Raw genomic sequence first — 72,089 nt, forward strand, 5'->3', positions numbered from 1 at the left:
TGGAGGTGGCAAGCGTAGCTGAAGGTCACATGAAAGGTGGTAAAAACTTGTCTGAGTTCACCAGGAGAAGGGGAGGGAACATGCCTGATGACACAGTGGAAAAAAGAATGACTCGCTCTGCCTAGCTCCAGACATGCAGACATCCTGTAAGAATAAGTATGTAGGCTGGAGAAATGGCGCAGTGGCCAAGAGTACTTGCTACTCTTGTGGAGGACCTGGCTTCATCAACCACCTAGCTTCCCATCACCCTCCTGGAGGCACACAACAACCTATAAATCTAGTTCTAAAGGATACTGCACTCTCTTTTGACATCCATGGGCTTCTGCACACAGGTGGCACACTCACATGGCCACTCAAGCACATATGATACAAGTAAAATAAATTAATTAAATATTAAGTAAATATTTTTAGAAGAATAAATTTGTAAGCAGTAGAAGAATTCAGAGAAATTGGGGATACAAGATGCTTCTGGACCAGTTGACTCTAACATCCATTTAAAGACCCTGTGCATCCAAATGATAAATGGGCCAAGAAAGAAATCAGAGAAGCATCACCCTTCACAATAGCCACAAATAGCATAAAATATCTCAGAGTAAGTCTAGCCAAACAAATGGAAGACTTGTACGATAAAAACTTTAAATGTTTGAAGAAAGAAATTGAAGAAGACACCAGAAAGTGGAAAGATCTCCCATGCTCTTGGATAGGCAGAATTAACATAGTAATAATGGCAGTCTTACCAAAAGCAATCTACAGATTCAATGTAATGCCCATAAAACCCCAGCAAAATTCTTCACAGACCTTAAAAGAACAATACTCGACTTCCTATGGAAAACAAAAAACCCAGGAGAGGCAAAACAATCCTGTACAATAAAAGAACTTTTGGAGGTATCACAATCCCTGACTTCAAACTCTTATCACAGAGCTACAGTACTGAAAACAGCTTGGTAGTGGCATAAAAACAGACAGGAGAACCAATGGAATGGAATTGAAGACCCAGCTATTAATCTACACACCTAAGAACTCCTGATTTTTGACAAAGAAACAAAAAAATATAAAATGGAAAAAAGAAAGCATCTTCAACAAATGGTGCTGGCATAACTGGATATCAACATGTAGAAGAATGAAAATAGATCCATATCTATCACCATGCACAAAACTCAAGTCCAAATGAATCAAAGACCTCAACATAAAGCCAGCCACACTGAACCTCATAGAAGAGAAGGTGGGAAGTACACTTGAACTCATTGGCACAGGAGACTATTTCCTAAATATAACCCCAGTAGGACAAACACTGAGAGAAATAGTTAACAAATGGGACCTCCTGAAACTGAAAAGCTTCTGTAAAGCAAAGGACACGGTCAACAAGACAAAACAGCAGCCTAGAGAATGGGAAAAGATCTTCACTAATCCCACATCAGACAGAGGTCTGATCTCCAAAATATACAAAGAACTCAAAAAATTGGTTATTAAAAGAACAAATAATCCAATAAAAAAGTGGAATACAGACCTAAATAGAAAACTCTCAACAGAAGAATCTAAAATGGCTGAAAGGCACTTAAGGAAATGTTCAACATTCTTAGTCATCAGAGAAATGCAAATCACAACAACTCTGAGATTCCATCTTACACCTATATGAATGGCAAAATCAAAAACACTGATGACAACTTATGCTGGAGAGGATGTGTGATAAAGGGAACACTCCTGCATTGCTGGTGGGAGTGTAAGCTTGTATAGCCCTTTTAGATATCAGCATGGTGATTTCTGCAAAAATTAGGAAACGACCTTCTTCAAGACCCAGAAATACCACTTTTGGATATATATCCAAAGGATGCTCAATCGTGTCACAAGGACATGTGCTCAACTATGTTCATTGCAGCATTGTTTGTCATAGCCAGAACCTGGAAACAGGCTAAATGCCCTTAGACCGAAGAATGGATAAGGAAAATGTAATACATTTACACAATGGAGTACTACACAGCAGAAAAAAATAATGACATCTTGAAATTTGCAGGCAAATAGATGGAACTAGAAAACATCATATTGAGTGAAAGACAATTATCATTTGTACTCACTCATACGTGGTTTTTAATCATAAAGCAAAGAAAACCAGCCTACAATTCACAATCCCAGAGAACCTAGGCAACAGTGAGGACCCTAAGAGAGACATATATGGATCTAATCTACATGGGAAGTAAAAAAAGACAAGATCTCCTGAGTAAATTTGGAGCATGGGGACCATGAGAGGGGGTGGAAGGGGAAGGGAGAGGAAGGCAGAGGAGCAGAGAAAAATGTAGAACTCAATAAAATCAATAAAAATCAATCAATCAATCAATAAAGAGCCTGTGCATCATTAAAGACTGAATCCTAAGGAGCCGGAAAAAGTGGTGATGGGATGCTGGGGAAGGGGCCAGCATCATAAAACTGATCATGGCTGACTTGGTTTTAATGAGATCTGAACGCAAGTAACATTAGTAAGAAAGGAAAGAGGTATTTTCAGCTAAGATGGATTTTATTATTATCCAAGAAAACAGAAACTCAGTGTTTTGTAAGGAAAGGTGTACAAACAGAAGCTGGATGATTGCAGAGTCTGAAAGGAATGTGATGCCGCAGGGCGATTGGTAATGAAAAATGCCCAGACTATCTTAATACAAAATATACAGCTTTAATAAACAGAAATAAGACTTACAACAGCTTACACCAGAATCCAAACGATCCATCCAGGCGCAAGAGCCAGGCAAAAGAGAGCTAGCAGAGCGCGGTTACTAGGTTTATAGGCAAGCTTTAGCCTAAGGGCGGCACGCCCCCAAAACAAAATGTGATTGGCTGAACTCCCCTATCAGGAATGGGATTTGGAAATTGTAACAGAAGCGTCTGCTTGCATTTTTATTATTTATTTTCAAAGTCTGTATATGTGTACTATATTTATAGCACTCCTTCCTTTTAACTTCATATGTGCCCCCCCAGATTCATGGCCTCTTGTTCTTTAAGTGTGTGTGTGTGTGTGTGTGTGTGTGTGTGTGTTCTGTGGGATAATACTTTTGCCCCCTGTATAAATTTGTCACTTGTATAGGTTTAATAAAACACTGATTGTCCAGTAGCCAGACAGAAATTATAGGCAGAGTAACCATACTAGGAGAATTCTGGGAAGAGGAAAGTCTCAGTCTGCCATCACCAGATGTAGAAGAAGAAGAGGAGAATGCTGTACTGATGAAAGGTGCCAAGTCATGCGACTAAACATAGACTAATAGAAATGGGTTAATTTAAGTTATAAGCGGTAGTTAATAATAAGCCTGAGTTAATAGGCCAACCAGTTTATAATTAATATAAACCTTTATGTGTTTTCTTGGGACTGAATGGCTGTGGGACTGGGCAGGACAGAAACTTCCATTTGCATGTGTCTGTCTGTTTGTTTACATATGGGTAAATATGTAAATAGAACCTGCTGGGTTCATTCAGAGTTGCTGCTGTGTACATGTTTTCAGGATTGACCCCTTAGTGGGACCATGGAGCCTAGAAGTGAGGCAGCTGCTGCCATAGCAATATAATCTTTCACTTCCTTCTTAATACTTATCCTAATGCCTATGGGTGTAGTGCTCACCCACCTCAAAGAAACCTCTTCTTCGTAGCAGAAACCACTGCACCATGCCAAGGTCAAAACATAGAGAACTGTCTGACTATGGCGTGCCCAGTCTTAGCTAACACATCTATAGCACACCCTACACCTCAGGCTCAGAGAGCACTGTGAAAGAGAGCACACCAGGGAAGCCCAGAGATGAAATGACAACAGTGTGGTAGCCTAAACAAGACATGAACAATGGCAACCCGCATTGGCATGTCAACATGGAAGGGGGAAAGTGATGGAACCCCACTCTTAGAGGAGGGGCTGTAGGCAATCAAGGGTTGTTGAGAGGGAGAAACAGTATTCTGGGGGTCAGTATGTTTGGATTTTTAAAAAATAATTTTCTATAGTAAGACAATAATCCCAATTTAATTGTAAATGAGAATAAAACCTTCAGCTAGTTTCAAAATACTTCTTAAGAAGTGAGTGAGTTTTTCATGTTCTTCCTCCTTCTGTTCCTCATTTGGACCTCGGGGGGCTCAGTCCGGTGCTCCAATGTGGGTCTCCGACTTTATCCCCGTCCTTCGCCAGATGAAGGATCTATGGTGACAAGCAAAATATACATCAGTATGGTTATGGGCCACGGCCGATTCAGGCACCCTCTCCTCTGTCCAGAGAACAATCTGGGGGATCTCTCCTTGGACCTGGGATCCCATATATAATCAAGTCTCCTGTAAACCCTAAAATGACTCCCTTAGTTGAAATATATTCTTCCCTGATCCCATATTCATCCTCCCTCCCTCCCCCCCCCCCATCCCAGGCCACCGAGCTTTCCCCATTCCTCCCCTACTCCCTTCTCTCTAACCCTCTCCCCTTCCATCAACCCTCCCACCCCCCCATGCACCCGAGGTTACCTGGGACTCTTGACTATTTCCTACCTCCTGGTGGATAGGTAAATAATCTTCATCAGGTTCATCTTCTTATTTAGCTTCTCTAGGATCACGAATAATAGGCTCAAAGACCTTTAATTATGGTTAGAATCCACTAATGAGTGAATACATACCGTGTTCCTCTTTTTGGGTCTGGCTCACCTCACTCAGTAAAGCGTTTTCTATTTCCATCCATTTGCATGCAAAATTCAAGATGTCATTGTTTTTTACCGCTGAGTAAAACTCTAATGAAATCAGTACTGCGAGGGATGCTATCACCCACTGATACAATGGAACGGATCTAATGAGAGTTTACCAAGGCCAGTTGGACTGGGACTGAACGAGGAAGTGATCTTACCAGATTCTCGGAATTTGACCGGATTCTCTGAATGTGGCTGGCCTGAAGTCTTTCTGAAAAGCCATTGACTATGACACTGGGACCTGTTTCCTCTACATATACTGGATTTTGGGGATCAAGTCAGTTTGGACACTCACCTACTGGACCTGGAGGGAGGGGGGAGGAACTTGAACTTCCCACAGGGCAGGAAACCCTGACTGCCCTAAGGGTCGAAGAGGGAGGAGGAGAGGGAGTGGGGGGAGTGGGAGGGGGGTTGGGAAGAGGGGCGGAAATGGAAACTTTTATAATTTAATAAAATTTACTTTAAAAAAAAAAAAAAGAAGTGAGTGAGTTTGCCACCTAGTGACTGTTTCCTGGTTGTCAGAATCAGAGACTCTTAAACGATGGCTTTCCTAAAGTCAGCCTGCACACTGCCCTCGCCTGGACATCGTCCTAAGTTATAGGATCCCAGGACAAGCCAGGAATCGGAAGCTTCATGTGGGAGCACAGAGGGTTTCAAGGTTTGTTTTAATTTTAGTTAGAGAGCTTCAGGTGATTCGCCTGGACCAAGTCAGCCACCAGCATTTGGGGCCTGAGTAAGAGGCAGGGAGCCTCATGATGGTAGATTCCTGCAATACAGATGATCTGCAAGTGATGATGGGCTCACGTATCAATAAGCCTTACAATGTGAGTTAAAAATATCACAATGACATCTTGAATTTTGCATGCAAATGGATGGAAATAGAAAACGCTTTACTGAGTGAGGTAAGCCAGACCCAAAAAGAGGAACACGGTATGTATTCACTCATTAGTGGATTCTAACCATAATTAAAGGTCTTTGAGCCTATTATTCGTGATCCTAGAGAAGCTAAATAAGAAGATGAACCTGATGAAGATTATTTACCTATCCACCAGGAGGTTGGAAATAGACAAGAGTCCCAGGTAACCTCGGGTGCATGGGGGGGTGGGAGGGTTGATGGAAGGGGAGAGGGTTAGAGAGAAGGGAGTAGGGGAGGAATGGGGAAAGCTCGGTGGCCTGGGATGGGGGGGGGGAGGGAGGAAGGATGAATATGGGATCAGGGAAGAATATATTTCAACTAAGGGAGTCATTTTAGGGTTTACAGGAGACTTGATTATATATGGGATCCCAGGTCCAAGGAGAGATCCCCCAGATTGTTCTCTGGACAGAGGAGAGGGTGCCTGAATCGGCCGTGGCCCATAACCATACTGATGTATATTTTGCTTATCACCATAGATCCTTCATCTGACGAAGGACGGCGATAAAGTCGGAGACCCACATTGGAGCACCGGACTGAGCCCCCCGAGGTCCAAATGAGGAGCAGAAGGAGGAAGAACATGAAACAGAAAATCAGGACTGCGAGGGATGCTATCACCCACTGATACAAGGGAACAGATCTAATGAGACTTTAACAAGGCCAGTTGGACTGGGACTGAACGACGACGTGATCTAACCAGATTCTCGGAATTTGGCCGGATTCTCTGAAGGTGGCTGGCCCGAAGTCTTTCTGAAAAGCCATTGACTATGACACTGGGACTTGTTTCCTTTGCATATACTGGATTTTGGGGATCCAGTCTGTTTGGATACTTACCTGCCTGGACCTGGAGGGAGGGGGGAGGAACTTGAACTTCCCACAGGGCAGGAAACCCTGACTGCCCTAAGGGCCAAAGAGGGAGGAGGAGAGGGAGTGGGGGGAGTGGGAGGGTGGTGGGAGGAGGGGCGGAAATGGAAACTTTTATAATTTAATAAAATTACTTTAAAAAAAATATCACAAATCAAAGTATCATAAATGCATTTAAATCACTGAATGTCCATCATAGTTGGGCTTTGATTACATTAGCTATTAGTATAAAATTTATTCTATAACAAAGTATGGACTATCTCATTCAATTAATTATTGAGCCTCTGTATCTGAAAAATACTGACAACACACTGCACTGTAGACTGTCTGTTCTCATTCCCATGGTAGCCCACAAGCCTTCTGCTCCTGCTTGGCATCTCTGAGAGTCTAGGAAAACATGATCAAAATCTGAGTGTTTTTTTTTTATGAAATAAGGTCTGCATTCGTATTGCTGGAGAGTAGTTTAAAAAGTTAGCCAAATCATCATAAATGGGGGATCATCTGTATACACGCAATTGTTTCAAGATCTGGATTTTTGTATGTACAGCATACTGCTACAGCACATATATGGCATCTGGCATATAAGGTATTCTGTCTTCTTTTAGGCTGTAGACTTACAAGGCAAGAATTCTGTTACTGAACCAGGTCTCCATCACTTTGTGCCCGGTATTTAATATTTAATTCCCACCTTGGCAGTGCTGTGACTTTACCTTTCTGTTATACACAAATATACCTAGCCAAGGATACTTACTATAGTACTGGTTTTTTAATGAATGATTAATCAAAAAGTAATTAAACACCTGCCAGCTTGAAAAATGTCATGAAATCCTAAGCATAATGGATAGCCATTATACATAACTTTTGTTCATCTATGGTACTAAAAAATGAACTTATGGAGAGTAAGGGAATGTCAGCAGTGTCAAACTTTAATAATAAAGCAAGAATTCACAAGAGAAAATAATCTGGGAGAAGACTAAGTCCCCTCAACAACACACTGAACAAGTTCTGGTATAGTTATATAATCAAATTAAGTTGATTAAGAAATAGTCACGTGATAAAATGGCAGTGAGATGAGAGGGTGGTAGAAGAACAGAGTCTGGTGCTGTCTTCTTACAATACATAGAAGTGTTAGACAAAGGACTAGAAAAACACGTGATGCTATAATTTTCCCTTGTAGTTTTCTGTTTTTATAATTTTACCATTTATATATTTTTTAAACTTGCTTTACTGTTTGCATATATATTTACCTTTTATTTGATTTTCTTTATTTTACTCCTTTATATATTTACTTTCATAATTTCACTCTTGTTATTTCATAGAACAAATACATGTCAGCAGATCCAAGGACTCTTTTCATAGCAAGAGTAAGTGGAAATAACAAAGTCTCTTCGTTCACTTGTGGCTCTGAGGAAGCCTTGTGCCACACCCAAGAGTTAGAGAGCGTCTCTCTTCCAGAGGGCACGGGACCAGGGGAGCTTTCACACAGGTGAACTCTATCTTCATCCTGACTGTTGTTTTGAAGGCTGGTGGCGATCAGATCCCACACCTGAGAAAAGCTTGTAGCTTCATATAATCTGGACTCATGTGGTCCAGAGAGCTTCAACACTAAACAAGAACCACGGCTGACATGGCGGGGGAGGCCCACACATCTGAGGAACATTACTCAAAAATTCTACAGACTGAAGTTTCTGTTCACAGTAGAGAGACCTTGTCGGCCCTCAGAGCCTTGAGCAAGGCGAAGGAGGAAGTACCACCACCATGTGCACACGTGATTTGCTGTTTTAGTTCCTTCTTGTCTCCTCTTCACACTCGCTTCTGTCTTTTACACAGACACGTGGTGTTGAGCAGTTTGGGATATCCTGTCTGAATGACCGTTCAGTATGGGACCAGCAGCACATCAAATCTCATACCTGCTTTTAGCAGTTTGTGAACTAAGGAAGACATGCATACACTTCCAACTATGTCTGTTCCCCAAGAGCCTGTCTAGGGCCGTCTTGACCTGTATCTGTGATTCTCTTTAATTTGTTGATGTGAGGTATCTATAAAGAAGAGTTCTCTTCATCGGAGATGGAACTATCCCCACACTACCAGGTTAGTAAGTCTGGACTGCCCACGGACCTACAGAGGACCCAGGAAATGATTTGGAAATTGCTGGAAAAGACACTCATGATGGTGATTTCAAATGTGGGTTCGTAGTCATTTGAGCCTGTTACAAATGAAAACAATAGATTTCCTATTCAATGATCTTCTGTTATACATGGTATTCCAAGGTTGGTGCCAGATCCCATCAGAATCGACTGCTAAAATGATTGCTCGGTTTAATAGAACACACCTGCCACAGCTCCAGACTTTCTCTGCCTCATTGTCCTAAACAAAAACAAAAAACAACAAAAACAAAAAAACTTAAAATGATTTAACTTCTGATACTAATCTATTAATGACATAACATAATCTATAAAAATTCAAATATGGCGACAGCTATATTTCTAAGCTTGAGACATGTGTAATAAAGTACCCCATAAACGTCAAAGCACTGTCCACTGAGTGGCAGGCAGGGTTTGATCACAGTTCCTTCTTGGCCTTTCTTATCCACAGTCCATGTGTCTAAGGGAGCCTTCCTTCGTGCTACTCTCCTGAGCCCCATGCTCACCGCCACAGCTTCCTAGTCCTCCGACTGAGGAATATTTATTTATTTGTTTGTTTGTTTATTTATTTATTTTTGGTTTTGGTTTTTCAAGACAGGGTTTCTCTGTAGCTTTTGGAGCCTGTCCTGGAACTAGCTCTTGTAGACCAGGCTGGCCTTGAACTAACAGATATCCACCTGCCCCTGCCTCCCGAGTGCTGGAATTAAAGGAATGCACTACCATCGCCCAGCCTGAGGGATCTTTTCTAAACTTTAAAATACATGTTGTACCACTTAAGGCCATCAACTAACTGCAAAGTTCTTATTTACTTGTAGATATGTAGTCTGTCTAAATGTGTAGATCTTAAAGACCTCTGCCTTATTCTCTGTGTGTACACATGTGTGTTTGTGCATGAGTGCATATCTGTGTGACGAATGTATATGCTCCAGATTGTGGAGTGTATGCATGCATTAGTGAGGGTATGTGTGACTAGGTCAGAGGTTAACTTTGAATGCCTTTCTCCATTGTTCTTCACTTTCTATTTTTGGCACAAGTCTCCTACTGAACCTGGAGTTTATCAATCCATCCAGGCCAGTTGGTGAATGAGTTCCGGGGATTCACTTGACGCCACTCACTTGTTGCTAAGGCTCTAGGTTAGGACCCACCCCCCTCATCCTGCCTTCTTTCTGATCACCTGTCCCTTTCCTTACATTATCCATTCAGTAAAGCTCGGGAGCATCGCCTCCCTTCTGTTCTTCCCAGAATGTTGTAAACTGTTTCAAGCTTAAGAAGCTGGACAGGATTGGGTAGTCTCCCCTGATAGGCTGGAGTATTGGGTGGCAAATGATAGGCAGATATTTATAAACAGAAAAACCAAAGAAAGTGGCTTGCTGGGAGCGCCCTGCAGGAAGGTAAATCAATGACAGACCACACTGCTCCCGTGTCTGGTCATGGACAGTTTTTCATTTTGGGCACAAGGTGGCAGAGTGCCTCTATTTTTCTCGTTCCTCCGAAGGCAGCTAAGAGAGGCTGAAACTGTTGGTTTTGAAGATCTATGTTTATTTATCTTTAAATGAAGATGGAGCATCTGTCTCACTGCAGAGGAACCCGTGAGCTTCAGTGGTTCTGGGTCTGTACCAGTGCCTCCATGTGTATGTTCACCTCAGTGTGATGTCTTGGTCTTTCACTTATAGAGAAGCAGATAGATACACACATAAACACATATACACACATGTACATATATATATGTATGTATGTATGTACGTATGTATGTATCCCTCACCAATGCTCTGAAGGGCTATCCATGAGTGCTCAAACATGGGGAGAGGGAACAACCTAACAAGGGAATTGAGAATTGAGGTGTGCACCTGTCCCCCTAGATAACAGACAAGGTGGTGGCCACACATGAAGACCTAAGATGGCATTTGCTCTCTCCATCTTCTTGTAGTTGTTTTCTCTCACCATTTTAACAGCTCCTATGTGCTCAGACCATTCCTGTGTAAAAGCCATTGGGTTGCTTTCAATTTTTTATTTGCAATTTAAACTCAGTTATAATTTCTCTACTTAATTGCTTTTGGCATGCTTTTTTTTGCTCAAAATTATTATTCTTTTATTAAAAAAAAGGAGTACCAGGAATCAAAATAAGGATTTGTCGTATAACCCACTGGTCAGGTTGTCTGTTGTTTGAGAGTCTCCAAGGGACAGGAGGAATAAGGCCCACATTTTCTTCTGAAGCTTACAGTCCTCCTTTCCTTCCCTGGAGGCTCATCATTATGGAAAAGGAGAAGAATATTAGTAATGAATTCAGAGCAGGAGTCGGTAACAACAATATACTGACGCCTAACATAAGGAGAGCTAGTTTTCTGGCAGATGAGGATGTTTGACATGGGGCTGACTCTGTGGCCTTTCTATGCTTGCTCTGCCTTCCCCTCGTGGCCACACACTGGCTCCTGAGCATCTCAACACCATGCTCAAGCTAAACCAAGAAGGACTGAGAAGAGAGAAATGGGGTCTCTCTTGCCATGGGACAAACGCTTCCATCAACAGGAGACATAGGTCCCCTCCCAGGCCTGCACTACAAGACCGTCTTAGCCAGAAAACCATCTATGCTCAAGAGAGGGAGAAGACATAGAGCTGGAATACTTTGAGAGTGGTCAGTGCTCTCGTTTCTGTTGCTCGTTCCCCATCTCCCATGGCACTTCATCCATCCTCTGCTTCTCTGTAGATGGAGTCAGAACCAGCAAAAGTGATCACCATGAGATTTTCCTCAGAGATAAAACTTGCTGCACAGGACACTAAATGCACAGCAGAGGGAAGAGCATAGCCAGCCAGAGTGTGATGGGGAAGTGTCTCCTTCTTGTCCGGGGGATTCTCATACACCTTCCCTCTCTCCTGGAGGCAGATTAAGATTGTTATCTCTTAATTCTGCCACTAGTGCCAACAGTCTACTAGTGATCATTTAACTACAGATGATCATAGAAAAAGCACATTTATTTTCATTCTGTAGAGCAAACAATACACATCAAGGCACGCATGGCACTCACAGGCTATTTTAAGGTGTCACCTACCCAAATATTACCTACTAGATAAATTCTTAATGGAAATTTTTATTTAAAAAGGGCATTAGAACTTTGAGTAGAAATTCTTAGAGCTATTATAACAGCTCAATGTCCTGGAGGTTTGTTAGCTTGCTCGGTTTCTGCTGTATCCGCTCTTCCTCCAGGACAGGAGGAGAAGATTGGTCCAGATTCCTGGGGGCTAGTCACCCTCGCTCTCACTGGAGCTACCGCTGGACGAAGACTCGCTGCTGTCTCTTCTGTGGGTGCTGAAGCGCCGCTGGGCGTGGGGCCTCCGCGAAGGCCAGACCTCCCTCCATTGAGACATCCCTTTATTCCGTGTAGAGCTGTTCTGCCCGTGGAGTACATAATGGTTCTTTCTACTGTGTGTTATAACCCGCTCATTACTGGGAACGTTAGAGGAATCTCCTTTACTTTTAACTTCATTACCAAGACCGTGAGAAGGAAGAACCCGGCCCTGACTATCGCCTTTGCCTGGAAACCTTTGTTTTTCAGTCAAGGTCTCTTGGTTCCTGTAGGATTCTTCCGCACCTTTCCTAGAGCTGCCTTTACTGCGCTTCGGAATCTCATTGTAACTGGCGCTCCCGGAGCTGTCAGTGCTGCCCCCTTTTTGCTTCTCTTTGGAGTGCACTCGTGGATAGTGAAATTCTACTTTCCCTTGATGAGCATTTAGGCTGCCAGCATCAATTCTGTTCCCTTCTTTTCCAGGGAGTTCCCTAAAATTAGTACTGCCTGTGATGTCATTGCCTCCCTCCACCAGGCTCACACCAGCAGCGCCTGCCCGTTGTGTGGTTTTGTCTCTGGTTTCAACAACATCACCGCCATGCGTTTCTCTCTCTGGGATCTCATTAGAACCCAGTCCACTCGAGTGGGGGTTAACAACCTCAGATTTGTCAGAGCCTGAGAGGCCTGTGTGACTACCTGAGCTTTCTAGAGCAGGTCCAATAGCACCTCCTTGGCCAGGAATGTACGTGAAACGTTGGCCTTCCCCACTGAAAGGAGGGACATCGTTATCACCCCTCGCTTGAATGTCTGCAGAACCGCTACCTTCAAAGTCACTGGGGATCTTTCTGATTTGGGGGCGATGTGTTGGGTAGTGAGGGCTTCGTTGGATCTGGTGGGTACCTTTGCTTTTCACTGGGCTAATCTGGGACAGTAGATTCCTCTGTTGAATCTTTTCATCTTTCAAGTGGTCTTCCGCATCACTGACATCTGCTGGAATCAAGTTTGGAACACTCTTAGGTTTCTTCTCTGTGTTTTTGTGACTCCGTAGTTCACTCCCAGTCTCTGGTCTCTCTATAGGCTGCGCGATACTTCTGAGGAGAGCAGCGCCATCCCTTTCCTGGTCAGGCAGGTTCAGGAGGGCATCCTCGCCATCCTCTGCTCCATTGTCCCCCGTGGGCAAGTCCCTGTGGGCGCTGCCTTTGTTGGTGGTGCCATCCTCTTCATTCATCATCTGCGGATTTAAAAAAGATTTGGGTTTTTTTTTTTCTATTTTTGTTATTTTCATTGGCTTCAAAATGAAACAAGGCTTTCTCTTTTTTCTAGGTAATGATTTCTTTAGGTGTCAGCTCACAATTTCTTCCTTTGTCAAACTGGTGAAGAGCAATATTGTCTCTTTTTTTTCTTTTCACAACGTAAAATTTTTAGCATAAAGTAATTATTTCAAGTTAAATTTTAAAAATCCGGTAATTCATAGAAAGTGTTTAAAACCTAAAACATACTTAGTGAAAAGCCTACAACTCAATGAGGATGAAATGGAGCCAAGCAGGTTCATGGGAAAAGAAGAATGAAGTAATTTTAATGGCCATGTAAGATTCAAATATTCAGAAGCAAAATGGTGAGACTATTTTTAGATTAAGTAGCAAAATCAATATATTTTTGGACACACTTTGGTGTGTTAGTTTTCCTTGAGTGTGTTAACATCTTGGTTATGATAATTAAAGATTTGAATAGATGAAAGTTTCCATATGGAGAAAAAGAAAGAACATCCAAACGCTTACATCTATATGAGGTGTAAGGAAGATCACAGAGATGGTAAAGCAGTTCAGGTAAGCAAGGGCCATGGCGAGCTGCACCAGATGAGGTCACGGAATACCCAAATGTTATTTTTAATGTGTGTGGATGTTTTGCCTGTATAAGTGTCTGTGCACCATGTGTCAGTGCCCACAGGGGCCAGAGAGACCATCAGATCCCTTGAAAGTGAGGTTATAGATGGTGGTGAACTACCACCTGAGTGTGAGAAGACAAACCCTGATCCTCTCTCTGGGAGAGCAGTGAATGTTCTTAACTGTAGAATCATCTCTGCAGACCTCAGTTTCAAATTTCTCCAGTGCTCACTAAAGTAACTGTGCCCCAGAAGGACCCAGGCACCAATCACATAAGCTGCTATTCCTCTTCAGGCTGGGTGATCTGCAGGGACATGTGATCCGGGGAAGCATGTGACCTGGGAAGTTATGTGACCCGGGGAGGCATGTGACCCCAGGATGCTACTTCGCTTCTTTGAACTTCAGACACCTCACTACTAGACAAGAAAATAAATACATTTCAGGATTTTTTAAAGAAACAATCTTGTTCATTGATACAATGTAAGTAAAGTATCTATTGCAGTGTCTCTCTCATCCACCAAGGTCTGTATCAATGACCCTAGCTGTCCCTCAATCAGGACTGTGTGGCATCCGTGATGTCATGCTAGCTTGCTTCCCTACAGAGTGGCAACAGCAGCCACTTCCTCATAGGAGGCACAACTGTCCTCTCAAGTCTTTACATCTTAAGTCGTAGCAGCTAACTGTGGACTCCATCTTCACTCCTTTCCCTGTGTTCGGAATGTCACCCTTTGACTGTGGCTTGTGCGAGCCTGTGGCACTGACCACACGTTGTCTAAAAAGAGAGTCTTGACACCCTCAATCTCTGATTAAGAACACTAGGAGTGTATGCACAGGAGCTAGTTCCAGGACAGGCTCCAAAGCTACAGAGAAACCCTGTCTTGAAAGAAGAAGAAAGAAAAAGGAAAAAAGAAAAGAAAATTAGTATAGTATATTAAGTTAAATTTAAATTTTAAAATTCTTAATTTTTTTCCTGTCTACTCTTAGAGGAAATTTTGTCCCATTTGTGTGTGTGTGTTTCTATTAGTCTCTTTTTCTCTTCCTCTTCTTTATTAGAAAAGTAGTATGTTTGCTAATCACTGGTGTGCATTTAATTAGAGGAGAAAATAAAACTGTTTTGTATAGCAGACAAGAGACAACATTTTAATTTTGCTGTAAGACAGTTAAACATTTGTCTGAGAAAATATTTTAAAGAACAAAGAGTTTCCTGTTCTGCGTGTGCCCAGGGACGTGATTTCCGTCCGCCACCAGCTGCACGACCAGCTGTGAGTCAGCAGCCGCTCTGTCCTCCCATGCCTTACTTCATGGCAGTCTTTCTCTGGAGAACAGCCTGCCCACTCACTTCTGTCTTCTCAAACCTTATCTCTGCCCCACAACCGGCTCACAGTTCCCATTGTGTAGCTCTCCCTAAACACCAGCCTGGAACTGACTTCTTTCCACTCCTGTCCCATTGTATGGTTGGGGTTTTTTTTTCTTCCTGGTGCCACTTACATGACCCTGATGGAGAAAGGTCATGTTACTTTCATTGGTTAATAAAGAGACTGCCTTGGCCTTTTTGATAGGCCAGCCCTTAGGTGGGTGGAGTAGACAGAACAGAATTGTGGGAGAAAGAAAGCAGAGGCAGGCAGTCGCCATGACTCTCTTCTCTGGGACAGACGCAGGTTAGAATCCTCCTGGTAAGCCACCACCTCGTGGCTACATACATTATTAAAAATGGGTTAGATCAATATGTAAGAGTTAGCCAAAAAGAGGCTACAGATAATGGGCCAGGCAGTGCTTAAATGAATACAGTTTCCGTGTAATTATTTCAGGGGTAAAGCTAGCTGGGAGGCGGGTGGCAGGAAGCGGCCCACTGCTCCTTTTACATGACCCTTTCTATGACCTGTCTTGGTTTCTCATTTCAGTGTCTCTTTTCTATCTTCATGTTCTGAGAGAGAAGGAATTGTACTCCCTCAGTTGTTTCAATTAGCGTTATAACTCACACAGCAGGAAGCGCTGAAAACATGTTGCCCCAGAACCAAAATTAGCTAACTGCCTTAGAGATGGCTGTACGAAGAAGAGCTAGCTGAAGCAAACAAAATTCTATGGGAGAATTCTCACTTCCAGGGGAAATGAAGCCAGATTTGGAAAAATAAATCACCCTTCGGTTGGAGGCATTTTAAGCTGTGTGCAGTTCTGCGGGGAATGATCCTGCAAGAAGCCACTGAATGAAAGAATTATTGTCACCCCCATGAACAAGTGCCTCACTCTTCCTCTTCGATGAAAGTGAACGTGGATGAAGTCATCTGTGGGAGGAGTTTAAGATATGGAGACGTGTGTCACTCTTGACAAGATGGTCTGTGATAGTAACTTCCTTCCCCTGGAAGTCTACACGGTCCCAGCACATGGTAGGATATGCTCAGAAAAAAACCCTCATGAGAAGCAGTGCTACCAAAGCACAGCGAAATGACAATAGCAGGCCCCTGAGATCCACCAAGGCCACGTTTGCAGAAGTAAGTCTTGAATCAGAACATGGTTTGTGCTAAACCGGTGGATGGGGGTAAGGAGGACCCTGGAACGCATAGCACCCTGGCTTCAGAACCTGACAAGTGTCGGGCAGGGAAGAAAGGCAACATCCACAGCTGGAAATGCCAGGGCACTTTGTCCCTGCTGAGCCCCCTTGCTAGTCCAGACTGTCATGGGAAGGGTCTTTCCTTAGCCATGCACATTTATGCTGCTTTCAGAGTAGACGTGTTTTCATGGTGACCTTTATAAATGATGCAAAAACCTACACCATTATATTTCTTCCTAATACTAGAGAATATTTCTTTTTAATTTGAAAGAGGTCTAATTTTGCATCTGACAATCGGTAGTACTTCTTAGAACCACTGGAGGGCGAGTGTTGGCCTAGAAGACAGTCACCGCATAGGCTCTCTTTTGTTTATATCTTGAAATATATTTTCCTGTGTGTCACTGTCAACTGTTTGTCATACCACAGTGTATCAATATTTCAGTGGAATTGCAACATTGGGAAGAAGTTCCATAGTAGAGTGGAGAAGCCATGAGAGGAAAGACAGGTTTCACTGTGCTCGTGGCTGAGGTCCAGCTGGTGCCACCCCTTGAGCATTCTGACTTTTAAGTTTGCTATTCGGACCCTTGTTATTTTCAGCTGAGAGTTTCAGAACATAGAACTGGGATTGCCAGGACAAACCATGGTCGAGATGAGCTGTAATTTGGTCTTTGATAATATTTCTTGTATTGATAGCTTTCTTGATGCATGTGGAAACCTAATTCCACGTGAATCCAATTCTCTATGGGAGCCTGTTAACCAGCCTCCTCCCTCCTTGAATGTTAGTTCACTTTCATATACCACACACATAGGGAATAGCATTTGCTAATAACAATGTCCCAGAACTCTTACTTATCCCTCTGAAAATTGTGATTTCAAGGATGGCATCACATTGGGACAAGAACATCAATATGTGGACATTTTTCATTATCTGTTGTAGGAATTACAATGGACTAGAATGTGTGGCGATTCTGCTGGACACTGTACACCCCTTGCATAAGAACCCAAAGAAATTTTGGCAGTTAAATTGTTCTCTCATTGCTTTTTCTTTCTTTACAGAGCTAAAATAGTTATTTGGGAGGAATGATTCTGTTTGCCCTCTGTTGATCTACACAACCCTGCCTGGCTTTCAGTCTCTGGGTGAAATTCTGCAAGGAGACCAGCAACTCAATTCCACCAAATAGAAAGTTCTTTCATTCATTTCTTCAAACAACAAATATTTAATTTCTTTTTCTTTCACTGGATTATATTAATGTGAAAAATCATTCTGACTGAAAGAGGCTCAGACCCACTTCTCTGTAAGTATTTGTTAGGGAAGAAAACATCATTTTCCTCCCCACTAGATGGCAGTGCCATCTCGGCCACGGAATCAGATTTCAGCACGAAGCAGCCTTCCCATGGCACGAAAGGGGAAAGGCAGGCCTGGGGCTCCAGAGTGGGAGTCATGGTCATTGAAACACACAGGAAAGGCGTTTTCATGTGCAACCCGACAGGTTTAGTGTCCATAAATGTAAACTCAAGTGGTTAGTGAGAGTGACTCATTATTTGGTCTACTATTCCTTTTCATTCTAGAAATAAATAATTCATATGTCAGTAACATCTTCTATTTCTAGGACACAATGTATTTGCAGAGAATTTCCCACTTTGCAAAGGAACTTTGCATGGAAATTTCTCTTGAGTACCACAACAACCCCTTGAGATGAACAGAGGAAAGAGAGTGCCCACACAGACACAGCTGGTGATGGAGAAGAAGGGAGAAATCTCAGCCTGAACCTCCTCTTCCAAAATCCCAAGGCTGAAGCAATGAGAAGATGAAAGTAGCTTCATTTGGAAAGATATTTATTATATGGAGATATGTTCCTAAAGCTTATGTCAAATCTTCAAGATATATTTCATGATTTTTTTATTTTTGCATCTATTTCTTATTTTTAGTTCTTTCATGATTCTGTAAAAATAAATTTAAAGTGTTACCTCATTTTTAGCAATAAAATGAGCTATAGAAAGAAGAATACAGAAATAACTTGGATAGGTATAAAAATAAGGATATGATAGCCTGAGTGTTTTCTAACAGAGAATGCTCATTTATGTTTGTGTTAAAACATGTACTTGTGACATAGATTAACCTGGTATAGTTCCCGATTCATTGTGACTTGGACCAAAGCCTCCCGTACTGAACTGCCTGCAATGTGTAGTGATTGAATATCACTGCTTGATCTTCCCCTTCTCTTTGCTCACACTTTAAAACTGTTTGAGTCCAGGTCATAATTATGACACATGCACATGGTTTACTATATGCTCATTTTTATACCAACAGCCTATGATCAAATGATTGAGGGAATAGTTAAAATGGGATGTATGTATGTGTGAGAAAAGATGACACTACAATTCACAGTACCCGATTTTGTCCCTGTTACCCTACAAAGACTCTTTAATTTGGAATCTGCAGTCCTCCCTACTCTTCTGACACCCACTTGGCAGTTGCACTGAACTTGACAGTGGCCCTGTAATGGATATGACATCGTCTTCCCCGAGGAAGAAAGCTGACAACCTCTTCCTACTGGCAGTCACCGGATTGATGTTGGCCTGGCATTTTACTGGAAGCTGGTTAGAAAGGACACTTCAGCTCTTCACTGGAATGTGCGGCTCAAAATAACTCAGCGTCGGTTGGTTGGACTGAGTAGGTCAGCAAGACCCACTTGACCACCAGCCTGCTTCAGTGCAAGCCTGTATGGTTCGGACTGGCCCCATGGGGATCAGGTGGGACTGACTGGTTCGGTAGGCACCGCTCTCGTAAAGGCTGTGTAAATGCTGTGCGTGAAGAAGTTAGTGAGATCCCCTCATTTCTGCTCTTTCACCAGATGGTTCATCCTGTCAGTCTGGTTACCCAACAGCTCACCCACTTACTTGGGACCTATATTTAAGTATGGTCAGCAATGGAGTGAGTACTTGTTTCCATAGTTGCTCAACCCACAAGGTTACTCTGGGAGCTAGGATGCCGGTAAGACGTTATCTAATTAGCTCCGTGTCTGAGTTGCAGAAAGCCTGTACTCAACTTTGTCAAAGGCTGATTTGGTCACATCCTGAGTGTTCAACCGGTGAGTCAGAAGAGGAAGAGTCATGAGAGGCAATAGAGGCCGGATTTAGGTAAGATCATGGGCATCAGTTCCATTTTAGCCTCATCAAAGAGTATCTTCGACAGGCTCCCGCTTACCAAGATGTTGCCAGACACAGAGTCTCCTCTCAGAGCCATCTATTTGCAAAATGCATTTAGCTAGCTTTACACTTTCATGTCAAATTCCTCAAGGCTCTGGTGAAATATTACAAGGTTCTTTTTGATACATGATGGTTCCAGTTTTTGAGCATAACTCACTAATCTGGGCTGACTTGGAACGCTGTGACTGGTACTCATTTTCTCAGAGATTTGTAATAAAACAACATGGCACTATCTTATTTTGGCAGGCTTCTGATTTGCATGCTCAGGGCTTCACTTTTTAACAAACACTACCTGAAAACGAGAGAGAGAGAGAGAGAGAGAGAGAGAGAGAGAGAGAGAGAGAGAGAGAGAGAGAGAGAGATTATGTGCCATGTAAATTAATTTGTAAATGCTTACTGGTGCTGCCCAGGTCACACTGAAGAGGAGCAGTCCTACACACATGGCCACAGTCTGCATCTTCACAAGTCTCCCTGAAAAAGTCACGATACCTTTCTTAAGAAAGCCAGGAATGGACACATATATATGCATCATCCTTCCCCGAGCAGATAATTTCCTTTTAATATATAGATCACATACCTTGTATATAATTACATCTATACAATTATCATCTGCACAAATATATGTAGTTTGTACAATTAGTTCATAGTTAAGGGTTAATATTTTAATCTATTTTTCTTGTCTGATTATTATGTAAAAACAGAAATTACTGAATATAATTAATCTGGTAATTAATTAATAGAAATCAATTTTACATATGTAATTATTTGCATTTTCCCTATGTGCTTAGAAAATTATTATTAAATGCTTGTATGATCAAAAGTGACAGTAAGGCAACATATCAGCTCATAACTGAATCATTTAGTGTGTTGAGATGGCAGATGCAAAGATGAGGAAGGGAATCTTATGGATTCCAGGCTAGTACCCTAGTGCGCATCTTCACACTCACTAGCAATATGTCTGGATTTGTCACTGTTGGGGTCAGAGAAAGAAACCACTAGAGTAATTTTTATTGCAAGCAAAAGTATCTACTAAATATTAAAAGTAGATAAACACCATCCTGAGAATTTTACATGTGTTTCATTCTTTGAGTTCCACAACAAAATTATGAGCCAGGTGGCTTTATCAGTTATATGGAGGAGGAAGCAGACTCAGAAATGACTACTGTAGAGCAGAACTGGGGTTGGCATTCTTTCACAGTAGCTACAGAACTGGCACTCCTAACCGGAACTCTATGCCACCTCAAGTAAGATTCCTTCCATCCAATTTAATAAAAGCCACATAAGTCAACTTAAAAAAGACCCTATGTTGTATAAATTTCAATAGAATAATCTTTGGAGCCCTAGCATTTAGTTACAGAGTAAAGCACATGTGTACAGTGTGACAGATATTGCACTAGGACCTGGTGAGCTCAGCTAACTCAAGGAGCAATCACAATGAAAACTTACCAGTACGGCTCTAGAGAGCAATCTGTTGGTCTTGATGAACATTAAATATTTTACTGACACATAAATATGTAACAGCTGATATGAGAATAATATGATTTGTTGGAAGAAAGTACTTTTATGGGCAAAGTATTTTCAATGTTCTTACAACATTCAAACATTTCATAGTAAAAACATACTCAACAGAATAATGCAACCAAGATATAATGCAAAATCCTATTTTATAGTCTTCTAACTTAATGTTATCTTAAGGATCTAAATCGACATTCAAGCTATAATTTTGGCTTCTAAGCCTGTGGATAAGGACAGGCTACACATTTATCAAGTAGCTCATTGACGGTAGATGCATCAGTGCAGTGTTTGTAAATAGAAGGACGGCTGGCTTCTCCTGTGTCTGGGTTCTCAGATGGTGTACAGCTACCAGTTACCATGGATTTTGATAATAATGACAGTCAGCCCTCAGGCCAATTTTCTGCCAAGACGTGGAGTTGAGTTAATGATGTCTAGCACCTCACCTATCGTATGGAAAAAAGCACTGAATTTAGACACCGACGCTCAGCTGAGAATAGTCCCAGATGCACTTGTTTTCAATTAACCAGACCAGGATGGCGAGGAAACTGCAAACTTAAGCAAGCACTTTTGATAGCAAGCAATTCTCTGGGAGGAGCAGTGAGAGACAAGTTACCTGGTGTCATTGACCTTTGGCAAAGCTCGGCTTCTTCAGGTTTAGCAGTCCCTGGGCATTTGCTGAAATTTAAAGTTTGTTAGAGCCCCCCAGTGTCCAATCAGCATGGCCCACTCAGCGCCAATGAGGAGTCTGTCATAAGTGCCCACGGATGACCACAGGGGGCAAGGTAATTTTAATCTAAAAATGTTCTTGTGGTGAAAAGCTGCTATCAAATGTTCCAGAGAGTAGAATAAACAGAAAATTATAAATATCACAGTTTGGACATTATGCTGCCAGATAATTAAAATTGATTTCAGAACTATTAACTAGGACTGGGTGGATAGCTTGCATATTTATAAATAGAAAATATTTGTAAACCAAAAAATTTACAAATGGAAGGCATTTTATTAAGTAAATTTGTAGTTTTCGTTGTGTCTGAATGGGATTCAGAATCAGTTAACAACTGTTCTGAGTGTCTACTCCATGGCAGGCATTGGAGAAGCCTCAGTGGATGAAACAGAAACTCATCCTGTCTCATGGGATTCACCACCTGAAGAAGGAATCAGACAACAAACCACGTTCCATAAGATGGTGTCATGGATGAAGTTTGAAGTGGAACACTGTAGGGGGTGATCTCTAGCACTGGGAGGAAGGAGACGGGACTGAAATTTTACGTAGAGCATCCTCAGAGGTCCTCACTGCAAATGTGACTTTTGAGTAAAGTCTTTGATATGACTCAAATGTGTGTTGTGCTCCAAAATTTGTACCGAGGAACTAAAACTCCCATGAGATAAGATAGAGCTTTAGAGTCTAAGTTATCAGGTGAGAACTTTGCTGAGTGAGAGTAAAGGACTGAAGGAAATGACCTCGACCTTCTCAGTCCTCCTGTCTGTCACGTGAACACACGACTATCCTCCTCACCACACCCCCAGGAGGAAGTCACAAGACACCGTGCTGGATGGTGGTAAAATTATCTTCCACCCCACAGTGAACCTTCCAGCACCTTCTTTATCTTAAGCTTCCCAAACCTCCAAAGCCACAAGAAATCAGCACAGTGAGATGCCAACTTTTGTTCTCTTTAGATACCAAGTGTGAGGTAGTCTGTTACAGTCCGAGTAAGCAACCGCATGACTTTGCATAGGAGCACATTCCAGACAGAAGGTCTAGGAAGATCCAGCTCTGGAACAGGCGCCTGCTGGCTATTTCCAGAAGTCAATTAGATGCAAAGAAGCCACTTAGCTGGAGAAACTGAGCAAGGGAAACAACAGCAAATAAAGTGAGACAGGAATTAAATAGCAAAGACTAAGGACCTGCAGGTCTGTGTGCTTTGCCCTAAGAGGTAAAGCCTTTCAGGGTTGGTTGGGAGCTGTGACGTAGAGGGGCTTGCCTACTCTGCATAGGACCTTGGATTCAGTCTCAGCACTACTAAATAGAAATAAATAGGTGAAATTTAATTAATTATTAATTTAATTTAATTCCAAGTCAAGAACGCCACTGGAGGTTTTGAGCAGAGCTGAGACTGAAGGCGTGAAGTCGGGATGGAGTAGAGTAAGCAGCTCAGAGTTCCTGCAGTGATCAAAAGGCCACGGGGTCTCCAGGCAAGCAGAGGTAGAGGAGCGAGGAAAGGCGGGCATATTCAGCATGGCCTCTGCGGAAAGCCAATAGGACTGGCTGCTTGGGGAAAGTTAGCACCAGGGGAAGCTCGCACCAGGGAAAAAGCTCGCCAGGAGACTCAGACTGCAGGATGATTTTGCCATGTAATAGGAAAAACGAAGTTGCTTTTTATTGAAATGGGAAAATATTCAGAAGATACTTTTGAAGGATGTGTTGTGGTTTTAATTTGGATGAAGATTTCTCTTAAATGGTTAGGACATTGAGTCTGTTCTTCCTTTCCGGACACTGAGCTCGTTCTTTCTTTCCTTGGTGGTAGCAGCTAAAATCAAACTGTAATTCATGTTCATAATAGTCAGGGAGGTTTTATTTGATCTAAAAATATAGTAACGCCTCGTGGGATGACCCATATTAGGTTTATGTGTAAATATTCCAGTAAAAGATTATGTAAGTTCTTAGACTTATACTTTACGATAAGAGCTACTTATGCATAAATACAACTTTATAATCAATTATAAATAACATGTAATAAATTTTATATACAAGTCTCTGATTTCCCCGAACTCAAATAGGCAAAAAATAAAATAAAAAATAATGAGAAAAAGGAAAAAAAAATGAGCAGTATATCCTTAACACAGCTTTGGTTTAGACAATGATGGTTTTTCTAATTTAGGCCACATTCTTCTTGCTTTGTAAAAGTTCTATGGCTTTTTCCCAAGGATCCTGAGTTGCTTTTAAAGACTTGTGTGTGAAGAGAACAACAGTTCATTTGAAGCCATCTAACTGAACTTTTGAATATTTGATCACTATCGTTGACAGTGGAGACCTTTAACCCTCATAGTCATGGACTGAAACACACCTACGTTCAAGCCCAGTTCCATTATGGTTTTTAGTGAGAAATTGCTCAAACAATGAAATTGAAATTTTTTTGGTCTCCTTTCCTCCATCCAAGCACCATTCTAACTAATCAAATCCTGGCGACAACTGTGATGTAGATAATTATTATCATCATAGTTTTTAGTGATGAGACAAAGTGATTTGGGGTTTTTCCCAGGTCACATAATCAGCAAATAGAAAAGCCAGAAATAGCATAGGAAATTTGGCTAATGAAGGCCAGGGTGCTATACTGACACACAATGTCAGCATGAACACCACCAAATTCTACAAGGTGCTTAGCCCGCTGTCTTTATGCCTGTCCCACACATTGCTCCTGTTACTGACAACTGTCTGGGACCCAGGAGGAGCAGGTGCTTCTGCCCCGTCGCCTGTTAGTTTCCTGACAAAAGTCTTCTGTGGTTTATCTAATGGACACACAAAATCAGAGAGGGAAATGGCAGAACAGAGGTTTAAGGACCAGAGGATGTATTTCTCTAGACGTTATACACAGCTGGGACACCAGTTTCATCGGTGCTGACAATCTAGGTGACAAGGGACAAAACTGATAAGGAGATGGAAGCCAAAAAAGAAAAGCAATAAGCAGAAGTGAACCAAAACACAAATGGTAGAAACGGGGGGGGGGGGGGAAGAGAGGTAAAAATGCTCATTTGCAGCTTAGATATTCTATTAAGTCCGTGATCAAGTCAGCAAATTTGACAGTTGACAGGCTCTGCAGTATCTCACGCTTTTGCAATGTTCATAGCTTCAACGATTCACACAGATTTTGTTTGAGCCTCATATACAATATAGACATCGAATGGCTTTTCATTGCCATAGTCTTATAAGAATTTCATATGGATACAAATGTATTTTTCCTTTGTTTTTCTTCCTTTCAAAAGAATTCCTATCTATGAAAGTGATTGCCTATTAAATTAATTTATATATATATACATATATATATATATATGAGGTATATCATATATTTATATTTATCTGGTCTGAAAGTGTGTGAGTTCTAGAAGAAGAAAATTCATAGAATTTTTTCAGACTTAAGAAGCAACTCCTTGTCCTACCAAGGAGCCGACTGAATGGAGCTAAATATACATGTTCTCAGAGCTGAAATGAATTCAAAGAAAAAACATTCAACTTAAGTCTTAAACTTAGAACCTACAATTGACAAGAGCAAAAATAGTGAGACCCCTTTCCAGCTAGACGTTTGGAGGGTGACATTCTGGGAAGAGGCCGCTGAGTGGTTAGTGTGAGTGTCCCGGGAGACGGACACTTTGTTTCTGTTCTCTTGGAACCTGTCCTCTTTGCTAACTTTAAAACAAATGAGCAAATAAATTTGTCCTAAAAGTTTTGCTTATAAATTAATCCTGGAAATCTTGTTCTGTTTCAGAAGAATAAGGTGTGTTTATTTTAAATATACTCATTCGTAAGTATCAATATTCATCCTAAGCTACAAAAATGTTGCTCTCTAAAACATCGCTGACCGTCCACTTCTCATTTTCCTCCAAATGATTTTTATCTTTAGGAAGCATTATCTTCCCTCAGCATTGGGCATTTCTCACAAGTGCAGCACCATGGAGCGCCACAGAGCAGCAGGTGCTACTTGTGTCGTCTGTCCACACCGCCCACCCTTTCGGCTATTACCTTTATTTTTATATTAGAAGGAAGTTCTATTACAACTTAGGATGATGACTCAGAGGGTGTAGTTAGAATGTAATTATTCTGACACCAGCCTTTCCTCTAGGACATGGTGACATTGCTGGAAGTGGCTACAAAGCTCTGATCCGTGGCCTGGAGGGGACAACGCTGCTCATTCTCAGAATAGGATTCCTTCCAGGGGCTGCTGCTCTGCGTTGTGAGCCCACAGGAGGCAGAATGTGGCTTTCAGGGGACACATATTGACATCGGCTTACTATATCGGGGCATGTCTAGTTTTCTCCGTCGTATTAGCTGGCGCGTTTGCATTGTGTTATTTCAGCTCTTCTTCAGTGACCTCCTTAACTCCTGGGGACCCAGGGTCATTCTGCCAGTTTCTGTTCTAGTTAGCGGTTGCTATTTAACATATTATCTCAAGACTTATTTTGAAAGTCAAAGTTAAAGTTCTTCAAGGGTGGAATATTATGAACAAGCAAGTGTGCCGGAAATCAGCACCAGCCTGGAAAGGTGCAGGTCTAGAGTTTATATTACAGCAGTAAACGAAACCATAGAGAAATGTTTTGTCTTCTCCACAGCCTAAACCTGGACTGACATGTGGGACACTTGACTGAGACATGGGTTGATGAAACTTGGAAAGACTGGAAAGTAGCAGAGGGATAGAGGTCTATCACAGAGAGGGGACCGATCCGTCTTTTAGAAGCAACTACTTTGTGGTCCTATTAATATTCTCAGGTCATCAACTCACATTCTGCCTGTCCTGCCCTGCCTGCCTGGCTTCTGACTGCCTGGCTGGCTGCCTACCTGCCTGTCTGTCCTCCCTGCCCTGTGTACCCTGTCATGCCTGCCTACCTTTCTCCAAGTTTCAGCTGAGTAAAAATTTTTCAACTTTTCTCCTCAGCATTCAACTTGCTCCTCTGTACAGTCCATCTGCTCAACGCTGATCAAAGCCAGTCCCTCAAGGGCAGACTGTTGTACCCTCTGTCACCTGTCACCTCTGGTTTAGTATTGTCTTGTAATGCTAGGAACACCGAGAACTGACGTATTCTCCTGTGTGTTCTCTGTATGAGTAACAAACTGTCCAACTCCATTTGAGCCTATGTCTCTCTGCTTGTGGATCCAAGTTAAATGGAGTGTGTCAATCTAACAGCTTCAGCTTCATCATAGGACTGTTACAAAGCATTCTGGTGTTTGGTAACCATGACACCCCAATCAGGTCCAAGAGTATGCAGTCCTGGAAGGTTACATTTCAGTAGGAGTGGAGAAATGAAACCCACGAATTATACAATTTTACTCAGAAAACTGAGTTATTTTGGAAAGCATAATGACTAAGGTGACTTGGCTTCCTACTAACTTCAAAATGTAAAATAAATAGCTAAACAAACAAACAAAAGATACCCTGAAGTCTAGGACTGAGGGGTCAGTGGAATTCTACAGCCAAGAAGGAAACCTCTCAACAGACAGACAGAATGTGGAAGGTGAGACTCCAGGAAGGAAAAGAGATGGAGGCTTCTGAAGCTAAAGTGCAGCCTCTAAAGAGGAGAGAGGAGAGATGGGCCGGTTCTGAGTCCTTTAGGTGTGTCTCACTGAGCAGTAGTGGTTAACTCCTGGGAGGAGTTAACGACACATGGGGGTAAATTACTCAGTAAGACCAGAGCCTCTGCCTCCAGAGTTCATGAGCTCTGTACCATATCCAGCTGCCTCTATAGCAAGATAAACCTTCAGGAGAGAATCCTGGCTCTGAAGATGTTGTTCAACACTCAAGTTATGAACCCTGGTTGGTTCTAAGCAAACTGTGATGTAGAACAAGGCATATCTTTCAGCAGTGTGGCTAGCACTAGAGATGCCCCGCCCATCCACTGTCGATGCCCACAAGACAGTGAGTGCTGTATAATGGTAAAGGGCACAGAGTCTAAGCCAGCCTGGCACTGTCTAACCCTGCCTGGCCGTGTGTTATTTGTTTGGGGCAATTGTTCACCGATAAAGTTGAAGATGATAACAAATCGGAAACTGAAGATGTTTATGAGTGATTCATTTAGAATAGTATAATATATTCTTGCATATGTTAAAATTCCTGAGAATGGAAGTAGAATTATGCTTATACAGGGTAAATCACTGTTAGGTGGGGGAAGGAGAGTAGAGAAGAATCTCACCATGCAGACCATGGTTGGCCAGGAAGCTGCCATCCTATTGCATCAGCCTTCTGGACACTAGGATTACAGGCATATACCACCCTTCCTGGCTAATTCTTCTTAAAATAAATATTGAAATATTGATGAATCTTCATGATCTCTACAAACTCCTCTTCAGCAGTTTTACAAAGAGTTGCATGCATAACACACACACATATACACACACACACACACACACGAACGGGGGATGATGAGAATAAATGTGGCAGACCGTTAACCAGTCATGAGTTTAATGTTTAGTGTTAACCGTCAACCTGAAAAAATTCCAAACCCCCTAGGAGATGACTCTCTGAACGGGCCTGTGGGGACTATCTTCATTTTAACTGAGACAGGAAGTCCCTCCCACTGTGGGTGGCGCCATTCCCTGGCTGGAATCCCAGACTCCACTGCTGGAGAAAAGGAACTGAACTGCAGTGTGCACTTGTCACTATTGACTGATTGTGGATACCATGTGACCTGCTGGATTAAACTGCAGCTACCTCAGCTTCTCTGCCATGAGGGATGACTGGTACCCTGGAACTGTGAGCTGAAATAAACACCTTTCCTATTAAGATGTCTTTTAGCGGGCACTTTATCACAGCAACAGAAAAAGAAAGGAAGGCAGTGAGCCAGGTGCCGGGTGTATGGAGGGTGCCCACCGATAGGCCTCTTATGTCAGGGACTTTTCTGCCAAGGTTCATGAGCCGGTAATAATGGAACTGACCGCACCCAAACTGAAGTCTTTCCGATGAGGTTCTACATTTTCATGTTCTGGATGTCTAACATTGACTATGTGGGCTCATATGTTTTATAGAGTATAAATTAAAAGACACGTCAATTATTGTTATCGTGCTTCTTCCAAATGTCTATATGCTTACTTGAAGTTTATTTTTAGGTGTCAAGACTTTGTACACTAATTGTGTGTGTGGTCTGTGTGTGTGTGTGTGTGTGTGTGTGTGTGTGCAGTTTGAGTGTGCGTTTACATGTATATATGTGTGTGGTTTGTGTAGGTGTTTGCATGTGCATTTTTTGTAGTTTGTGTGTTTGCATGTGTGTTGTGTAATAGTTTAATTACCCCAAGTTATGACTTACCCTATTTAAAATCAAATTTTGTAAGGATAAGCTTACCAGAAAAACATAGGACACCCAGTCACAACTGAATATTAGATAAAGAATGAGTCATTTATTTAGCATAAGTACGTTCCAGATATTTCACAGAGACTAATTGTTCACGGGGGGCACTTGTTTTTTTCTTTAAAAAAAAACAATTGTATTTATCTGAAATTCAAATTGAAGTGGACATCTTACATGTACTCGTGTTTGTTAAATCTGGCAGCTCTGAGAGTCCTTTGTTCCCTGCTGTATATATGGCTGATTCTGCTCTCCACCGTCGAACCTTAGCTGTGCAGACTGACTGAAGACAGAATGTTTCCAGGTCCTCTGAGTTTTAAACCCTAATGGAAATAAGCTTGTTTTTTTATCTGAATGGTTCCACCCTTCTTAAACCCACGTGCTTTCTGATGCTCCCCATTTCTTCTTAATTATAACACATGTGAAGAATTGCATGTTTATTTGCGATAAAATCTGTGCATACAGGTCACATAATATACATGAGGATGAGAATTAAACCTAATACAGTATTAGATAGGAAGTGTGATATAGGAAGTACACAATTACTGTATACAGTATCGTTCATAAATCTCTCTCTAGTTGCCTTCTTGTACAAAGAGTGTGTTTGGGCCATTAACAATAGTGCACACAGCACAAACAGGAAGCATTCCAGCTAGGCCCAGCTCAGACATCAGTGTACTGCTCGATCAACGACCCTGACTTACAATGACACACCTGGGAGAATGCAAAAGAAGCCATTCCAAATAGAAGCATTTGCAGAAATCACTCTGGGATTATAGCACCATTCCACATTGTAAAATGAACATTTGATATATTGCACCTTCCTGAGTTGAACTTTGAAAATAAATGGTAGCCAGATGCAATGACAGAATGGGGAATTCACCCCAAGGGTGTGGCTTCACTGATGGTAGTAATAATCTTGACCATCGTAGCCTTCATAGCCACGCCCCTTGTAGTAGCTGTATTCGTCCTCATAGGCCCGGTAATTGTCCCCGCGAGGCTCTCCGTTCTCATTGTCGTACACTTGATACTCACTGTCGTTCTCATTGTTGCCCGTTTGTTCATATTCTCCCCAATACTCAGCGGTGGTTTTACTGAGTGGTGGGGAGGAGGTCCCGTAGGCTTCGGGTGGTGGGGTCGTACGCTGAAGCGCCTTCGGAAGGACAGCAGTCGTGGGGCCATCACTGATCGGTTCCCTGCCCGTTGTGGCTCCTTCTACAACCGCTTCCGTGACGCTTTGTCCCTCACCGTCTTCTCCATTGTCCCCTCCGCTACTGCCGTTGACACCGTCCACCTCCGTGGAGTTCGTGCTAGTGCCGTTGACAATCTGCTCGTTTTCCTCGACTTCTGCCTCCTCGTTTTCATTTTCCTCCTCTTCCTCTTCTTCTTCTTCTTCTTCATCGCTTTCCTTCTTTTTTGCAGCCTTGCTTTCTGCGTCTCCAGCCTAAAAGGGAAAGCTTGAAATCATCCAAATCTAGCTGGGAAAAACTGACAACTTCTCTACTGATGATCTTCTTACGGATGTTGTTTCAAGTTAAAGATAACTTAATTTGTGAAAGAATTGGTTGAGGCTTTAAAAAATTCAGAATAGATACCTTTGTAATGGGTTTCGTTGGGGTGGGGTGTGCAATCCGTAAGTCTACCCTGTGTGCCTTGCTTCTAGCTCTGACCCCCACTTTTTCTGCCTTGGAAGTCGCACCTCTAAAGTGGGGTGGTCTAATAGCATGGGAAAGAAATTTACAGAGTATCACTCCTCATTTGTAATCGGGGAAAGTGTTTCTATGCTTGCTTCTTTAACGGGGTAATAATATAAGTAAAGATGATATCAAATATGATGTGGATGGTGTCAGCGAACCCTGGACATCAGCAGAGAGATGAAAACAGATCAACGTTTGGGACTCCTTACCTTCTTGGGCAGTTGCAGCGCAGCGAGTCCTACAGTCTCTGCTTCAGGGGTGGCCTCAGCTCCATAGAGTGGAGTTACACTAGAGAGGGTGGAGTTCTCGGCCTCGGCCTCCTCCTCTTCATTCGCCTCAGAACCTTCAGCGTTCTCCTCTTCATTTGAATTCTCCTGGTGAAAATGTCCAGAGTTCAGAATTTACTCTAACTGGAAGAGAGCTCAAGATTTGTCGGGTCTGTGAGGCACTGTTTGGAAATGCCCTCAGCTGGCTCATCAGCTGCCTCCCCGTGTGCCTTTCCCCGTCTTATTTCTAGGAACTCAGCATTACTTGCTCCTACTTATCTGCTGGTGGGGTGCTTCAGTTATTTATGCTTTCTGTCTTATCAGCTTAACAGTCCATGTGCTTGAAATGCCGGGTGCACAACTGTTTCTTCTGTACACGAAATTTATAGTAGTGTATGATGCTACTATACGAATATGATGGCAAACTAAGACTCTTGAACAAATGAACATTATAATCTTTATTTTATTCTTTTATCTAGGCTGTGAGATCATAGTAGGTAAATTGAACTAATGTAGTAGTAAAATTAATACCTACTAGTTAAAGTCTGGATTTCATATGTTTAAATTGATGTATTTAAGTAAGTCCTGGGCAGTTGAATTTACTTGAAAGGTATTTCTGAGAGATATGTGGGCTAATGTTAAGATCTCAGGAAAACAAATTGAATCTGAGTTTGATCTTTCTTATGAAAAAGAATTGACTAAAGCAGGATTTTTCTCATTCAGTTTGTGAGGGCTACAGCTGCAGTGATGGGTTTGACACAACCCAAGTCCGTCTTCCAAGCTAGGTGCCCGATACCTCAGGTGTGGTGTACAGTCTGGTTTTTTAATGAGTCATTCAAGCAAATTAAACTTTTTAGTGGGATAAGGAGAAATTATTGGTATCACTGGAGAAATTCTAGGAGGCCATGTTAGCTGGCCCTTGTTCCCTCATTTTATTGACGGAAAACTGATGTGTAGTGATACTGTGGTTTGTATAAAGTCAAAGGAAAGATAATTCATGGAAATTCATTGGTGGCAGGGTCAAGACTGAAGAGTGGCCAATCTCCTAATGTGTACAGTTGTTCCTCTTAGATCTTTTCTTGGCCCAGAAACTTAATTTCAAAATGTTCATGTTCAAACAAATTAAAAAGGAAATGACTTGGACTGTTGGCTTCAAATATCTTATCCATGACTTGGACTGTTAGGCTTCAAATATCTTATCCATGACCCTATAGAATGGTCAAAATAAATAAAACAAACAGGTGTTGGTGAGAACGGGGAGTAGTAGAAGCTTTGTCTGCAGAGAGCGGGCTTTGCCTGACCGCCCCTACTTTGGAAAGCCTTTAGCGAAGCTGAACATATACACATCATTGTTTACTCAGAAGCTACACTTTTAAGTAAAATAGCCTCCTCAAATGGATATGTGTGGTCACTTGAAGTTGTAGAATGTTCCCAGCAGCAACACCTTTGTAGCAATCCTAATTTGGAAACTACCAACATGCCCATTTTCAGGTGAGTCATGCAGTACATTGATAGAATGAAATGCCGACAGGAAGCCTGTGTCCTCAGTGAGGACAGGATCACATGGAAGCATCTCCGAAGGTCGGAACAACGGAAGCCTCTTACAAAAGAACGTACACTATGTCATCCTATATACAGAATATGTATAATATATGTAAAATATATAAAGTATGTATATGAAAACAAGCAGAAATTAACCTATTCAATTGAAGTCAAACTCATGGTAGTCAATGGTGGGAGCTGGTTAATGAATAATTGGCATGTGCTATTTTTTTATATTAGTGCTGATTTTACTTATATGTCCAGTTTCTGACATATGATTTTATCATGTATGTTTCCATTAAGCAAGTGTGAAATACTTTACGGTGTGCGGGGGGCGGGGATGTTATCATCAATATCATCAAATAGAAAGTGTGCCCAAGTTGTTTCCTCAGGTGAACACAGCCCCTGGGGTTTGTTACCTAAGTGGAACCGGCAATTCAATTTTAAAGACGAAATGGAGTTGAAAGCATGCCTAGAATCTCGCAGGTGGAAGATTCCTGAACCTACCCCCGTTTCCTTGGTCACTGTGGATGATCTTTGGAGCACTATTCCTCTGACCTCTCAAAGCAGCTATTTCCTGGGCATCATATATGCGTCTGAATTATGCTAGGCAGTATGAGGAACTACAGCAGGGGGCACAGAGTGGATGAGTCTCCATTAGTTTCAGAGCATGACTGAGCTGCAGCAGGATTTTGAAGGGTGTAGGGCACACGTGGTTTCTGGTCCTGGCTTGGCAAGATTTTTAAGAGCTTTCCTCCACTGTCAGTGTGACTACAGCACAGGAGATGTTACTTAACCGAAAGGAAAAAACAAATACTTGCTCACTGTATGAGCTGCCACATCTGCCTTCAGGATAGATGACACAGATGATCCATTTTTGTCTGTCATTTTCTATTCATAAATAGCACCTAGGAATACCTGAATTTAGAATGTTCTCAAGCCAGGGATAGCTATGATTAGAAATCCAGGAATATAGATCCTAATAGTATGTTTCCATAGGCAAGATGTCAGTTATAAACATAATATCATGATTTCCAAGCTATTTAAATAAATTTTAGCCATTTATTACAGTAATTGAACTGTTTAGGAAGACATTTATACATCTTGAGTATTTTAGTTTCTGTAATCTAATAATTAGATAAAAATCTATTGAATTCCTATTAAAGAGATTGATCTTATTCTACAGATTAAGTCAGGACACTGTAGAGGAACCAGTTGGCTTCACATCCTGGTCACTAAGGAAAGGGCATCACACCAAGCTTAGGCTTACTTCTCTCTTGCCTACTATCAGAGGCATCCAATATAAACAAACTCTGTGCTGCGTTTTAGTGGGCTTTACACTTCCCTTAAAATGCAGACACCTTTGTTCCTGTGTGCCACATCTAGGCAACTTTAACCCCACATTGCAGTGGTGTAATAAGCAGGTTATTTTAGTTGCTTCTAACTTAAATCACATTCCATTCGTCCAAAAAAAGCTGGTTATGGGTAGCTGGCAAGGAAGTAATGGCTATTTGCTGAGTCTAGATTGCTATTAGTTCCTTGTGTTGCCTGGCTTGTTATGGAAGAAATAGAAAATGTCTTACCTCTTCCCCTTCCTCGTCCGAACTATCCCCATCTCCATTTTCTTCAGAAGAGTCACTGCCTCCCTAAAACATACATATATGCAAATACATAGTATGTGTGCACATGTACATATAGATACACATATGAAGCATAAATATATACTCCACAACAATTAAAATTTCCTGATGATTAAAATGTAACACACAGAGATATTTACTTACACATATTACCGCATTGGTTGGTTTATTAACACAGAATAGTGTCAAGCTAAGTCAATGAGATGTGGGTACACTTGGGCATATGGGAAATGAGGGCAGTGAAGCAGTTGCTTTAAAATGAGCAGCATGTGAATGAGGTTGCTCACTTCCAATCCCTCAAACAGACAATATGCTGAGCTATCGCATGCTATGTAAAAGCCAGAATAAGAAATCGCAAATTGATTAGTTCTGAAGGAATGAAGGGACTACTCCAAAAAGAAACCATTCAAAAAGAGTGATTTTTCTCACCCGCTCCTAAGCAGGTCTTTGACTAGAACATAGATGTCATAGTCTGATTTTCTTACAAAATGTAGGTGATAATGATTTAGCTTACTACAAAGTATAAACTGTTATTTGATAATTCTCTTACACACTACAATCTAAATTATAATTTGATTTATAGAAACTGAATTTATATTCCAAGATTCGATTGAATTAAAACTAATTTTTATATTGTACTAATTAATATATACACAGTTAAATTATATAAAAGATATAAAAGCACTTACGATTTGGCGGGGTGATAATAAAGTGAACCAAGGAGCCTACGTACAAAACATGAGTCAATGAACTTTACTGGGCTCTTCATCATTGTTGCCTTTATATTGTTTAGTTATGTCCTTACGGTGCTGTGGATCAAACTCAGGGCAAATGCTCTACACATTAGACATGTCCTAATTCTGAGCATTCTTCTTATTTTTTAATTATATGTCAATCTAAACATGCATCAGAGCTTCTAAGAGAGGAGATTCTTGATCTTTCTACCAAAGAAGCCGAAAGGGAATCTCCCTTCATATTCCTCACCATCCCCACCACCTCGAGGATCCATGCACACCTAGCTTCAGAGCCTGCCATTTCCTGCCTATCAGTGTTAGCTCTGATTCTGATGATCAGTGAAGCATCCTGTCCTGGGAGAACACGACTTAGAAGGATCTGCAAATTCTAGGTTAGGAATAAGACTGTAGAAAAGACGTATCCCTGTGCTGTTCATGGCAGTCCCTGCTGGACTCTTTCTCCTGGTGGCCATGTCACCCAGCCAGGAAAGGAAATACTTGCTGTCTTCAGCCAATAATAACTCTAGGTGGAAAAAGAATCAGACCCTCCCTACACTGCCATGACCTAGTGCTTGTGCTATTCCACACCCGGGGGAGAGTAAAACTAATCATTATATTTGAGTTATTTCCCCTTATTAAACCAAATATAGAGGACCATATATTTATCTAAGCAGAGCTGTTTTTCTCAGCTGGGAGTTTGTTGGGTATTTTTCAAGCTTCCTTCACTCCAATTCCCTCCATAACTCAGTTAACTTTCTACCACTAGTGTGTGTTGGAAACATGGCAAGGCTGCATGTAATACCTTAAAGTTTTGCACTTTATTTTGTTATTGTTTTGAATCACTTTCCTTTCTTTGGCTTATTACCAATTTATTACAAACTCTTAGGAATCCTTCCAGAGTCTTTCATTTATATAGACACATGAGGGATCATGGGTTGGTAAAAGGCAGATGAACTGGTGTCTTAATGGAAGGCAGTTCTGAAAACCCACATTTGTGTGCTAGCTGAATGTGATAAAAAATAAATAAAATTGAATCTTGTTTGCTACAAGTTGGCACACTAATCAAATATTATCCTAATCATAAAATGTAGCTTTCCATTAAAACAGCTTAAGATAGTAATTAAACTGATTTATACTTTTGTTTCTGTAGTCCAGGATAGAGACAATCTATAGTAGACTTTCTGGTGGCATTGCCAGGATAGAGACTTGCTGGTGGCTTTGCAACCCATCTGATGCACTACACAGAAGTTCCTATTTTATGGATGGCTTCCCAGAAGCAGACTTGGTAACTAAAACATGAATTTCAGAGTCAATAGAATGTAACTCATGGGGTCAGGATGACAGCTTTGGACAATAAATAGACATTGACATCAGATAGAAATCAAACTTTGTAAAACAGGAAATTGCCACAAATATCTCAGAAAGTTACATTGGGAGATGTTTTATTTCTTATTTTAAAACAACTACCTTACAAATTCTACTTAACTCGATCAAGCCATTATGTTATAATTTGTGATAAAAAAGCATATATGACTCCTAAGGACTTTGAGTCTATCAATAATAAAAAGAAAACTGTCACCATACCAATATTAGCATTCTACAGGCTTTTTTAGTTAGATCACATGTGTCTATAAAAAAATCTAGATGGAAATGGTTGTATCTAAATATTAGATATTCCCGAAAAGTTGGCCAAATACTTAAGAACTAGAATTTATATCACTTCTCTTTTAGAAAGGGAGCAGATCTCCAAATGGATCCTGTTTATTTCTGGGCCTGAGGTGAACCAAAGAGAGCAGAACAATTCTGAAAACCCACAGCCCTTGTACCATTCATGCTCACAGTTCTGCAGCCACACAAGTTCCCTATAATTATAATGGAGCTAGAAATACTTGAGGGTTATGATTTCCTATCATGGCATGAGCTGGAGAGGGGTCAGCCTGATATGTGAGAATGGAAATGTTTGAGGGTTATGATTTCCTATCATGGCATGAGCTGGAGAGGGCTTAGCCTGACACACAGTGAGACTCAGGGCCCAGTTTGCTGCATGGAGGCAGCATTCTCGGGGTCCTGTTGCTTTCAGTGACTGAAGAGTCCTGGGTCAAATGGTGCATAATTGATGCTCTGAACCCAAACAGTACAGTCACGAAAATAGTGTCATGCTAGGTTTTGTGTGTGTATTTAGAACCAGCACCACACCCTCCAGTATCCAAAGGCCTCTTTCACAAACAGCCCAGCAAAATGGGATGTCTCATTTTTAGCTTTAATTATTTTTCCTTCGTGTTTACAAATTTTACTGATTTTTTTTTCCTCACAGGCTTCCTACATTTACCAAGTCTCTCTCTTTGCCCTGCAGAGCTTGGGCCAGATCCTAGTGTAATTGTGCTCCATGAGACACTCACAGCTCTGCCATCTAACAGGGTAAAGGTTCCAGACAACACCATTGCTGCAAAAGAGTTTCTAAAACTACTGGTTGTCCGGAGACCTGAGTGATTATGAACTTAGCTTTTTGAGAGCTCGGGGGATGCTGAAACACCCGATGTGAACAACTGGATGGCAATACTGAGCCAACCATCATGACAATTGGTGATCTTACCAGTTCTTGTCAGTAGGTGACAAAATGGCTCACTATTATCAACAGATTAGCTGAACACTTGAACTCTAGATGCCAGGGCACTGGTTTCTATTACCCCAGTGTTTTCAGTCTGCGTGCTTTGTCTCTTGTGAGAGAGCTTAGGAAAGTCAAGTTACTATAGCCTGAGGTCCCTCTGGCTGCGATCCAGATATCTGGATGTCAAATCTGATCCCCACAATAAAAGTACAAGGAGCAGAAAGGAAAGTTTACGCTTACCTGGGCTGGAAGGCGCTTTAGAGGAGGGTAGAAGTAGGCATGTTTGTAAAGAAAATAGCGTGGCCGGTACTTAAAGACCTGCACAAATGAAAGGCATGTTATCATACGCAGTGTGCAGTTATGTTAGAGTAAGTGTAGCCCAGAGAAATGTTCTGAAATTACTCACCCCGTTTTCTTCAGAATCTTCAGCTTTGACTCTTCGGTGGAAATTCTTCATCTGCCCAAAAGAACCTTTTATTAGTACATGCCGTGTTTACATTACAATGCAACTGCCAAAAATACAGGTTTTTTTTTTTCCCACAATGAACTTACTGAGAAAGCACAAGCCATTCCCAAAATGCTGAGCAAAATTAAAGCAGTCTTCATTTTGAAATTATTTCTGCAATCCAAGAAGGGATATCATTAGTAGATATCAAAGCATAACACATGACTCTTTTGCTCAGAAAGAATTCAATTGATCTTAATTTGTCTAATTCTCATTTAAACTAATTATAAGTGAATTTCTGGTTGGAGAGGTGAGGTGTAGGTACTTGGCCCGGCTCACCTAAGGACCTGTTTGACCCCTAGCCTTGAAAAAGTCTGCATTTGCTTCCAAGCCCTTCCATTTGGGCTGTAGCCATGTCTGAATAGCTCTGAGCTTCATATATGACTCAGACATTTTTCTGTGGTTTGTCAGAGGAGGATCACTGGATTCCTGCATCAGGATCTGAACAGTCTGGATGCTTTACCCAGGGGTGTGAAGAAATCTCCAGCTGGCACTGACAAGGGCGTGCCAGCCACACCAGCTGGTGTGTCATTGCAGCTGTGTGTCCCATTCCATTGTTGAGAGTTAAAGTATCAAGCAAAGCCCAAATGTGTTGAAATGGTTCATCTACCTGGTGGGCTACAAGAAATTTCCAACTTCTGTGCATAGATGTTCTTAACTAAAAGTTTGTTCTTAGACTAGACAGTAGGGGCCTTTTCCCTGTGAATACTCCATAGCTGCTTTGGGTCCTGCAAGAAAGAGTGAAGGATAGGAGAAAGAGGGAGCAGGGAGAGAAGGGGAGAGAGAATGAGGTAGGGGGAGAATAAGAGAAAGAGGAGGAGAGAAAGAAAGAGAGTCACAGAGAGAGGAAGGAAGGGAGTGAAGGAGGGAGGAATGGAAGAAGAAGGGGGAGACGGAAAGGGAAGAGAGGAGAAAGAGAAACAACCCATGATATATGAAATGCATCCTCATGAGAAATAGCTCTTGAGATTCTCATCTAAAGGTATGGGATAAATTTCCTTGAATAGGATCTCCCCAGTTCTATTTTAGCTCTGTATCTCCTACGGAGGCATGTACAGATGCTCTATGGAGCGTTCCTTCAGTTGAGCTCTCCTTCTCCTACTGTAATAGGAACAGACGCTTTATGGAATGGTCCTCCAGTTTAGCTCTGAATCTCCTGCTATAGTAGACACAGATGCTCTATGGAGCGGTCCTTCACTTTAGCTCTCTATCTCCTTTGGTGGTACCTACAGACACTCTATGGAGTGTGCAAAGATGCAGCTGTCCGTGGGTCGGTAGTCCCGAACAATCCTGGGGTTGGCAGCAATAGCTCTGCCTTCCACAGAGCTTCATCATAAATAGAGGTAGACAGGGAAGTGTTACCCTAAAATTCCATTGTAAAACTCTCTCCTCTAGAAGTTGAACAAACTTAGCTGGAATCCTAACACTTGCTCACTCACAGCTGATGAGAGTTGCTTCATACACAATGACAAAGGGAATAACAATCTCCAAATACATCCTGTAATGAGATACTTAAAATGCATAGAACTCGGGTTACATACTATACTCTGTGGGGGGATCTTTTTATCTTGCCTCATCATTAGCATATACTACAGCTATGCTGAGTATTAGATACTAAAGCAACCTTTACTCAGAGTGGGGCTCCAAATGCACTGCTGGTGTGAGAATTCTGATTTGATGTGTACATACTCTTTCCACGGCTTTTTTGACGTCGTGTCTTGGGATCATTCATATTTGTTTGTATGCAAACAGAAGAGGGAGAGTGGGGACAGAAGAGAGAAAGACAGATATAGAGGCAGAGGCACACACAGTTTAAAAATTCAGAGGATCAAACGGGTTTAGTCGTTGAAGATGGACCACCTGTTTAAGAAGGCTGATGATCCAGTCCTAGTGGTACACTCAGGAGGTGGATGCAGGAGAATCGGGCATTCAGGGATATCCTTGGCTACACAATAAATTCGCAGAAAGTCTGAGCTACAAAAGACTCTCTCTATATATATAAAAAAACAAAAATGACAGCAATGAAGGAATAAAGGAAGAGGGAGGAGGAGGAAATTTGCTTCATAGCACCATGAAATGTGATATTCCTAATATTCAAAGAACTTAAAACTTGAATATATAGAACTGTAGACAGAGCTGTGACAAGAAAAATGTCTCAAAAGAAATCTTGACCTAATCAGAGTAAAAGCATGGCAGGGAGGACAAGATTTTCTATATAAAAACAAGAGAAACATGAATACCTCAACCGACTGCCCATGTTAATCTCCTCTTATTTACTTTCTGATTCACTCAACAGCAGGGACTTCCATAGTGGCCACTGCTGATTGGCCAACTCAAACACTCTAAACGATTGTCTTACAATTACATTTGAGATAGCAAAACCGTTTACTTCTCTAGTAGTATACATTCCCATATTAATTTTAGAGTATAGGATATGATCACTTTGAAATTTAATGTAGAATATATTGAAAAGATACTGTGCATTATTGAAGTACAGAACAGGTGTAATTTATGGAAAATACATATATCTAGGCAATTTACAAATGTAAATAGCATTACAGTTAGGATGCCCTAAATACATCAGCATGCGAAAAACAGTTGGCCAGGATATGTAGGAAAAGAAAGCCACATCATTTCCTAGTTCAAGCTCTCAATCAGGACAGTTTACTTGCTTGCTTAGGTTAAGAAGTCTGGCCTTTGGGAAGAAGCTAAACTCAGAGGTCCCATTTCATAGTAAACAGAAGTTCAATCATTGTGCACAATGCAATAAGACCCCAATAAAAAAATTCCAAGCCAAACCCACACAGGTACGCCTGAGGTGCCTGGCTATGAGGTAGGGAAGTTTGCTGACTGTCTTACCCTTTGGCGGTCCTGGCTGGACTGAGTGAGTGGCACGGATTGTTCCCTCTGCTGTCACTCACTCATTCACTTGCTCTTGCTGGCTATAAACCCTCTCTGCCTCCCAGGAGCCAATCACAGCCACGGGCAGCGTGATGTCAGACTCACCAGAAAACCCCAAACTTCAACACGTTTTCAAGATTCGTGCACCGTTGAATAAACATGAAAGATGGGTCTAGTGCCAAGAGGTTTGCATTGTGGGATTTAATTGAAGGGTTAGAAGAAGACGGCAGTTAGAGTTCTGAAGATATATAATAATATGCTGGATTTCAAATAAAATAAATAGTAAAAGACCTAAGCATTTAAACTTTCATAATTACGCAGGTTTTCACTGTGTTGAAAGAAAGGAAAACCGGCTGGTGCACACATCACTGCATCCGTTTAAAAGCACTAGGGTAAGGGGAATGAGGTGGTGCCCAGACATACTTCAATATCGGTTCTTTTATATTGTTTCCTAAAACATATTTCAGAGACTTATAAGTCAAAATTAATGTGATAAAATCATTCAAACTGCCTAAGGTTTGCTAACTTTGCACTGACTGTAAAAGTTACAACGTTTGAGGCTCAGTCCAAGAAGCCAATGTAGCCTTTCCTAAAACAAAGCAGTCACATCATCTGCACCTGACCCTGGCTGTGCAAATGGGACCACCCCATCATACGCTCGGACTTATTTCAATTTTTCTCCATATGTATTTTTGCCTATGAATAGAGAACAATTACTGGTTCTGTAAGAAAGCAGATCGTGGTTGTTGAAATGTTTGCTGAAAAACAAACCCATAGTTCGTGGGTTGGCGACTGAATGTTTTCTAAGCTTGCCAAGGAAAGCCTGGCTTGGTGCTCTGCACACTCTTCTTGCTCTGTCATATTGTCTCGGTTGGTATCCACCTTACAGAAGTCAGTAAATGCTGTTGTTGCTCAGGTACAGCTACTCTGTCAGCTTCTTCGATGGTTTAACTAAAGAAAAGTATTTCAGCCTTTTTTTATATAATATAGAGCCATAAAAGAGACAATGAATAGGCTCCTTTAATCCAATTCAGACCCATAAACTCGACTGAACAAAGTTTGAATAATTCAGTTTTCTACTAAACCGAAGTGTTCTATAGGACACGGGGAGCTAAATGAGAAAACCTGGCACTTGCTTTACAGTGTTTGGAGCTGTGTGCTGGGCAGAGCAAAGGCAGAGGGCACAGAAGCTAAGGCATTCGTGAGGTCCGGAGCTGTATAAGGAGGGAAGGAGGTTAAACTGTGGAGATGGAAATGTTAAGGATGCCAAGAACCTGAGCCTGGGTAGGTCATGAGCTCCAGGGGAAGAGCCATGTCTCTCATTCTGCTAGCTGAACAGTGAAATGACTTCTAATGACATATTGTTATTCCCAGAGGTCATCGCATCGCTCTGACCTCAGCAGAGGGCGATTCTTACAGTAGATGGGAACTATTGCAGAGACCTCAGCTGGACAACGTGGAGGGGTGAGAGAGACTTCAGGGTGCTCACCCTGAATGGGATGATTTTATCACAGTTCTCTCCTCAAGGCTTGGGGATCTGTGAGGAAGAGTAATGGAAAGGTTGTAAGAGCCAGAAATGTGGATGATCCTAAGGAAACAATATCTTCCAGACATAATGGGGCTGATGCACGTGTGAACTCACAGGGACCGGCCTGCGCAAGATCAAGTCAGACAAAATCCAACCACAAAGAAGCGTAGGCTGCAGCCCAGCCGAGAAGTTTTTCACAGATAGTGGCTGGTGGGAGAGGGACAATCAGCTTCCTTCAGTGACGTAACGCTGGGAGGCGTGTGCTCAGGAGCGGTTATCCAGGGCAAATCAGACTCCATGGTTTGAGAAAGAACATGAAACTGGGTGGAAGGGGGCAGGAGGATCTAGGAGTTCGGGAACAAAAGACTATGAGAGAACATACTGTATGAATTTCTCCATGAATAAACAAAATTAAAAAGCTGGCAATAGAGTAGTACAGTATCTAATGTGAGAGCAGAAACTGCCTGGGTTACCGTGAGGATAGCGTAATCCGGAAGGAAAGGGCAGCAAGGGGAGTGGCTCAGCCGATGAGAGGACTAGTCCTTCAGGCATGAGGGCCTGGGTTTGAATCCCCAGCACCCACATATAAAGCTAGACATGTCCCTGGGGCCCAGCATTGAATGGTGGAGATATACAGATGTCAGCACTCACCTGCCATGGACCTCACCAATGGCTTCTGTTGGATGAAAGGGGTGGAATGAGAGTCAGGAATGGCATGCTATGTTCAATCCTCCCACAACCTTGATTTATTGTGTACCACTTGGAGGTTAAAATGAAGATGTTTTCACCAAAGATTTTCAAAAGTGTTATCAATTATATGCCTCCATCACCCATGAAGTAGGTGTCCAAATAATTGCATGTAACTTTGGTCAAGCTTTTGTACCTACCATGCCAGAGGAAATGGAAGACAAACACATGAAATGGCATAATCAGGATGCTCTCAGCAACATCCAGAATATAGAAAATAATATAGAAAATGTTATTACACATGGCCAGCTTCCTTCAGTAAAACAGCATTAAACATAATGCTGAAGGAAATGAACATGATAGACCAAAAATACTCTGGGGATCTGGGATGATGTCTCAGCAGTTAAAATTAATTACTGCTCTTGCAGAAGACTAGGGTTCGGTTTCCAGCACCCACAGGGTGCTTCACAACTGCCAGTAACGCCAGTCTCAGGGGACCTGACGCCCTCTTCTAACCTCCAAGTTCACTGCACGTAAGTGGTATACACACATACACTGTATGTGTGAGCGCGCGTGCACACACACATACACACACACACACACACACACACACCCCACAGGGAAAGAGAGACAGAGACAGAGAGAGAGAGAGAGAGAGAGAGAGAGAGAGAGAGAGAGAGAGAGAGATCACAAAATAACACAATCAATTAAAAGCACTTCAGAGCTAGGGACACGGCTCAGTAAGAAGAGCACAAGGACTCCAGTTCCTACCCCCAGAGCCCATGTCTTTCATCTTAATCTCCTATAGGGAGCTGGGAGGGAGAGCCAAGAAAATCCCCTGGAACCTTGCAGGATAGCTGGCATGGTCTACTCATGGCAAACACAAGACGTTGCCTCAAAGATAGAAAGTAAAGAATATCCAAGGCTTTTCCTTGGCCACCAGACATGGTCTGTGGCAAAAGTGTGCCTGAGCTTACACACACACACACACACACACACACACACCCCACATACAGACACACACCACATACACACACACATACACATACACATGTGCACACACACACAGACCACACACACATACACATGCGCACACACACCCCACACACACATACACATGCTCACGCACACATACACACACACACCACACACACATACACATGCGCACGCACACGTGCACACACACACTCACTCACACACACACATGATTTTTTTCTTTTCTTGAAACCAGATTTTTTCCATACAGTATATTCTGATTGCAGTTTCCCCTCCCTCACCTCCTCTGAGTCCCCACATCCCCTCTCATCTGCATCCACACCCTTTTGTCTCTTGTTAAAAAAAAATCTAAAGAATAAAATAAAATCAGATCAAGGAAAATAAACAGATTGGGATAGGGCAAAACAAAGAGAATAAAAAGAGCCAAGAAAAGCCATAAGAAACCTATTTAAATGTAGAGATACACACATTTGTAAACACAGAGATTCCATTAAAAACACAAAATTGGAATAATATATACTCAAGGGACCTGTGAGGTTAAAAAAAAAAAAAAAAGAACAGCCCTGACCAAACACTACAAGGCAAAGACCTCCAAAGACACCAGTGAGTTCTTTTGCCTTGAACCTTTACTGCCTGGCAAGGGGCCGACCCTTAGGAGTGACTCGTATACCCAGTGAGACGGTTGGAGAGAACTAACGTTTTGTTTGCGAGTGGGTATCAGCTGGAGATAGCTTCTGGGTTAGGGCCGGGGGCTCGTGTCCACGTCTTCTGTCAGCATTTCAATTCCATCTGGCACAAAACTTGTATATATCCCATAATGCAGAAGCAACAGACTTCAAACTTATACCCAAAGAAAACTCTTATTAAAACCACTGTGTTCTCATACTACTGTGTCCTTGTGGGGTGGTGGTGGTGAACCTATGCCTCCAGGCCATCTGTTTCTTGTTGCTATGCTCTGAAGGACAGGGGCTGCCTCTGTTCCAGTTGCTTTATATGGAGCCCAGTAAACCACATCTATGGCTATTTACATGAGACTGGAAGCCCTCATAGAATCTGACATCAGTTGAACATTAGTGAGACACAGCGGTTGATTCTGTTCTTATAAAATGAGGGGGAAACTCGGAGGCTAACACACACACAAGCTATGTGTGGGTGATAGACCCAAGGACGGAGTGAGTACCTGTGGCTCAGTTTTGATGGCATTCCTGTCTCAAAAGTAAACTAAATTTTTCTCTGTCCTTCCAAATTAACATTATTTAGGATCCTACAGGAATGAGCAAAATTGACATCCGTATGATCAATGTACAGCTTTCCTCAGAATCAGTATCCCCTACGGTGCCATCAATTCCTCTCTATCGATTTTTTTCATTGTCATTTAGATTTGAAGGCTCTTTCATAAAAGAAACTACAAACCCTCTCCCCCATATACATACCTACCTACGTACAACACACACACACACATACACACACACACACACCCTATATATACATATATGTGTGCATCCCCCATATACAGCCCTACCTTTCTATATGACTTTCACTTCAGGCTTCTTAAGAGTTAACATCTTCTCTGGAGGTTGGAGTAAGAATTGTTTCAATAGACCTGAATATTTGGTTCCCAGTTGATGGTGCTGTTTGGGAGGGTTTAAGAGGTGTGGCCTTCCTGGATGAAGTAAGTCACCGGGATTGGGGTTTATTTATTTATTATGTATACAATATTCTGCCTGTGTGTGTGCCTGCAGGCCAGAAGAGGGTGCCAGACCCCATTAGAGATGGTTGTGAGCCACCATGTGGTTGCTCGGAATTGAACTCAGGACCTTTGGAAGAGCAGGCAATGCTCTTAACCTCTGAGCCATCTCTCCAGTCCATTGGGTTTTAATATTTTAGAGTGTCTCTCTATCTCTTGTTTGCTCTCTCTGCTCTTTCTTACTTGTAGTTGAAGATGCGACGTCTTGGCTTCCAGCTCTGTTCACCCTGCCTGTTCCCTGTTGCCTCACTTCCATGAGATGGACTCTTAGCTCTCTGAAAGCAGCAATCAAAATAAACTCTTCCTTCCATAGGTTGTCTTTAGTGGTGGTGCTTTATCGCGGCCACAGAAAAGTGACTCACACAGCTCTGAGTCAATCTCTTCACGTCTGCTCACCTTTCAACCTCCTCAAGGTGGCCTTTGCCTCCCAGGTCTGGGAACCTGGCCGCACAAAGGCCACTGCTAATGGCTTCTTTAACCATTGTGTCTTGCCTGTCATTGCACTGAACACTTTCTGCCACATTCTTATGTGGTTTCTACAGTAACGGAGGCCACCATTTCTCCTCTTTCCAAACTGGGCACAGGGCTCAGTTCTCTCCATCCCTTCCATCCACCTAAGCATCTCCTCTCTGCCACACCGTCTCTCCCTGTCACCAAGAGTTGGGCACTTTGGAGAGATTCTGTGTCCATCCTCTCTTTTCATCCTTTAATCTCTCAGATGATCTATGACTTCAACTCCACATCCCTTATTTAGTACAGATGCCTCTCCTTTGCTCCAACACCATCCTTCAAGCGCTACCAGGATGACACCACCAGGAAGGTTGAACTGACTGGTCTTCTGCATTCCTCAAGACAGAATCCCAGATTGCTTCCTTATCATCGCTTGTCTGGACCTATTCCTGCTGCACCAGTGGGGCTATCCCTCCATCAACACAAACCTTGCTGCCTCTGCTGTCTTACTTGAGATGTCATGTCCCGACCTGGCTGACACGGGACTTCTTTACTGTTCTCTGTGAAATCTGCTTTTCACTCTGTAGTTTACATGAACTTTCTAAATCACCAAGATGTCCTCCTTCTCAGGCTACTTTTCAGAACCCCTTTCCCAGTTTTCTCCTTCTATCCATTCTCTCTGCCTGCCAAACCCACCTATCCTTTCTCCTGCCTCATTATCAGGTGTTGAGATCTTTATTAGCCCATCAGGTGTTCTAAACAAGCAATGAATTATAGCTTCACAGAGTTAAATAAATGCAACATAAACAAAAGTAACACACCTTAAAATAATAATGCCAACAGAGGTTCTTTGAGGATCTTCATAAGTAGAAGGAGGTGGTTTTTATGTCTCTTTACGTAAGGTCACCAATGCCATCATGTAGGACCCCATTTTCATGACTTATTCTAACATCTACTATCTCCTAAGAACGCTATCGTGTTGGGGCTGTTTTGGTCTAGGAGTCTTGAAGGAACAAGTGCAGTCCGTGGCCACAGACTTACGTTTAGCTCTCAAGCCGACCTGTAGATGCCGATCCATGTCTCTCTTCTTTTAACCACTGTCCCAGTCCAGAGGTCGTATCTTGTTTTCACTCTAGGAAGTGGTCTGGTTGGCAATTTGTTTCTATGTCCCAAATTCTCAAGACTAAAACTGACAAACACAATCATGATTTACCCACTAATAAGTTGCTGTTTGAAATCATTGTTCTTTGAAACCTTTTTAAAAATAAAGAAGAAGCATCCAGGAAGCTTTAAACATTTCCAAGAAATGTCATTACTCTGTACAAAGCTAGAGGTTACGCTTTAGAGCAAGATGATTCCGGGCCCTAATTCTCATTCAATTATTACTCCAGTGTGTATTTATTGTTTCTGGCACATGGTGACATTATTTCTTCTAAATGCTTAGAATAATCATGGCAGAATTTTCTCAGTATATTTTAGTTGGAGTGGGGGGTGGGTGCCAATGTCAAAAACAATAAGCAAATGTGTCACATTAGTGCAAGATGAGAAAAAAGTGATAGAAAAGAATGTATATACAACAATTAACTTTAAGAGTCATCGGGAGGCCTTTGAGTGAATCTAAATTTCAGTAAGCACATACATAATTCCCTGAACTTTGGTTTGACTTGCCTTTATCAGAGTATGTTACGTCATTAAAAGCATTAATAATCTTAAGCATTAAAAAAAAAACTGAGACACGTACGTCCTAGTTAGCTTAAACTGTCAGCTTGACCCATCCAAGAAAGGAATTGCATTTGAGAAATTTCCCAGACAAGACTGGCCTGTGGCGTGTCTATAATGTTTTGCCTTCACTGTTAATTGATGCAGGACAGCCCAGCCCACTGTGTTCAGCACCACTCCCTAGGCAGGTGGTCCTAGGCTATGGAAGAAAGCCAGCTGAGCATGAACCTGAGAGAGCCACCGAGCAGCCATTCTCCACGTTTTCTGCTTCACCCTCCTGCTTGAGTTCCCGCCTCCAACCCCCTCAATAACCGACATAACTTGTAAGATGAAGAAAAACCCCTTCCCTTCGGTTGCCTTTGGCTGGTGTTTCATCACAGCAACAGGAAGAAGAATAAGCGAATATATGTTTATTGTTTTATGGCTGAGTAGAATTCTGTTGTGCCTGTGTGCCACATTTTCTTCCGGTGCTCATCAGTGGATGACATTTAGGCCTATCCTATTTCTTAGCTACTAGGAATAGAGCTGGAATTGACTTGAATGTGTAGTTACTTCTCTTGTAGGATGTAGTTATTTAGGAAGAAGCCCAGGGGTGGTACAGCCGGATCTTAAGGAAGCCTCCACACCGATTCCACCATGACTGGACCAGTCTACACCCCATCCACAGTGACAGAGGGGTCCCTTTTGCCCACAACCTCACTAGCATCTGCTGTCATTGGATGGATGTTTTGATAATTGCCATTCTGATTCTGGTGAGATTTATTTGCATTTCCCTAACACTTAATGATGTTGGATACTTTGAAGTATTTACTAGCTATTAATGTATTTTTAAACAAATTCCAGATTTAGTTTCAAAACCAATTTTTGTATATTAAAGTTGCCAAGAAATTGGTGCCAAAACTTCCTTTTTAGACAACAGACTGTCATCTACTGTGAGACACAGGCCAAGTAATACACAATGAATTTAGTGGCATACTAAGACAAGCTAGATGAAGACTTTCTAGAAAACTATGCATTTTTTCCTCGTTCTATATCTGCCCCCGTTTAAGGAAAAATTTTAAAATTACCCTTTCTGAAGGATAATACTAGTCTACTCCTGATGAGATAATTTTCTTTGACCTTCTGTATTTTCAGTAACAAATTTTTAATTATCCAAGAGAAGATTTCACTGTTACTTGATGATCTGATCACTTCGTGATTGGCATGGAGGTCCCATAACTGTTCATTTTGCTTTGTTAAAAGACCTAATGTCCTTTTGTTGGGTCAGCGCATTCTTTGGTGAATAAGAAATCTGTTCTCAGAAATTCTCTCAGAGATTCCACAGTAGACAAATACAGTCTTCAGTTACTAGCGGGGTTGTATTTTTGGTGTTTCCCAGGCTTCCCACTGTTGGGGCCTTCGGCAGCAACCCACAATAATAATAGCCTGTGGCTGCACAGAGAGTGAGTCTTGTCCAGCCTTTACTTATGGCATTATTGTAATGTTGTACAATAGCAATGGTTCTATGCATTGGTGATAAAGTTACAATGCTGACAAAACTTCTGAAGACAGCCGGCCACGTAGTCGACATTATTAGGGACTACCCTGGTCTTTCCTACTTGAAATTGCACCTTATACTTGTCGGAAATACCTCCGCTCCAGGGCATTCCAAGCAAACTCCTCTATCTTAAGAGAATGCACCCTTCCCATGTGACTCATGTTCCTGTCATGATTCTTCTGTTCTTTGGGCTTTCATTAAAGATCTCTTGTGTAAAATTTTATTGCTTTATGAGTTTTATTTCCTTTGGCACAGTCTACTTTTCTCACTGCTCTTCACACACACACACACACACACACACACACACACACACACACACACACTGGAATGTTTGGTGGCTGACTAAATGACCAATTTCTTGTAGTATCTATCCCTACTGCTATGCCTGAGATCTTTGTATTAAATGAGAATATGAGCTAATGACACAGGTCTGTCTATGCCACACACCAAAGATGAAAGTATCAGTTACTTAGATTGAAACTTAAATACCTAAAAGAAAATCTGTTTCTTGGAGAATCTTTATAAAGTCAAAACCATTATCTCTACCTCAGTACCCCAGGCACAGCCGCATTCAAAGACAAGAGGCAGTATGACATGTCTCTGCTCAACGGTTTATGGCTCATTATAAATAGTTGTGATGAGGTCACATGGAACAAAGTAATAATGACTTAAATTGTAGGTTAAGATAAAAAATGAATGAGGCTGAGCAGGAGATTTAACAGTTGTGGAAAACGTGAAGTTTTGCCGTTGTCAGTGCCATTACTCTTATAGTGCCTGCTTTGACCTGCTCTCTGGCAAGGTCTCTGGGGAGAATAAGAATCTCTACACTTAGCCAGGCAGTGATGGTGTACACCTTTAATCCCAGCACTCGGGAGGAAGAGGTGGGTGGATTTCTGTGAGTTCGAGGCCAGCCTGGTCTATAAGAGTTAGTTCCAGGACAGGCTCCAAAGCTAAAGAAAAGTCCTATCTTGAACCCCCCCCCCCCAAAAAATACACTTGAAGTATATATGCATGATATTAAAATATCTAAAAACGTGGCTATAGAAATTCTTTGAGAGAGTTTACATTTAATAATAATCTAAATAGACTAAATTCAGTATTCCATTTCATAAGGGTGAATCTAACAATAGAGTATTAGACTAAATAGTCCATTAAAATGTCAAGATCTAATTCTACAAAGTCATAAAACATTTAAAACACATGGATGTCCTTTTTTTCAATCTGATGAGTTGGCATTGGGAGATGAAGCCCTCCCTTGGTCTTGTGGCTTTGCATCAAGGGTGGGGGGTCAAGGGATCTGCCTTCAATTTCAGGCTGATTCAAAACCATACCAGAGCCAAGTGCTCCTTGTAATTATGTGTTCCTGTAATAGCTCAAACTCTGCCCCGTGTTCATGTTCCTGCTTTGCTAAGGTGAATGGGAAGAGTCCTGCCTTCTCTTGGTGCTGTTGTATCAAACAGTGAGAAGCCGCAGGCCATGAGAGGCCAGAATTGGTCTCTGTGGTAGAAGGAGTGTTGACCACCATGAGAGAGAAGTTTCCTATGGATTTGGATGTTTTAAAATTGGAAACAGATTCTATGAAACATCCAAGAGGAGACTTACAAAGAAATGGGTCATCGAAGAGACTTCAAACCTGAAGGATCCCAAAGAAGCCAAAGAAGTGCACCAAAGGAGACACTAAATCACAAGCAGATCACATTTCAGCTCAGGACCGATGGAGAAGCATGTTACATGCACAATACCATACAAAACTGAGGAAGTGGTGGGAAGAACAGGTGTGACAAAGCAAGGTGAATTCTTTGGGGAAGTTGGACCATCCCTGTATCTAACCATGTCAAAAGACACCACAGATTCAAAGCTTGACACAGCACTAATAAAAGGGAAGAAATGTTTTGTTCGTTTCTTAAGACAGAACTCTAATTTCAAGAAGAAGGTGGCTAACATAGTAGGGCCAATTTGTTTCACAATTCATAGAAAGGTCAGAGTTTTCTGAAACGCAGTCTTGCTAAAGCATCCCATGTTTGTCTTCATTTCTGTCAAGTTCCCCTTTGTAATTGATGTTTTAGTATAGAACTGCGTTCACTCATGGCTAGTCTTTCAGTTAGCATTCACTGTATAATCAGTAAAACAGATGTTTTAAGGACTTACATAGTAATCTATATAGGTCTGCTGTGGGACAGTGGTCTTATACCTGGTAAAGATTTGTCACTTGTATTGGTTTAATAAAATGCTGATTGGCCAATAGCCAGGCAGGAAGTATAGGTGGGATGATCAGACAGGAGAATTCTGGGAAGAGAAAAGGCTCAGTTTGCAGTTATCCCCCAGACACAGAGGACAAAATAAGAGAATGACTCACTGATAAAAGGTACCAAGCCATGTGACTAACACAGACAATAATTATAGGTTAATGTAAGAGTTAATAAGAAGCCTGAGCTAATAATAGGTCAACCAGTTTATAATTAATGTAGGCCTCTGTATGTTTCTTTGGGACTGAATGGCTGTGAGACCAGGAGGGACAGAACCCTCCAACAACAAATGGTGCCAACGTGGACAACTACAACCACATAAAACCTGAAAGAGCTTGTAAAGTAATTCTAGACACCGAAGAACAGAGTTAAGCACAGCTTCTTGGTAGCAGCATTTTCTCAGGTGGGTTCTGTTTGCTAGAAGCATGCACATCTCATTTAAAAGAGGCTTCCTGACTCAACTTTAGCTGCAAAAACCTTACAGCTCTTTTAAAAAGCCCCACCACCAAACACTTAAATGGTGTTTATGAATAGCCAACAACATGCTTCTTGGTGGTGGCAGGGACCTTGAAACTCTATAGAGTTGTGGCAATAAACATGACTCCTACCAGTACCTCTACCATGAAGCTAGACTCTCAGAAAGCTAAGGAATGAGGTGGATCCAGCTGTCAAAGTCACGGCTTTAATCCTAGTTATATTGCTTAGCAAATTAAAGACTCATGTGGTCAGAAAGATCTACAAAAGAGAGATATACAGTAAAGATAGAGTCAGATTTTAAAAAAAACCTCTAAATGGTTTAGAGTGTGTTTAAAAATATATGTAGGCTTGGTAGAGAAAAGAAAAAAGGATAAAGTCCCAGAGAGAGAGAGAGAGAGAGAGAGAGAGAGTAGTTGGGTGTGGGGCACACACTTTTAATCCCAGCACTTGGGAAGCAGAGGCTGGCGGAACTCTGTGAGTTCAAGGGCAGCCTGGTTTACAGAGTGTGTTCCAAGATAGTCAAAAATACACAGAGAAACCCTTTCTCAAAAAAAAAGAAAAGAAATAGAGTTTAAAATAAAGCCACGTAAAAATGGAACATACACAAAGAATCTAGATACTGTATGTTATTGTATTGTCTTTAAATTGTTTGATGGCTGAGGAAGAAGCAACAGCTGCTAAAAGTCATTTGATTATAAATGCTGCTGGATTAATTCAACATATATATTTTGAAAATACCTTGTGCCAAAATTCAGGTCAAAAGATATGTTACTTTGGAGAAGAGGTTTTGTTTTGGCTTCCAAAGGAAATGCAAGGCTGTAGATTCATTCTGGATTTAAAAAAAATTAAGTTTGATCAAGGAAGACCCCTTGAGAAATCTTTGAAAGGAGCAGATGGCCTAGATGATCCATTATTTCAAAGAACCTCTGTTCTACATCCAGAAGAGCATCAAGATGGCTGACTGAGATGATCAAGTCTCACAGAATATTCCAGTCAGGACTTGACCATAATCCGAATTTTTCTTTAGGTCCCTGTAAGATTATCAGTGTCCCAATCAGCACAAAGTAGCCTAGAAGCCCATATTCCCAAAAAATGGATTATGGATGTTTGTCTTTCTTTAGAGTGTTGGTTACAAGTTGTTATGGATAATGGTCAGGATAAAAGCTAAACAAAGAATAGATTCAGAGTTTTTGTTTTGAAAAGAAAAAATGGGGGAGTGCTGTGGGCTAATGGCCTTGTATCCCGTAAAGATTTGTCACTTGTATTGGTATAATAAAATGCTGATGGGCCAGTAGCCAGGCAGGAAGTATAGGTGGGGCAACCAGAACAGGGGAATTCTAGGAAGAGGAAAGGCTTAGTCTGCAGCTGTCACTCAGACACAGAGAAAGCAAGATGAGAATACCTCACTGATAAAAGGTACCAAGCCATGTGGCTAACACACACAAGAATTATGGGTTAATATAAGATATAAGAGTTAATAAGAAGCCTAAGTTAATAAGCCAACCAGTTTATAATTAATGTAGGCCTCTGTGTGTTTCTTTGGGACTGAACAGCCTGTGAGACTGGGCAGGACAGAAACCTCTGTCAACATAGGTCAGGGGCATTTTCTTACCCTTTGTGAATAGCTGCTTCATCATGACAGAAAGACTCACCATTGTGCTGTGAATCCTTCATCCTGCCTCTCTACTCATCACTGAAGGAGTCACCTCCAGCTGGCAGGGTCACTCATCTCTTACAGGACTCTTAACTTTCTCTCATCAGAATAACGAAGCCTACTGATAGTCTTGTAAGGTGTGTGTGTGTGTGTGTGTGTGTGTGTGTGTGTGCACGTGCACACACACACATGTGCGCTTTAGATACTAGGATAACATGGATTTTAGTGATATCTTAGGAATGGTGAGAGATGCCATTCCCAGAAACAGAGTAGGTAATGGTATTATCCTCTGAGAACACAGATTGGTAGGCAAATCCATGAGAGCCCAATACAACCAGAGCAATAAGAGTCTTGGATCTTTATAGAAAACACTTGTTTCCTGTGTCCTTGAATTTAGTATACAACAGCAGCTTCAACAAACGTATTGTCTGTGTTTAGGTCGCTCAAGTCCAGACAGTCATAACTAAAGCTCCGTGAGACTTAGTTCTTTAATATTAAGAGAAGACACATGAAAGAGAGGATGATTATTCATATGTAGATTGTTCCACATTGACCCATACTTCAAGCTGCATTGTCAGAAATACTTTGTCTCCATATAATTTTTATATAACTAAAATAATACCATGACACTTACAAATATGGTTCTATTCTCTAATTTTCTTTGCATCTTGTTTCTTTGTGTGACCATTACATTTCTAGAGGTATTAGACGTTTGTTTAGGAAAAGCTATAGATTTTCTGATGTCACTCTATTCTCCTAAGAGGAGTATCTTATTAGAGTTTCTATATATGATAAAACAGCATGACCAAAAGCAACCTGGAAAAGAAAGGGTGTATTTCACCTTACAACATGTAGGGTTACACTCCATCACTGAAGGGAGTCAGGGCAGTAACTCAAGGCAGGAACCTGGAGGTAGGAACTGAAGCAGAGACAATGGAGAAGTTATGCTTACTTGCTTGCTCCCTGTGGCTTGCTTGGCCTGATTTCTTATGCAACTCAGGACCACCTGCCCAAGAGTGACCTGATATCCCTTGAGTTGGACCCTCTGCCCTCCCACATTAATCATTAATCAAGAAGATTATCCAACAGATTAGCCAGTAAGCCAATCTTATGAAGATATCTTCTCAATTAAGGGGTCCTTTCCCAGATGTCTCCAGCCTGCCTCATATTGACCTAACTAGGACAAGGAGGAATCAAATAAAACAGCCAAACTGACTAGATGGAGAAACTTTAATATGGACATAGACATTTCTTTTCTATGGGCTTTAAAAAACATAAAAATAAAAATAAAAAACTCTTTCAAAATTACTGCCTTCAAAATTGAAGTAACATAAATTTTCAGTGTGTCTTCTTTTTCTTCAATATACGCATCAGCAGCCTTCTACAAACATCTATTAGAGAAGAAGGTTCAGAAGTGCACAGAACCATGAAAAGTGAACTCTGGATCCCACCTCCAAGACAGGCTTGCTCACTCCACTAGCAGGAGAGTGGCTGAGAGCTAAGTCATTCCATAAGGTATCCTGAGGAAATGGCTTCACCCCAAATCACACTGGGGCTCAAAGACATAGACCCCCCTTGCCTAACCAAGGGTGTAAGCTCCAGGGCCACTGCTGCTTCAGAGTTCCCACTGAGCTGGCTGCAGCACTTCTTTCTTCCATTTTCATGTGCTACCCTAGAAAGCATTCCGGTGTGTCTCCCAAAGAATAGGGCAGAGGGATTATATGAAACGGACAAAAAGCACTTTGCATGCATGTAACTGAACTCTTGGAAAGAAAGTAAGCTGATGTTTTGTTTTCAACAATAAAATAGTTGATGTATTTCCCAAAAAAAGAGTAAATGCTACACATTCAAGAAATTTATAGGAAATTAAATTAGAAAGTCAAATGGATGTCTGGACTCTCACACTTATTCCTACTTTTCTCAAAAAGCCAAGAAATGGAGTCAGCCTCCATAACCATCACATGATAAGTGGTTAAAGACAGTGTGGTGCATATAGACAAGAGGATAGTTGTATTGGTTACTGTTCTATTGCTGTAATGAGACACGATAACCAAGGCAACTTGTAGAAGAAAGAGTCTATTAGAGCTTACAGTTCCAGAGGGTTAGAGTTCATGAACATTGTGGCAGGTACCATGGCAGTAGGCAGGCACAGTGCTGGAACAGTAGCTGAGAGATTACATAGTTATACACAAGTAGGAGACAGAGAAAAGGCTAACTGTGAATGACATGTTCTTTTGAAAGCTCAAAACACACCCCCAGTGACACATCTCCTCTAACAACACCACACCCCTCAGTCCTTCCCAAACAGTTCCAACAACTGAGGACCAAGTGTTCAAAAATATAAGGTGATGGGAGCCATTCTCACTCAAATCACTGCAGACGCATTCATCCATTAAAAATGAAATGTTATCATCTGTAACTTATATTGAACTAGAAAGCATTGTGTTAAGTGAAATGAGTCATGCACATAAAGACAAATTGCACATGATCTCACTCAGATGCTGACTCTCAAAACTTTGACCTTATAGAAGTTGGAAATGGAACAGTGGTTAGCAGAGGCTGATGAGAGCAGAAGGAAAGATGAAGAAGGGCTGATCAATGCACTGCACTTAGACTGGAGAAAGAGCTTGCAGTCTGTTGCCCAGTAGGATGACTATAGAGTCTAGCATCTTAATTTATAATGATGAAAAATTAAGGTACACTTAAAGGCTTCTAAACACAATAATGGGCAAAAAATAATTAAAAATCAAACACAAAGAAAATCTGAGGTATTTCTTGCAGTCCTTACCTGTGTTGCATCAGGAAAATTCACTGACACCTTGACTCTGAACACACAACATCCACACTCTGCACCTTGCATCCCCTCGCATGGCAGACGGCCAACAAATGCTGCCAGAAACACAGCAGCTCAGAGTCAAGACTGTGCACTGTGAACTGCGGGGTCGCTGTGAGTACTCTGTCTAAGTCATGACATGAAAGGTACAGTCATGAGACTAGAAAGGGCACCACAAGAGAAGAAATGAGATTTGGGGAAGGGAGAGAGGGAATGATGAGTCCATGTGAGATTCCAAGTGAAAGAGAGCTACTGAGAGAGAACGGTACAAAGGAGTGGGTAGGGGATGAGGAGAAGGGGGGATGCTTGACAAAACAAACTGTGTTGGGAAATGTAGTAATGAGACCTAATCCTTTGTATACTAATTTAGAAGAAAAGTAATAATAATCATTATATAAATTACTGTTACAGTTGCTGACTTGAATCTTATAGAAAATTGTTAAGTCAGTTTGGACATGGGAGTTGGACAGAATTTCCAATGATTTATGACGCAGCCCTATATATACTTCTACCGTTTTGTGCTATGAATTTATGCAACACAGTCTCAGCCTTGACAACTACAAAATAAAAACATCAGTCGGCTTGGAAACCCATTTGTTATATGAACTTTTCCTAGGGAGATGTGAGCAAATGCTTGCTCACCTTGAACAAGGCACCAACAGTAGATCAAAGAAATGATTCCACTCAAGTCTACTGTGGGAACTAAACAATTCACTGGACTTACCTATAGGATCATGGGCACGCGGCTCTTAGCCGAGTACAGGAAGACCCAACACAGGAACAGCAGTGAAAAGTCGCACCCCAGCGAGGGTGACAGCTTTAGGGCACAGATAAAGCCTCCATCCCTTTATTTATCACAGCACCTCCCAGCCTCATGCAGCTCAGGCAAAATTCAGCAAAAATGAAGCAGCATCTTGAGTGAGCTGAAAGAAAGTAACTGGAATTTTCAAGTTCTGTTTGTAGTGAAAATATCCTTCCAAATGAAAATTGCACAGAGATATTTAATTTTCATTGGTGATAAACAAATGAGAGAATCTCTCACCCTCACACCTACACTAAAAGGCGGGAGTTCTTCAGCAAGGACACTGAACCCAGGTATAAACATGGAAACGCTACAAAAGAATGAAAGGATAAAGCATTCAGGCAAAGAAAGCTTACTAATAATAATATAACACCAGTGATAATATAATATAATTCAAACACATATTAGATAAAAAATATGGAATAATAAACAACAAGGAGATGTAAATTGCTGTAAATGTTATCTGGGAAGGTACAAAATATCAAGTTTTATTAAGTCAGGGACCTGAATTTTAATTACATGACCACCTAAAAATATTAGATATGAAGCCGGAAATGGATGTCAGTAGAAGAATGCTTGCCTGACATGCCCAACATCCTGGGTTTGATCCCCAGTATGACACACAAACATTAAGCACATGCATTTTCTATACGCATATATATGCGTATAGAATATATATGCATATATATATATAATACTCCTGGCCATTAATTTCATTTGATTGTCACCTTTTAGTTTTTCTAACAGAACAGAGCAAGCTTAGAACCTGTTCACACAACCCTTAAACCTCCTATTGTAACTAAAACTCTCCCTGCGTCTCAGTTTCTGCGTGTGTAAAATAGTAATAACAATATTTACTCCAAGGTCCTAATGAGAGGTAAGATGGTATGTCTGAAATGATGGATAGACAGACAGACAGAAGGTAGTCTGGGCTCTGAAAACCTTCCTGATGTAACATTAAGAATACTTTGGCATTTTGTACACATACATCCTCCTTGGAATATCTCCAAGAACTTGATGTTCTCTTGCCAGTTACTTTCCTCATACCTTATAAAAAACCTATATGGTTTCCCGAATTGCAAGTATGTACACTTAAAGAAGTTCTTAAATATATGTGTGAATGTATATTTATGTATGTGTGTATATATACCTAAATAAAACAAGCCATGTATATTTTAAAAACATTTCTCCTCTACTGCTTTATTATGTCTATAAATATGTTGCCTTTTCACTAATTAAACATTCTGGTGAGAAAATTAGGGGAGGAAGATGACAAAATATCAGCCAGCGTTCCTTGAGGGGTGTCATTGAGAGACCATAGAAAAAGAACAAAACAGCTTGTGGAACACTGGAGCCTGAACCCAGCCATTAGCAAACCTAAAGGCCACTTGGAGGGGCTGGGGATATGGGGATCTCTGGTGTCCAAGAATCTTAAGAGGGACGCTCTAGCGGACAGTGTTTTCTTTGTGACTCTGTGCTAACCCATGAACCACAGTTTGTGCTTAAAATGCGGTTGAAAATTTAAGTAGAAACGTGTAATGAGTAGCTTGGTGTCTTACAGCCATATATTTGGCCAAGTGAAGGTGTGGCAGCGTTCTCATTAGGTGCTGTTTTTTGCAGGGCAAAGGGTCAGGCCACGCTCAGCCTTTTCTTGCGAGTGTGTTGCTTCCTTTCCTCTTATTTTCTGCCCTCAAATATTATTTTCCTGGCTCGATGAAAGAGTCACCTTTTACGCCTGCCACCTCAGAATGTGAAGACCAGGGTGGCTGTTTAAATAACTCAGCAGCTACTCGAGATTGACCACAGTTCCCAAAATAAGCAAGGAAAATACGATATAAATGAATGCGATGACTTTTAGATTGCAGTAGTAAAGTTACGGTAAAACCATTTCTGACTCGACAAATAAGTTTCCCTGTCTTTAGCATGCAAATATACTCAGGCGTTTTCGTTGGCTTTTATTTTGGTGCCCTGAGAATGTCAGCGAGAGGTCAGAAGTGGAAACTCGGAGAAATCAGGAGTGCTCAAAGACCACTCTGGCTAACCTAGGAGCCTGACACAAGCCTCATTCCATTGACACCTTCTTCTGGCCTGCCTAAACAGAAAACACCGTCAGTATCTCTCTCGCTTAAGCTTCTGAACCCCTCGTGGCTTATTCTAGCTGAGTAAAGGCTCTGGAAATTCTTACTCTCGTCACGTTACTTCTAAACAAAGAACAGTGATTTGCTTTCTTATTTATTCAGTGGTATCTAGGGTTCTTTTGCTATGAATGTGGTCACAGAGTTCTGGGCACCGAGGTACAGGGTAGTGAAAGAAACAGTCTAGATTTGAAATCAGGTGAAAGAATACCCTTGTGTTCACACTCTGAGACAGTTGCATCTAATTGTATGAGCTCTTCAAGAACATGCTGTCCAGGGGAAACTGTTTTATCCCTCAAGGTGACCTTGAGTATGGCTAGTTTTCCCTAGCAGGTATAGAAACCAAACTATCTGCAAGAATAGGCCAGATTTAGTGAGTAGTTCTTGGTTTTTATTTTGGTTTGTTTTCTGAGGCAGGGTCTCACCGTGTGCCTTTGGCTGACCCTGAACCTCCCCATCTCTTGTCACAACCTCTTAAGTGCTATGGTTACAGGTGTGTGCCACCATGCCCAACTGCAATCATTGCCTTCTAGAGGGTAGGGGGAGGGGAAGCCTCTAAGGCAGCCGTTCTCAACCTGTGGGCCCTGACCCCTTTGGCAACTTTCTATCTTTGAAAAATATTTATATTACAATTCATAACAAATTACAGAAAAATCATAGCATTGAAATAGCCACAAAATCATTTTATGGTTGGGGTCACCACATCATGAGGAACTATATTAAAAGGTTGCAGCATTAGGAAAGTTGAGAACTATCGCTTAGGAAACTTGGGAGGAACAATCAGTAAATCTGACATATTAGAGGCAGTCTCTCTCTCTCTCTCTCTCTCTCTCTCTCTCTCTCTCTCTCTCTTCATCTAATATCTCTCATCTTGTCTGTTTAGTTTGTTCTCAGTAAGTAGCTTCCTCTACAAGGTTCTTTATTTCTCTGTTCTTAATCTCAGTTGGGATACCCTGGTTTTTGCCAAGATTCTAAGTTTGAATCCAACAGAGTAAATAAACCTGAGGGTTTTTTTTGTTGTTGTTATTGTTTTGTTTTGTTTTTCACACTGTCCAGAAACATCAAGAGACCCAGCAACAGGAATGGAGAAGTAAAAGTGGGACTAACAGGATATAGAATAGATGTGGCAAAACCAAACAAATTCAAGTCATTGAAAGTATAGAAAGAAGAATTCAAAATAGTGGAATCGGCACTACTCTAAGAAGCAGGTATATGGGCATGTGCCTGTAATCTCAGCACTCAGAATGAGACAGGGGGATTGCAGCAGCTCAGTGTAAGCCTGAGCTACCTGGTGAGCTGTAGACAGAGGCTACCTAAAGACAACTCATCCCAACAAAAGACAGCAAGAGGGAGGGGAAACGGGAAACTCCTGAACTGAGCTGGAGACACGAGGTCAGTGAACAGAATTTGATAGATTTCCATCTGATGCAGATTTCTCAGAACATCATTTACACAAGTTATGGGTTTTTTGTTGTTGTTGTTGTTTTTTTCTTTTTTTTTTTTTTTTTTTGGCCGAGTTACTGTACTAAACTGATGCACAACAAGGAATTTTCTGGGGAGATCATCTGCCGTGGAGACAATGGTGCAGGGAAGGGAGGTCAGGGAACTGTCACAACGCCAACCACATTGCTGTGTGGGAGCAGATGCGTCTATCTTAAGTTAAGTGGGTGGAGAGACAATATCTAGTTTGCTTGTCGGGCAGACGGCAGGTGCAGGAAGCACCATTCGGGAAGCAATGGTGCACTTTGGCTGACTGCTGGCTTAAGATGATCAACTAAGGACACTACAGCTCGAGCTGGTCAACTCTGTAGATCGAAGTCTTAGTTCTGATAGAAAATAAGACAGCTAGGGAGCGTAGTGACAGAATAGGTCAATTTGAGCATAAATACACACGAGGGGGGGGTCTGTATTTACTTTTCTCAATAGCAGGCCACTACCCTTCCTAGTACAGGATCCTTGAATGAGAAGACCCAGGTGTCCCGAGAGCTGGTTATACTGTCAACACCTGGTGTCTGAGCAGCAGAAGGAAGAGGGTGGATCTCAGAAGGAGGAGTCTATTAACGAACTCTGTGCCTCCAGATTTGGTGATAAAAGCAGAGAAATCCCAAGGCCAGGATCTAAAAGCAAAAACCCAGAGAAAAACTGGTGGGGAAGAGGGATCAGCAAAGACTTCGTAATAGAAGGGTCTTCAAGGTTAATTACTTAATCTACCACTATGTTTTTGGATACTAAGGGACCAAGTTTTTTTAAAGCAGGCCAGGCAGTTTGATGCACTGCCATGCTGGACTCTCACTCCTTCCCTGACAGTCTCCCAGTACTTACAAATGTGGTCTTACTTTTCCTACTAGTATACCTTTAAAGCATGATGAATTAAATGAGTGGTTCTCAACCTCTGGGTCGCGACCCCTCCGAGACGTCAGATGACCCTTTCACAGGGGTTGCCTAAGACCATAAAAAAACACAAATATTTATATTATGATTCAGAACAATAGAAAATTGCAGTTATGAAGTAGCAATGAAAATAATTTTATGGTTGGGGACACCACAACACAAGGAACTGTATTAAAGGGTTGTAGCATTAAGAAATTTGAGAAACACTGAATTAAATGAAGAATTGAAATAGCACAGCATCCAGAACCTGTGAACACTGAATCAAATCCAAATGAGTTTAGGGCAAGTATGCTAAGGCATGAACAGCTTTTCAGAAATAAACTAACAAGAAGTACATATTCCCAGAAAAAGAGAAGTGAAAAATTTTATCCCAAAAGAAATATAGGACAAAATATTCTAGAACATTGAAAAAAAATCTACCAAGTAAATACATTAATACTGCGAAGTTTACTGTGTGAATGTTAGCTGTGGAGCGTTTGTGCCCTTGGATTTCAGCAAATGTTTTTAAAGAAGTGCAACCGAAAATTGTTCTTAGTGGTTAATATCACAGTGCTGTGAAGAGATGACCTCACAATGCTGAGGGGAGATGACCTCACAGTATCGTGGAGAGATGACATCACAGTGCTGTAGAGAGATGACCTCACATGGGGAGATGACTTCACAGTACCATAGAGAGATGACCTCACATGGGGAGATGACCTCACAGTGCCGAGGGGAGATGACCTCACAGGGCCATGGGGAGATGACCTCACATGGGGAGATGACCTCACAAAGTCGTGGAGAGATGACCTCACAGGGTCATGGAGAGATGACCTCACAGGACCATGGAGAGATGACTCACAGGGCTGTGGGAAGCTGTGATACCTGAGAACATGTTGCTCAGACTAAATTCATTTGTACCTTTCTTCATGTCTTTTTAGATTGAGGTAAACATTACATTATATAAGATAATTTTTTAACATGTACACGCCACTGTTGTCTGTCACTCCAGCTCCAGGGTCTCTGGTGGCCTCTTCTGACCTCCATGGGTACCTGCACTCATGTGTACACACCCATACACACAATTCAAAATAAATTAAATCCTATATTAGAAATGAGAAAAGTGAAATGAGAGAGAAAAAAGGAACTGCTCCCAGAACTGCAGAGGAATCCCACGGAACTTCTGTACACAGATTGGTCTGGTCTATTTCTTTCCTATGTTGGCTGCTTACAAGGATAGCTTTACATTAGCTCATACTGCACACAGTAATTTTAACCACTATTGGTGCTTCCTTTTCCCTTGCTTTGCACTCCTGACCTGCTCTCTCCAACCCACTTCTTTCTCACTCATAAACACTTCATATGCATCCCCCTTCACTTACACACGCATAGAACCACATACAGAAATCTATTTGCTACATTTTCCATATTTCCTAGAATCACACAGAGAAATCTACTTGCTACATTTTGCTTACTTCTGAGAATCATATAAAAATCTATTTGCTACATTTTGCTTATTTCCTTCATGAAAACTGTTACAAACCCATACACGGGCATCATCTTATATTCTGTTCCAACATGAATGTTCTGTGATATCACTTCAACTGTTTTGCTTTTGCTTACTGTATAAAATAAGTCTGGATGCAATATTTTATACCATGATCCTCCTGTTTATGGCCTTTCCTGATTAGTATTTATTTAATTACTTGTTCGCTTTGACTACTAACCAGGCCCATTTGACTGCCCTTGACTCACGCCCCTCTCATTATGTGCCATGCCTGTGACTCATGTGAGATACATTGGCAAAGGTAGTAGGAAATCATATAATGAACAAATTTTTAATGTCTCTTGGGTAATTGGTAATCATATGTGCCATATCTACTCTTGTGTAAATTTGAATAATTTATTTTAAACAGTAAACATTTTATATCTATTTTACTTTTGAAGGTGGAGGGATGGCTCATGGTTAAGAGCCCTCACTGCTCTGGCAGAGAACTTGGTTCCCAAAACCCACATCAGTTGACTCACAACAACCTAACTCCATTTCCAGGATGTTCAATGTCTCCATAGGTACCTGCACACACATAGCACACATGAATTTCTGCTGGCTTTCTTAGTTGGGGTTTCTATTACTGACCAAAGCAACCACATCATAGTTTATCATCAAAGCAAGTCAGAACAAGAACTCAAACAGGGCAGGAACCTGAAGGCAGGCGCTGATGGCAGAGGCCATGGAGGGTGGCTGCTTACTGACTTGCTCCTCATGGCTTCCTCAGCCTGCTGTCTTTTAAAAACCAGGACAACCAGCCCAGGACGGCACCACCCGTGATGGCTGAGCTTTCCCACATCAATTAGTAAGTAAGAAAATGCTCTACAGGCTTGCCTACAGCCTGATCGTATGGAGGAAATTCTCAGTTGAGGTTTCTTCCTCAGGGGACTCTAGCCTGTGTCAAGTTGACATAACCTAGATAGCTTGACACACCAACATTTCACTGTTAATCCGTAATCTTTCTATGTTTGTTCATCCTCTAGAACATACATAAATATCAACATTACAATATAAATAACTATATAAAATATAAAGTCCCTTAAAATCTCTTAAAATCCAAAGTCTTTGTAGAATTCCAAAATCTTTTCAAAAGATCAAAGTTTTTCAACTGTGGCTCCTGTAAAATCAAAAATAAATTAAATACTTTATTACTTAAAGGGGAAAGAACCAGGCCACAGTCACAATCGAAGCAAAGAAAATCAAATTTCAAGTGTGTAAATAACTGAATATCCAATCGTCAGGGGTTCATTCACGATCTTCTGAGATCCCCAAAGAGCCTGGTCACTTCTCTGGCTCCTCCCTCTGCAAGGTGCGGTTTGTCTTCTAGGCTCAGGTGGGCTCCTCTCCACAGCTACTGTTCTTGGTTGCTCCTTGTTGGCCCAAGGCACTGGCCTCTAAATGCTGGGATCTCCTGCTGAAACTGGGCTGCGCCTTCACTGGCAGCCTCTCCTGGGCCCTCTTCATGGTATGAAGTCTCAATTTCTGCCATGATCCCTTCATTCCTGGGGATTTCGCTGCTACTTTTCTGCTTTAGTAACGGCCCCTCCTGGCCTCTCAGAGCCAAACCTCTGCTCCTCTCCATGGCCTCTTAATGCCCTCAAAAACAGGACCACCTTGGTGACTCTTTCACATTACAAGTTCAGCTTCTGGCCCCAGGTACAAGCTTGGCCACCTCTAGAATCCAGCTTCTGGGTGCTGACCCCAAGGAAACACTTCCCTGAGGATTTTACCTCAGTGATACTGGTCTCCTCAATAACTTGCAGTCAATTCTGATTAGGTGAAGTAACTCAAAAGTTAATAATCTATAAACATGATCATATTTAATACTAAGTCAAATAACAACACGGCATAGGGAAGTATGTGTAACGAAAGAGACTTCTGACTAGTTTCCTTGAGCTTCCCCTCATTTGAGTTTGTGTGTGTGTGTGTGTGTGTGTGTGTGTGTGTCCTAGCCTACTTTTTCTTAACTTTTGTCCCCTCCCCCTAAGCTAGCTGCTGCCGAGTTTTGGATGCCCTAGACCCCAGAAGAGCATCTCGCCTCTCTTCTCCACACACTATGAATAGCATAGGCTCTGGCCATGGGTACAGCCCACACCACCATGGAACTGACTTTAGCCTTGCCTGCAAAGGCCACCCCCAGTGATGAAAAGGAACTTGTCCCTCACAGTAATTTCATTCTTGGCTTTCCTTCTGAGAAGACACAAGTGAAAGACACAATTAGTGTCAACAATGGTGGAGTATGTTTATTTCTCACGGAGTAGACACCCAGGTCCTTAGACCAACACTGAGGTCAGAGCTCTAGGGACCACCCAATGCTTATTTTTTTTTGTAGTCTCAGTTATCTTAGAAAAGCAAAAACTAAAAATGTTAGGGTCATGGAATGCTGGAAATATGGCCTGTCACCAGAGAAGAAAGCTAGTTATGCGACCCCAAACACCAAATCAAGTGCTCAGTCCTCCAGCAGAAATCAACCTGGCAAGCCTCCTGAAGGCAGCCAGGTGGAGTTACCAATCTTGAGAGTCTCTCAGAGAGAGCAGAGAGTCTCTCAGATGAGGCCTCCAGGTGAAGAACAGAAGAGGAGAACACCCGACGAGGGCTGCAAACATCCAGATAACCTGGCTGAGGAAGCTGAGGCAGTCCTCTAGGGTTCTTGTCTGGGCTTACTTCTCATGGCTACGCTCCCCACGGCCGAACTTCTGTCTTCCCATTTCCACTGCAGGACTTTCACCTCAGGGAACAAACAACAGTGGCCTCTGTTGGGGATGGTTCTCAAGGGAGATGTTCTCAAGGACACGATATTGGGTCTAAAAGGGGAACTATACAGAGACTATAGACAAGCCCTTTGTAAGAACTATACAGAGACTATAGACAAGTCCTTTGGAAATATTCATTACTCAAGGCGTTTATCTACTAGCTTTTTAATCCAGCTCCTTGAAGTAAATGTATGGAAAAACTAGAAGCTGGGGCCTTGTTTAAGATTCTTCGGGATTTCCCTTATAATCTAAGAATTAGATCGTTGACTATCTCCCAGGTAGCTTTCAATTGCTGTGACTAAGTGTCCAAATATCAGAGGTTTTAGACCCTGTCACGTGGGCATGTGACACTATGTAAAATGTGGTGGGAGACCTCATGGAAGAAGGCTGCTTACCTCATGGCAGCCAGGAAGCAACAAGAGAAAAATCCCTTCCAAGGCATCTGCCCACGCACCTAACTCCCCGCCCCCCGGCCCTGGTGATTCTACCACTTCCCAACAGTGTAAAAGGCAGGTAACAACGCCATGAGTCCTGGAGAGACAGATATCTGTGACCTAAACCATTGCATCCTCTCCCCATCTCCCTACAACACTACAAATGCTGTTATCATCTCTGCTGCCTTCTGGAAACACGGATGGTCCACACACACGACATTTCACCTACCTATATTTATTTGTTCTGAGTAGCCCTCTCCTGCTTCCAGCATCCCTGTAAACAAAAAAAGGTATTATTTTTTCCTTTGAATGAATACATATCTGTTTTTGGAAGGGTAGAATTTTCTTCCTCTCTGGAGTGATTGGCTCATATTTCCAGCCAGCTTTCTCACTGTGTTTTACCCCCATTATCTGTTATAATGCCATTTCCCACTTACCTTGCAGTTGCTGTGTTTTTTGATGAGGGGTGAGGGAAACAGGGAGAAATACTTATTTTGATGTTAATATAAACAAATTTGAATTCTTCAGGCCATAACCTCCTTGAAGCCCTGTACTCAAAGCCCTGTTCAAACAAACGGGCCAAGGAAAGCCCAACCTCACTGGTTGTCCGCTGTGTGCTGCTATTACTAAAATTTAAAGAAGCTTTGAGCTCCACAGTGTCCCATGGCTCTCACGTGCTAGCTATGAAGACACAGTAGTAATCAGAGTAGTTAATAATCAGAAGGTGAACTAAAATAGTTGGAAGTTATGCTAAACACACTGAACAAAAGAATATGCACATTATAGCCTTGGCTCCGGTAGCCTTTGCTTTCAGCTTAGAAATGCAGCTGCAAGCGGCTTCAAAACTCCAGGCAACATCTGTCCTAACTTGGCAAATTGTAGGCACATATGTTCTATTCATTTCCCATGGCTGGCTTTGTGGCTGGCTTTGTGGCTGGCCAGAAATTTAAAAGAAGGTTTGAGTAACCCACAGTTTCTTTTCCACGGAACACCACAAGGTTAATGTTATCTTTTCCTTTGTGGTAAACTTCCTTCTGACTTAAATGTAATTAAAACACAGCGTTGTGTATCAGAATAAAAAACACAATCTTTGAAATAAAAATTGAGGCATGTCTCTGATCTTAGTCAGCATTAAACGTCTTTTCTATGGTTGGAACTAAGTTTCCTAGCTGGAATTAACTGCTCAGAGGTCCCCATGACTCAATCTCGCTGATAAGGAGTGGAGCGATGCCTGCATTGACCTTCTAGTTAAATCAGGGGCCACATTACAGATATCTGATATTAGGAAGAATTTTTAGAAAAATCAGTCAAAGACATTTGAAAAATGCTAATGTACTAAAGAATACACGTATATAAACTCAAATTAAGAAGAGCCAGGGAATTTTCTTTTATTCGGTTAACTGTTGCCAGAACATGGCCAAAAGAATGATGCATTAACAGTGCCTTCGGGAACTGAGAGACTCTCCAGGGTAAAAAGCAGAGAGCCTTCTACCTCAAGTGCCATTTTGTCCCCTGAGTTCTTGGCTGTGAGTTCACGCCTCCTGTGTTAGACATTTACATTCAGGTTATAAGACGTTTATTTTTGTTGGATGTCAGGACACAGCTATAGACCCTAGTCTGGTTCAGGACATGCTAGGTGCTGTTCTCAGAGTGCCCTGAATCTGGATGTGGCCTCTGCCTTTCTACGGTGCTTTCCCACACATACTCTGTAGTATGTGCCAGACATTTTGTATAAATTGGTCTGCCCTGAGAAAGTTCTGGGAAAGGGCTGCTCTGTTAATATTTAATATGTGCTTCCTGACATTTATTTATGTGTTTTTCTGAACTCAAACAATGTTCCTTGGATCATTGCTTTCTTTGTTCCACTAAAATAAAGTAAGGTTTTCCTACGACATTAGACTGTAGTCTGGAACTAAAGTAAGGTTTTTCTATAGCATTAGACTGTAGTCTGCCCATTCTTTCAGGTTTTAAATTCCCAGGTCTCACAGACAGATCTCTTAGGTCGAGGAATATCAACAAGCTATATGAGGGATTTTGTAAATTTTTGTCCTGGCATTGACTTCTTTCACAAAGTTGCATAATTAGGGCCGCTCATTTAGAGTCTTTTACCAGAGCTACGAATGAACATATGGGCCATCAGACCATCTGCTCCCATCTGCTTTCTTTCTTTTTTTTTTTTTTGAAAGTAAATTTTATTAAATTATAAAAGTTTCCATTTCCGCCCCTCTTCCCAACACCCTCCCACTCCCCCCACTCCCTTTCCTCCTCCCTCTTCGTCCCTTAGGGCAGTCAGGGTTTCCTGCCCTGCGGGAAGTTCAAGTTCCTCCCCTCTCCCTCCAGGTCCAGGAAGGTGAGTATCCAAACAGACTGAATCCCCAAAATCCAGCATATGCAGAGGAAACAGGTCCCAGTATCATAGTCAATGGCTTTTCAGAAAGACTTCGGGCCAGCCACATTCAGAGAATCCGGCCAAATTCCGAGAATCTGGTTAGATCACGTCCTTGTTCAGACCCAGTCCAACTGGCCTTGGTAAACTCTCATTAGATCCGTTTCCTTGTATCAGTGGGTGATAGCATCCCTCGCAGTACTGATTTCGTTTTTCATGTTCTTCCTCCTTCTGCTCCTCATTTGGACCTCGGGGGGCTCAGTCCGGTGCTCCAATGTGGGTCTCCGACTTTATCGCCGTCCTTCGCCAGATGAAGAATCTCTCTGGGAAGAACTCCTCAGCAGGGCAACAGGTCTAGCTGGTCTTCCCAGGACCCAGGAGACAAAGGGCCCGCAGCAGTGGGGGGAGGGGAGGGGTCCCTTGGAACACCGAAGACCCTGCCTCAGAAGCTGAGGGGGGAAGCTCCCATCTGCTTTCTGTTGGACTTCATTTATCTTAGAAGACAATACATACAATAACAAACAATTTTTATCAAAGCAAATTAATTTCACTGTACTAGCATTTGGTGACCCCTTAAAGCAAGGTTAGTCCATTGCAGAATCGGGGGCAGTGTGATCGATGGGCAAAAGATCACAAGGACATCAGGCTGGCTTCTAATATCTACATCAGAATGTATATTCGACTTATTGCTCTCCTGAAGACTCTTGTATTTATGTTGTACGAGCATGATCTCAACTGAGACAGCTACACTCTAGCTCTGCCTTGTTACAAACTATTTATATCAGAGTTCTAAAGCACAGGCCACAAAAGACAGCCCTGAACCGAAGCCGTCGCTGTCTATGCTCCCACGGCCTGGGAAGCGATGGTTTATTTTTCTCTTATATGCCTGTGTAAATGTAGACTATATCTTCAAATGTGAAACATTATCATGTTTTTCATTAGAATAGAATAGTTTTCTGCTCTCAACAAAACACAACAGCTTCATTACTGAAACAGAAACTTTTAATATTTTCTTACTGCCATTCCTCAGCATACAGATATCAGGTTGATATATCAGTGGATTACACATTATTAGAATGTTTGATTTCAAAAACTGTTGCTCGGGTTATTGACTTAAAGTTCATTTAAAAATTATTCATGAAGCAAGGCACACAACTTTAACCCCAGCTGAAGCAGGAGAATCTCTGTGAATTTGAGGCCAACCTGATCTACATACGGCGTTCCAGGACAGGGCTACACAGAGAGACCTTGTCTGAAAAAAAAATTAATTATTAAATAAATTTTAGCTTGGGATTAGTACAGAGTTTCCAACAATTTCTGAAATGATCCTAAGCATACTTGTGCCATTTTGTTCTATATATTTATGCAAGGCCCTGCTATCAGCTTTGATGATTTTATAATATAGCTAGCAATTAGTTCTGAGAACTATTGAAGATACTACATCCTGTACTATCAAATGTTCAGCCTAGATTTCATTCTGATACCAGAATAAACAGTCACAGCCACCTCAGTAGGATGCATTGTCACTTCTGTGTGAGTGCATGTCAAAATATATGCATATCAAATGATGGCTTTTAAATTAACTTCTTTATGATTTCTTATTAGTTGATTGTTTAATTTTTATACTTATTTTGTCTGCCTATATTACCCACAGTTAAGTAAAGAACTTTAGGGGCAAGGGGTCATGAGAGGAAAACATTAAGTCTTGATCTGCAAGAGTTGTCCCCAAGAATGTCCCTCTCCTGGCTGTGTCCTGGACCAGTTTCAGAATATTGATCTTCTCTTTCACGCTATTTTATATTATGTTTCAGGGGCTTAGCTGGGCTCTGCGGAAAGCAATTCTTTGGAGAAGAGATCACAGGAGTTAGAGGACGAAAGGTGGTATTTAATGCGTCATCAGTTTTCAGTAATCAAAGCCTCGGGGAAAGCAGGAGTGACCCTGAAAAAGGAAAGGCACCTTAGACTACTGTAGGTGAGACGCTGGGCTCAGCCTTGTTCCACCCCTGGCAAGGTTAGAGCCCCTGGGAGATGACAGGATCTTCTGGAGGCTTTGGGCAAGCCAAAGGGGAACTCCTGCTTCCCACGTCCTAGCTGAGGTAAAAAGATCACAAATGGCACATGCTGGGAGCAGAGGGCATGAATGATCTCTTTCCCACAGTGGCATCCTGGGAAGGCGGCCGAGTGTGGTGTTTGGGAACGCAGAACTAGAGATGCAGAAGACGCTCTTCCCTATATTGTATTGGAAGAAGTAGCAAGAGAAGCCAGGTACTCCAGGGGTCTCGCAGGCAGAACACAGACATGTCACTGTCACCCTGCGGACCTATAACAGACTAGATGAATATGTAGACAAACAATAGAGAAAAGCTTATATCTCCACACCGAAGTCCCAGCCGCACTCACTCCCTCGACATGCTCTGAAGAAATTTCTACATCTCTGACTGTGGTTGGGTTTGAACCGTCCAGTGGTCTGGGGACTCAAAATAGAAATTGCTGAAATGGAAGAAATGATGACACACTTGATCCATCTCTTTCCCAAGGGCTGGCTATGTATTCCGTAAGAGGGCTTATATCCACCACAAAATGCCCCCTCTCTCACATCTTTCCCTCAGACAATGGGAGCCTTGGTGCCTTGTGTTTATATGACTCACTTGTGCACCATAAACCCATATTCCCAACTGACCAATGCACTTCACTTGGCGGTCTCAAAGCACACAGATGTCCCAAACCATCTCTTCATGGCATCTGTGTACTGAAAAATTAGAGTCTTCATGACCATGACATAAGCCAGCCGGCTGGTTCCG

The 72,089-nt window shown here is 41.8% G+C and overlaps 2 protein-coding genes across 3 annotated transcripts; both read right to left on the reverse strand.

Moving 5' to 3' along the window:
- Positions 1-11,846: 11,846 nt before the first annotated feature.
- Positions 11,847-19,991, reverse strand: Mepe (matrix extracellular phosphoglycoprotein). 2 transcript variants are annotated; one of them, XM_085691460.2, is made up of 4 exons: positions 19,929-19,988; positions 17,404-17,466; positions 16,444-16,456; positions 11,847-13,108 (listed from the first exon to the last, which is right to left on the reverse strand). In XM_085691460.2, exons 1-4 carry the CDS (start codon positions 19,986-19,988, stop codon positions 11,847-11,849), a joined length of 1,398 nt encoding a protein of 465 aa, XP_085547586.2. The 2 variants fall into 2 exon arrangements, with proteins under 2 accessions (XP_085547586.2, XP_048284138.2); XM_048428181.2 differs by lacking the exons at positions 16,444-16,456; positions 17,404-17,466 and having other exon boundaries at positions 11,847-13,121; positions 19,929-19,991.
- A 9,154-nt stretch (positions 19,992-29,145) lies between these two features.
- On the reverse strand, positions 29,146-40,991 carry Ibsp (integrin binding sialoprotein). Its single transcript, XM_048428180.3, has 7 exons — positions 40,944-40,991; positions 38,132-38,198; positions 37,986-38,036; positions 37,820-37,897; positions 34,181-34,243; positions 30,999-31,163; positions 29,146-30,536 (listed from the first exon to the last, which is right to left on the reverse strand). The coding sequence occupies exons 2-7, from the start codon at positions 38,183-38,185 to the stop codon at positions 29,991-29,993; spliced, it is 957 nt and encodes a 318-aa protein (XP_048284137.2). The 5' UTR covers positions 38,186-38,198; positions 40,944-40,991; the 3' UTR covers positions 29,146-29,990.
- Positions 40,992-72,089: the final 31,098 nt, after the last annotated feature.

The sequence above is a fragment of the Myodes glareolus genome, chromosome 8 (genome assembly GCF_982192425.1).
Source record: "Myodes glareolus chromosome 8, mMyoGla1.1, whole genome shotgun sequence".
NCBI lineage: Eukaryota > Metazoa > Chordata > Mammalia > Rodentia > Cricetidae > Myodes > Myodes glareolus.

What these genes read in the sequence shown, in the direction of transcription:
- Mepe (XM_085691460.2), bottom strand. Translation starts at nt 19,988, where the DNA reads ATGCAGACTGTGGCCATGTGTGTAGGACTGCTCCTCTTCAGTGTGACC. An exon ending in GTGTGACCTGGGCAGCACCA is followed by an intron (nt 17,467 to 19,928) that starts GTAAGCATTTAC and finishes GTCTCCTTGCAG; the next exon opens with AATTTCACCCAGAGACTGAA.
- Ibsp (XM_048428180.3), bottom strand. Translation starts at nt 38,185, where the DNA reads ATGAAGACTGCTTTAATTTTGCTCAGCATTTTGGGAATGGCTTGTGCT. An exon ending in AAGATTCTGAAGAAAACGGG is followed by an intron (nt 37,898 to 37,985) that starts GTGAGTAATTTC and finishes TCATTTGTGCAG; the next exon opens with GTCTTTAAGTACCGGCCACG. An exon ending in TAAAGCGCCTTCCAGCCCAG is followed by an intron (nt 34,244 to 37,819) that starts GTAAGCGTAAAC and finishes TGTATGTTTTAG; the next exon opens with GGAGGCAGTGACTCTTCTGA.